This window comes from Eubalaena glacialis, chromosome 9, assembly GCF_028564815.1.
Source record: "Eubalaena glacialis isolate mEubGla1 chromosome 9, mEubGla1.1.hap2.+ XY, whole genome shotgun sequence".
NCBI lineage: Eukaryota > Metazoa > Chordata > Mammalia > Artiodactyla > Balaenidae > Eubalaena > Eubalaena glacialis.
Window position 1 is genome coordinate 8,363,743 of NC_083724.1, and position 67,992 is coordinate 8,431,734.

Below are 67,992 nucleotides of genomic sequence, written 5' to 3' on the forward strand. Positions count from 1 at the left end.
GGTCCCTCCACCAGCTCTCACCTGCAAACCAGCAGTAGCCTAACTGGTCTCCGTTGTTGACCAGCTTGCCCCTATCCCGCCCCCCTGCCTCCCATTTGCTACACTCCAGTGCCAGCACATCTTTAAACATGTAAATCTGAACTTGTCAGACCTTTCAGGATCCCCACTGCGTTTAGGGTAAAATCACAAATCCTCCCAGCGTCCTACAGGGCCCGGTGGGGTCAACCCCAGCTCCAACTCCACTTCCCCTTCGTGCTCCAGCCACGCCAAATCTCCTTCCTTCCCAAAACTCACCAAGTTGTTTTTTGCGTGTTAGCTTTGGAGGTGCCCTTCCCTCCTCCTGGAACAGTGCCCGCCTCGGTGCTCCGCCCGCCTTCACCTTGCTGGCAGCTCCTCGGGGCGGCTCTCCTTCCCTGGTGCTCTGTTGTGTATCTCCTTTGGGGACATCTGCCCATGCCGAGTCCCCGACTAGCACACAGTAGGCATGCTATAAATATCTGTTCAATGACTAGCAGGAGGACCCTTCTAGGCTCCTCAGTTTCCCTGAGGATGAGGGTGAGGGGAACTGACCCTTTTCTGCCCGGGGCTGATGGCTTTAAGTAGCTCTCACATACACGGAAAAGCCTTCCTCCCGACCCACTCGTACAGAGACCACCCTCGTCCTCTCTGTCAAGGTTGTGTTTCTGCCAGGCTGGGGTGGGGCTGGAACTGGATTATAATTTATAAACAGACACGGGGTGCCTCCTGGGTTTCACCGTTTGGGGTGCACATTTACACCAGTCCCCTCCGTATCTGCTACATAAAGGCTAGGAATCTGTAGTGTGCGGCGGGTTCCAACTCTGGCTCCATCACCTTCTAGCTGGGGACTAGGGACTTAACTGCCACCAATCTCGGTTTCTTCATCTGTAAAATGGGGCTGATAACAGTGCCTACTTCCCAGGGTTGTTGTGAGGAGTCAAAAGGCTCCTACCTTTAGGGCGCTTAGTGCTTGGTACTTACGGTACTTGTCACAGTTATTGTTGTTATTATTTTTATCAGATGGAGCATTCACAGGAGTTAGGACCTGGTTAGCCGGGGTTCCCTCTCTATAAAACCTTGACTTCAAGTATTACTCCCCAGAAGCCTTATTTCTTCAACTTCCGTAAGAAACTCCAAGAAGTTCACGGGGCTCATTTTTAAGTCAGCAATGGCTTTTCAACAATTGGTTGGGGGAAGGGCACTGTACTAGGCTCTGGACGCACAAAGATCATCAGTAAGACCCACTTCCCGTCCCAGGGAGGAAAATAGACCAAGCAATAATCACAATTCAGTGGGGCACATGGCGGTGGCCCACAGACTGTGAGGAGAGGAGAGGATTTCAGGGCATGGGCAGGGACGCTTGGGGTGCCTGGGGAACCCTGGGGTAAATGGAGAGCAGAATGCATGGGAAGAAGGGCCACAAAGTCCCCTCCAGGGTGTGAGATTCATTGGGAAAGATAGGCTGAGTGAGCTCTGCAGGTGAGGAATTGGGTCTGTATCTCCCAGTAGACTGAGAACCTTCTTTGTGCCAGACCTGGCTGGGGTGGGCTGGGGTGGGGTGGGGGCATACCAGACCTAGACAGAGCCCCTGCCCTCCTGGACCAGTGTGGCTGACCAGTGGAAGAGACAATGACAAGAATTAACAGATTTCATGCCCCTCTCACACCCTCCTGCTCCCCCACCCCCATCCCCACAACCCTGCTAGAGCTGAGATATCCAGGAGCCTGCAGGAGGTATCCTGGGAATAAGCCCTTGTCCTTGGCCGCAGAGAGGGCAGTCTCCAGATCCCTAGTGGGAGTGTGGTCTCCCGAGATGGCATCTTCAGCCTGGGGGTTGGGACTGCATCCCCTCCTCCCTTATCCTGCAGCACAGCCTTTTAAGGGGGTGACCCTCTGACCTCTAGACCGTTCCCCCTCACCCTCCAGCTAGAAGCCCCTGGGGCAGGAGCTTAAGGCAGGAGGGCTCCAGAGGCCTCAGGTTTAGATGCAGATGGAAGGCCAGAGTTGAGCCTTAAAAGATTCTGGAGTCCCCTGGGCTCTCCTGGGGAGCTCAACCAAGGCCAGGGGCCTAAGTTGGGTCCATGGGAGTGCAGGGCCGAGATGCGGGTGCCTGGCCCAAGAGGAGGGAGGGGGCGATGTGCAAAGGGTTCAGGCGAAGGAGCTGGCGGGGCACTGGGAGTCTAGGATGCTGGGTGGGGGTGGGAGGGCGAGGGGTCCGGCCGATGCAGGGGGGGTTGGCCCCCGGGGAGGGGCACGCTATGTCTTTAAGAGCTGCCTGAGCGCAGGTTGCAGCTGCCTGGCCAGCCCGAGAGACAGCGGAGATTCATTACCCGCCGACACAATGACCATTGATGGCCCCGTGGCGTTATTCAAATCCAGTACCAATTGCAGCCGAGCCCCTTTCTCCGCGCCAGGCCCGTATTGTTGGAGCGGCCCACTAAAAGCCCGCCCCGGCCCCGAGCCGCCAGAGGCGCCCGCTCGGGCTCAGCCCTGCGCCTCGCCAGCTCGCCGGCTCCCAGCCCGGCTCCCCGGGCGCTGCAGGTGACCCGGCGGCGCATTCCAGCGCTCCCCGCCGTCCCGGCCACTGCCGCCACTGCTACCGCCGGCGCCCCGGCCGCGACTCAGCCACAGGGAAGCGGAGAGCGCCCGAGCCGGTGCGTGCGCGGGGCTGGGCGGGGACGGGAGACCCACGAGTCCAGCAGCCCGGACCCCGGGTTCGGAAACGCGACCCAGCCTCGGGTCCCTGTTTTCCGGATTCCCGGCGAAACCGGGGAGCCCAGGCTGGGGGCGGGGAGAGGGGAGTCGGGGGTTCCCCGGGACTGACAGAGGAGAGTCCCTCGACCTGGGGCGGCGTAGAGATCCAACGCGGGCTACTCTAGGGACCCCGGGCCGCGATCGAAGGAGACACGCGCCAGGGGCGACCGGGATCCCCACGCAGGGTAGGGATCCGCGTGCTTGCTCGTCCACCTTACCGCGGGATGGGCCGCGACTGCCGAGCATCTGCGAGGTCCGCGAATCTCCGGAGATCTGGTCCGGCGCTTTTAAGGAGAGAGGCGGAACCCCGCAGGAGACCGGGGCCCTGAACTCAGGGGCTTCGCCACTGATTGTCCAAACGCAATTCTTGTACGAGTCTGCGGCCAACCGAGAATTGTGGCTGGACATCTGTGGCTGAGCTCCGGGCACGACAGGGGCGGGAGCCGCAGGGACCGAGCTCAACGCGGGCGAGACTCCTCAGGGTGGCGGCTGGCTGGCCCCAGCGCGAGGATCGCGGCCCTAGCCAGGCGCGCGAAGGAGGGACACCGGTCCCTGTCACCAGCGCCGCCATCCTCCTCCCCTCGTCGTCGTCCTCGTTCTCCTCCTCCTCTGCGGGTGACCAGTCCTGGCTGGCGGGGTCCTCCAGTCGATAGCGTCGTTTTTCCCTTTTTCAAATTTCGGCCGGGAACGAAGCTGGCACGCCGCGGCGGGGCCCAAATGTGGTCCGGGCAGCTCGCCCTCGGCCCGAGCCGCAGAAAGTCCGGGACGAAAGAAGATGCCGGCGGACTGCTCTTGCTAACTCGTTTTGAATTGATTCTAACCCATCCTCCCCCACCAATATCCCCTAAGCAAGCCTAAACCGACCCCTAAATCCCAAATAAACCGACCCCTCCCGCCAGCCACTCCAGACAGACCCATGGGCTGAGCCTCCTCCAGTCGCTGCTGCTGGAGTGGGAGAAGTGCCGGGAATGATGCGCTCATTGCCCCACCGGGGCAATCGCCTCGGCTTTGGAAATAGAACTTGGACAAACGAATTCTTTTCATTAAAGACAAATTTTTGGAGATAGTGGGGTTTATTTATTTCCTCAAAAGTGGGTTCAGGAGCTGCGGGGTGGGGGGGCCATTGGGTGTCGTCGGGTCTGAGCCCAGGTCATCTATCCCTGACCCCTTTCGCGCTCAAGCTGAAAATGACCCAAAATGCTTGGAGTGTGGCCCCGGCCAATTTCAGGCGTGATGCTGGCATCCCTCGTTGCGGTGGAGAACCTGGCTTCCCCAGCACATCCTCCTGCCCTACTCCTCGGCATTGACTGCATGCTGTGGAGGAAGGGATATCCCGTTTTTACCCCTCCTCTCCCCAGTGCAGGCAGGAAAGGATTCCTCTCGCCCAGTTCCCAGGACTTGGAATCCTGTGGGGGTGGATACAGGGGCACTCCGAAGCTCAGCGGGGCTGGAGGCAGGAAGGCACTTCCAGGTTACAAGAATCGGGACAGGTGGATCCTTCAAGTGAGGCTGTCCCTTACCTTGTTCCCTAACATGCAGACCCTGACCTCAGCACCTAGTGCGGGCTGGTCATACAGCCTCTCCCTAGACAGCACCTGCACCCGTAACCTCAACATGGCCACTCCCACACACACACATACCCAGGGGGCCTCCACCTGCAGCAGTGCTGGAGAGAAGCTCACCAGCCCGGGGATCGTCTGCCCACAAAGCCTTGAGAATGAAGTGCACACACCACCGCCAACACTGTTAGGACAACCATTTGGCACTTTCATCTCCAGAGTGAGAGAAATTCCACCTTAAATTATTAACATTTAATGGAAAGCAAAGTTTGGGGGCGGGATGATGTTAATGCCCTAATTTTTTTTTTTTTTTTTTTGAGGTCTCCCTCCAGCAAACAAAGCTTTTCCTCCAGGTCATGGGAAGTGGGGCTCTGCAGTCTTATCTATGCCTCCTCCGTCCTGAGGCCGCTGGCTGCAGCTGGTGGGACAAAGCCTGGCCTCGGACAGACGGGTAGGGAAGTATCTTGGGACCCAGACTGGTCAGCATAGACTGGCTCTGCCACCCCTTCTCCAGATGGCCCTATCACATCACCCTTTCTCGGAGAGTCTGGATAGTCTGACTTTCAACCCCTGCTCTCTTTTTGGGTGAAGGGCAGTTCTGAAAGCCCTAGGCTAAGGACAGAGAGGTTGGTCCAGAGACCACGGCTGGGGGAAATGTGGGGTGCCACCGGTTTCTAAGGATGAAGTTCCAGGCAAGGCCAGTAAACAACCTAGTCTTTTATTTGCCCAAGGCCAGCTGTTGCAGGCACTGAGGCCCCAAGACTTCCAGAAGGGATGGAGGGAGGAGGGGTGAACCATCCTGCCTACCAGGTGCTGCCTGCCCCCATCCTGCTTCCTGCAGAAGGTGAGAGAGGAGATCAAGTGTACATTTGTGCCATCAAGTATCTCCCCAGTTTTCAGATACTATAAAAATTCAGTTGTTGTTGAGGAGGAAACTGAGGCACATTGACCCCCCAAACCTCTATATGCCAGTCCAAGGTTTAGCCCACACCCTCCTTCTCTCCCCCCTCAGCGGCATGAGCTGCATGCTGGCAGCCTTTTGCCGGGAGGAGGGTCTCAGGAGCCCATCTGGTGGCCTGTGTTGGGGGAGGCCAGCCAGGGTCAAGGGCTGTGGATGGGGGAGCAGGAGGAGGGGTGTGGCTGGAAGAGCAGCTGCTGTGTGTGTGGGGGCAGCACTGAATAGGGGACCCCAGCTGGGGTTCCACAATGATATCAGTGGGGGACAGGCAGAGCCCTCTGCTGTCCAGATGGGGAAACTGAGGCGGAGACCCCTCCAATCTTTGAGATTGGACCCCTCCAACCTCGTCAGCGGTCACTCAGTGTTTAGACTGAGACACAGGAGTAGACAGCTGCAGGGTCACCTGGCCGCACAGACCCCTCCACTCCTGACAAACTGAGGGGCACCCTCCCCCACCTCAGCTGCTGGGAGAGGCAGTGCCGGGCTCGGGCGCCTGCCCGCCTGCCTGCCTTCCCCTGCTCACGTGCCTGAGAAAGGCTCATTTTTAGCACCTGGCCTCTTTTCCCTGCCTGGAGGGACCTCAGGGGACAGAGGAGGGAAGAAAGCAGCCAAGGGAGACAGGGAGATCTGGAAGCAGGGCCCAAGGGGATGTCTGATTGTTCTGTTCTCCCCACCCCAAGGGGGCCCAGGCACAGAGAAGGGCCCTCAGCCGCCGTGCAGCGTGGATATGAAGAGGATGCTGTCCTGGTCCTGAAGCTGGTAGTCCAGCTCACCCTGGTCCAGAAGAGAAATAAGGAGACCGTCAAGGGCACTTTTCCAGTTTCTCCCCAGGTGTTGAGAGGGAAAGAGGGGGAGCCTGGCTGCTCTGGGAGAGAAAGATAGAATCTACCAGAAAATAACGGGTACCCTATACATTAACTAGCAAATCTCCAGGGTGGAGGAGAGCTCATCACTTCCCCCAGCTACCCATTCCTTCCTCACTTGGGGTGGGAGACTCAAGTAGCCTCAGTCTGGAGGCCAGATTGGGACAGAGGATTACGCAGCCACCCTATCTGCGTCTTATGAGAGGCCCAAGGCTTTCCTACCAAAGCAGTGAGGGGAGCAGTTGAGGGAGGGCTGTCCCCCGAGGTACTGACCAGCAGTTCCCAGTCGGCATCGTTAATCAGCACCAGAATCCCTGGCCGCCTGTGGGAAAGATGGTGGTGAGTAGCAGGGTGTGAAGGGCGGGAGCTGGCAGGGGCAGGGGCAGAGGCTTAGACATTTGGGCTGCAGGAGTGTGGTGGGAGCCTTTTCTCTCGAGGGTCCCCATTAAAGATCTCCCAGGGAGTGGAGGCGACAGGAAAGTCTGAGGGCCAGATGGAACACAGGTGCAAATTCCACTGCCACCTCCCAGACCTCGGGCAGGTCATTTTGTTGCCCTGAGCATCAGTTTCTTCATCTGAAAACAGGGTAAATCACAGTGCCTTCCTCACAAGCTCTGCGGGAGGATGAAGTGGGATGATGCGTGTGAGGTGCTTGCTTGCCAGGGTCTACCATGGGAACCACTGGTAGCAGCCTATCTTTCCAGGGGTCTAACCTCACTGTCCCAGGCCTCCCGCATGCGTGTCCTGGAGAGGAGGCTACCTTGGCTTTTCTGAATCAGGGAAACCTGCCAGTGGCCCCGAGCCCCTGAAGGCCTGAGAGCAGCCCTGCCTGGAGTAAGGCAGGGTAGGCCGACATTTGGACAGGTACCTTAGCCTGGTTCCTGCTGGCAATGACCCAAAGAGCATTGCTGCCCTTGGGGGTGACCTCCACGACTGTTGGACCATGACCTGAGCCACAGGTTGGATGGCAGCCCTAGCCCCCAGGGCCTGCTGGTGAACCTCTGCTTCGAGGCAGATGAACAAGTCCCACAAGTGCCCTGGCCACTTCTGTGACATATCAGGCTGGCCTTGTTGTAGGAGTATAGTGACTTCATGGCACATGGAATCTGGATCCTTTCCTAGGAGGCTAAGCTGGGTCTGGGACAGATACAGAAGCTTTGGGCTGGGCTAGGGGTGTCCCCAGTGAGCATGAATGTGCATGTGTGTGCACACGCGTGCAGTGACTCCCTGTAATCCTAGACCTGCGCTGTCCAGCCCGGTATCTACGAGCTACATTTAAATTTAAATTCCATTTAAGTAACACTGAACACTTAGTTCCTCAGTCACACTAGCCACATTTCAAGGGTTCAATATCCTCATGTGCTTAGCAGCTACTGTATTGGACAGCACAGACAGAGAACATTTCTATCATCACAGAAAGTTCCATGGGAGAACACTGTCCTAGGTTGTCAAGAGATGAGAGAGACCTTGGGTAGCATCTTTTCCTCAGTAATGTCTGTATGGAGAAACTAGCTGAGGCCCAGAGAAGTGAAGTAACTTGCCCAAGGTTCCACAGCAAGTTTGTGGCAAGCAGAAGGCGGAATCTAAGTTTTTTGATAAATTTACCAGTCTCCTGACCCAGGTGTTGAAAAAAATCCCCAACAGTCCAATGTGGTAGCAAGAAAACTGAAAATAAACTTCAACAGAGCTGGACAGAGGCAGCCTTTTCCTTGGAGGGCTAAGAGGAGGATAAAGGGAGAACAGGACCCAGAGAAGGCTGTGTTTGAACCAAGGACAGGGGCTCAAACCTCCTTCCCTTCACCTGCCCTCCTCAGGGAAGGGAGAAAGGGACTCACACGCTGTCTCCCTGGATGAACAACTCTGGCCGCTCTTTTAGCAAGTTCTTCTTGATCCAGACAAGGAGGTTCCGGATGTCCCCTGGAGAAGAAGGCACAAAACAAACTAATGTCAAATCCAAATGATTCTTGGCCCTCAGGGCCTTGCCTGGACCAGGAGGAAGTGAATATGGGGCTGAGAGGGCCTCTTTTAGACCAGGCTGTCATGGCCCCTGAACTAGTGGATTCCCAAGGTGAGGAAATGGACCTGGAGAGGCCAGTGACCTGCCGAGAGGTCTTCAGAGAAAAGTGGCATCTGGCACTGCTGAAAGCTTGAAGAAGAGGCAATGGGGATGCAAGGCAGACAGCAAGAGGAATGGTCACGTCCGAAAGGGTTGAGAGACCTCCACCCACTAGCCCTTGAAGATGGTCTGAAACCGCCATGGGTAGGCTTCTGGGAGAGCCCCTCCACCTTTATCTCCCCAGCCAGTCCCAGATGGGGAGCATTTGGCTTTGCTCTTGGAAGGTCTGCATATATTTCCCTTTGTGAGGGAAGAAAAACAATTGCTGAGCCGATAACATCATTTAATTTCCTCTGACAGAAGGAGAGAAGGATCCTTCACCAGCCTGAGACGCTGACAAATCACTGCCCCTCTACTCCCCCTTCGCAGAGCCCTCCAGGCCAGGGGCGGCCACCCTGAAGAGGAAAGAGGTTCAGGGTTGAAAGGGCCTCTCCTGCTCAGCTGGACACTGCGATCTGCCTCTGTGATTCTGGAACAGCCACCAAGCTCTGTACATCATCTGGAGGCTCAGAGCCACCTGTCTCCCAGGCCTTCTCTCCTTTTCTGGGAGCCAGGTCCCAGGCCACAGCACACTGAAACCTGGCTCTACCATCTCCTCGAAGGCTATGGCTCTCAATGATCCACGGCTCAAACAGAGCATCCCTGAGGCTGCAGGAGTAGCCTTCTCAGAGACTAGCTGAGATGACAGCTCGTCTCTGAGAAGCCAGCAGGGGGCTGGAGGTTAGCCATCCCCATCCTGAGTCAACATCTCAGAGGGGCCTCTGTCCTGGGTCTGTGCCTGAGACAAAGCTCAGGGACTAAGCTGGAGAAGGGCCCAAGCAATGCCTTGGTTTCCCTGACTGGAGGTGAACTCCAGGCGCGCAGGCGAGGGAAAGGCTGCCAATTAAGGAGAGGCCCAGCGCGTGTCACACACAGCACCAGCCTTGGGCAAGGTTTTAAGGCACTCAGGCAGGCTGCACCCTGGATGGACTGGTTCACTCTGCTCTGTGCCAGCTTCCCTGGATTGTACGCCAGCAGAGCACAGGGCCATGGGCAAAGTGTCCACGGACTGAGACTGCGCCTTTCAATTTTAATTCCTATTTTTAAACAAAGCAGATGGGAGTCTTCACGGTCCCTGGAGCGGGCAGGGGACGGCGAGTGTTGCCTCCAACTAGCTGCAGTCCATTTAGACTCCTGGCTGGGTTCCTCCCAGAGGCCTGGGTTTCAGAGGTTTCCCCTTGGCCTCCATCTTGGCACTGTCTGGTGGGCCGCCAGCCCATACATCTTGTGGCCGCTCGATAGAGCCGCCGGGGTCTGACACATCCATCAACCAGCCCCGGCAGGCGGGGTTGTGCCTGTGTGCGCAGAGGCACTGAGGGACTGGGCAGTGCCTGGCCTGAGGGCCACCAGCTGCACCTCCACAGCCCCCGCTGGCCTGTTCAGAACCAGGACCCAGTTGGGTGACAGCCCTGGCTCCCTCCAAGAGGGGACTTCTGCTCCACTCTCGTAGGCTGGGGGTGGTGGGGAGGACTAATGGTCATGTCGGGGTCATCCAAGTGATGGCACCATCGTGGAGTCCCCAAGGGGTGGGCTGGGGGGGAGTCTGCTGTGGGTGCTGGCTCATTTATCATGATGCTTCTCTTTACTGAGGTCATTCCCTCCCTCCTCTGCGCCCCCCAGGCCTGCCCACATTCTTGATAGCCTGTTACCATGGTGAGGCCACCGCATCACCACCCGTATTGTTCCCCCATGCCTGGATTTGGGGGTGGGGAGAGGTGGAACTCCTGGCTCCCTTCGCAGGCTGCAAGGGCCACTCCGCCTAGCCTGAAACACACCCCCAGAGACATCGTGCTAGGCTTGCCGAGGCCCAGACAATATGCAAATAGCCTCCAAGCCAGATGGTCGGCTTCCAAAGGCGCCCAGGGGAGGAGGAAGGGTTAAGCAGAGTCAGGGGCTGGTGGCTCGGGGATGGCTCTAGGGAATCTCACTTGCACCTTCCCCCTCTGTGTCCTCCTGCCTTCCCATTGCTACCGATGGCGGCTTCCCTCATGGGATCCCATGCAATCACTCACAAGACAAATATTTACTGAGCAGCTACTACGTGCCAGGTGCCAGGGAGATGGCGGGGAGCAAGGCGGACACAGAGCCTACCCTCATGGAGCTAAGAGGCCAGCAGGGGAGACAGACATTACTTAATTAGTCGTGACAAATGCTCTCTCCTTTGTGTGGGATCAGAAAGAGCTCTCCTGAGGATATTAACATTGAAGCTGAGGCCTGAAGGATGAGAAGGGTGGGATGGGGGAGTGTGCCAGACAGAAGGAAGAACATATGGGAAGACCTGAGGCAGGTTGGAGTTGGCAGCTTCAAGGTAACAGAACAGAGAAGGCCAGAAGATCAGCCTGAGACAAGGCCAGAGATGTAGCCAGGGCTGGACTATGCGGGGCATGTGTGGGCCTTGAGAAGGGGCTGCTTGGGAAGAGGCCTCTCCCTCCTCGGGAGCCCCAGGGGTATTTCCTGAGTGGGAGCCCCAGCATGCAGCAGGGAATCTCTCACACAAAACGCCCCTGAGACGTTTACTGAGCACCCGGACAACTGTGGACGGAGCGGGGGAGGAGGACTGGTTAAGAACGGGACTCAGCCCTGGGTCTGAGTTCGACTCCATCACTTCCTAGTTATATGACCTTGGGTAAGGAATTCTCTTGAGCTTCCTTCTTTGTCAAATGGGAACTGTAAGAATGCCTCATAGTGTTGTTGTGAGGCTCAAATAAGATGGTCCACATAAAGCTCTTGGCACTGTGCCTGGCACAGCGATGCTGTAATTCTTCTATGAGCCAGAGGAAGAACCTGTACCCTTTAATCTCTCTTGCTGCCCTGAGCTTCCACGTGCTCTGCCCAGGGGCCTGGCACCTCGAGGACATGCTTAGGAAGCTCTGGAGGGTGCGGTACAGTGAACTATTGAACAGACACTGCTGGGACTGGCTGGGGTTTTCTGTGGGATCCACTACCTTTCTATCAGACCTGGAGAGGGAATGAGAGAATGGGGGCATTGGGAGAGTGGCGAGGGGGCCCCAAACACCAGCCTTCCCTTCACTTTAGATTTTCAAACTCCTAAGATGCTCCCTGGACAACCCAGGTGGAAGGAATCACACTCTGAGGGCAGGCAGCCCAGGGCAGGGAGATGAGCACCCCAGTGTAAGGTTTCCAGTGCAGGAAGCCTTGGGACCTGGCCTGCCTACTGGGGGAAGAGCAAGTGATGGCAGCTACTGCTCCCACGGCAGAGGGGTGAAGAGTTCGGGTTCTGGAGCCGAAGGGCCCTGGGCCGTGCACTAGATGGCCCTGGGTAGGACGTCACTTGACCTAGGCCTCAGGGTTATCCTCTAACAAATGGGGATAATCATCCAAACTCCTAATGCCAGCAGCAGGCCCAGCAGTGTCAAACAGACCAGACAAATGCACATTTGCCCACAGTGACTCAGGATTGCTTATCCTGTGGGCTGCCAGAACCTTCTCCTAAAGGCTGCTGGGAAAGGGGCACCACACATGCTCCTCTTAGCACCTACAAAGGCTCCCACCAGAATCCCGTGCCCCGGTGGATCTGTCCTTGTCTGGGAACAATCACCACCCACTGTGGCAGGGCCCTCATGGTGTCCTAGCTCTCTGGTCTCATCTGATATTGCATCCCGGCTGCGGTGGACCCTCATCCAGCCTCTTCTTGAAGGCCTCCGGGGAGAGCTTTTCTCCCAACCAGAAATCTGGCTTCCTCTCCCTCCCACCCACCGAGCCTGGCTAGTCCCGGGGACCACGCCAACAAATGTGGCCCCGCTTCCCCACACCATGCAGACTTGGGAGAGACGGATCCCCTACGTCTTCTCTTCCACAGGTTAAGCCGCTCCTGTCCCCACCAAGTCCCCCAGGCTCCAGGACAGGGCTCTTCTGGGAGCCCACCCCAGGCCTTAGTTGAAAGGGGAGAAGAAAGAGCTGGGATGGGGGGAGTAAAAGACAAGAGAGGGTAGAGGGAACATCAGAGAGTCCATTTACAAGTGAATGGGGGTAAGAATGGAGCAGTTTGTGGGCTAAACTGGCCTCAGAAGGAGGTTTACAGATGTGCGTGGGGACGCTCCTCATTGTTTAATTAAGCAGAAAGTGGATCTTTTCAAAAGCAATTTTGCACAGGGACTGAGAGTGGTTGGGGGGAGAGGAGGGTGGTGGGGAGGGGATCAGCAAACAGGCCCCAGAGCAGAGAAAGGAACAGCTGGCCCCAGAGAGGCTGTGAAATGCATGCTAAGCAGTTTAAAGCGCCTGGGAGCTCCCTAGCCGCCCCTGCCTCCCGCGCCAGCCCCCCTTTAATACAATGGCAGCACAGAGGGGCAGGGAAAGGTGAGGCAGACGAGTCTCTTCCTGGGGCCAAGGCAGGTAATGCCCACACTGGGACGGCCGAGGTTTTGGGTTTGCTCCAGGCCACTGACCAACCATGGGCTGCGAGCCTTGTGTTGAAGGGATCCTTGAGGCAAAAAAGCCAGCTCTCGGTGGCCAGTGCCCAAAGCTGGTGGGTGCCTCCCAACCCTGGCCACTCAAGGCCTATTCCATGGAGGTAGCGGTTAAGACCCACCTCCCTTTCCCTTGCACACACAACTGCTCACTGGATCAGTGCACCCTGTTTCCCAGAACCATACACTTAGATCTGGAAGCAACTTTTCCAAACTGCAGATGTCAAACAGATAACCAGCTTACTCCAGACTAAATCTAGCCCAACCTCCCGTTTTACAGGTGGAAAAAAAGAGGCCTGCAGAAATAACTAATTTGCCATCGCGCGCTGCCAGGGCTCCTCTCTTGCGATCTCACCCACTTTGGCCTTGCCCAGCCTCTTCTCCCAAGTTGGCTGGGTTGGAAGCTCTCCCCTGGCCCAGGACCCAGGGCCCTGTTTAGTCCCCTTGTTTGTGAGCCTTGTCACAATCCATGATCTTATGGCTGCTATTTTCTCTGCTGGAGTCTCCAAGACCTGCTTGGCCAAGTGGCAGCCCCTGGGCTGGGAACGCTGCCAGACGGCAGATCTGGGCACGGGCTTGGGGGAAGAGTGTTACTTTCCCAGTGGCACCAGGCCCCTGCCCTCCTGTTGGGCTCCGTGTGCCAGGGTGAGGCCTGGTAGCTGCCAACCAGCTCTGCAGCCGTGATGTGACTTACACCTCTGGGCACAGAAGGGCAAAAATGGAAGCCAGAGGTAGAGATCCACAGCCAAGGGCCCAAAACTGAGCACATGGGCCATTTCCGCTTGCCTCTCCTGCCTCCTTTTCTTTATTCCAGAGCGGGGAGGATAGGCCCCCACCTGCTCCCTAAGCAGTAGATGGGGCATCCAAAACCTGGGTCTCAGCCCAGCCTCCCTACTTGAGGAACTCTGGACAGGTCACTCTCTTTCTCTCTCTCTGTGAGGTTTGGTTTCCTTGTCGATAGATAATATATACTGGGCTCATTATGAAAACTTAAATAAGTAGCTGTTGGAGGCATGAAAGAAAGTGTAAAAACTGGAAAATACACTGCACGTTTGAGATGTTATGTGATTCAGGGAACCTCTTGGGATAAATGGTAATGGGTTAGTGGTACCATGCAAGGACGGCAGCGACCCTGACATCTGCTTCTGAACCCCAGCTCTGCCATTTATATAACTGTATGACCTGGGGTAAGACTTTTGACATCTCTGGGTTTGGGTTTCCACTTTTTAAAATGGGAATAATAATGATAGCTACCACCTAAGAACTTGTGACAATTATTGGTACAACCAGCTGGGGCTTTGCCTACCATGCCACACTCAGCCTGTGCCCCTTATGACACTGGCCTTCCTTCAGGTCCTTGACCACCCCAAGGCCTTCTGCCCAGGGGCTTCACAAGTGCCGTCCTCTGTACTTGGAGTGGGCCCCCTGCATCTCTACTCTCCCTCCAATTTATTAGGGTGGCTTCTTTTCGTTCTTCAGGCTGTAGCCTCAAGGTCACCTCTGTAAAGAGGCCTTCCCTTACCACCTGTTGTCTCATTCAAAGCACCTTTTTGTTCTCCTCATGCCAGTGATGACCACTTGTTCAGTTACGCATTTGCGTGTTTACTTTTTCACTGCCTGGCTCCATTTCCATTACTCTGTAAGCTCCATTAGGGCAAGAACCATATCTGTTTTGCTTACGACTAAATACCCAGCAACTAGTACAGTGCCTGCACAAAGGAGACATTCAAAAACACGTGTGCCAACTACAGGAAAGAATAAAGTACTTACTTCCATGCCTGGCACTTGGTGCCAATGAATGAATGAATGAAAAGGGGCTGGAATGATTAAACTCGGGGACTTGCATGCCAAGCAAAAGCAGGGGGAAATAAATCATAACTTGTGATATTTTAATACCTTCCCAGATAAGTCTTTATGGCTGAATCTTTGAGAGGCTTCTGAGAGCCCCTTGTTCTCTACCAAGGCTGCATAGCCATCTGTCAAACTAAGAAACCATCGCCTTTATCATCTTGGGTCTTCCCCACCAGGGACACAATCCCACAGTCCTGACATTTAACCCCAGCCTAATGCCCACACCCAGCTCCAGGGGGCAGTGCCCTGTCCCTTAGTGAGTGTCCCCCGGCCTCTGAATGTGGCACACAGACCTGCCCTATGCCATTGCTCTCCAACCCAAGGGAGGGTCAGAAACAGCCTTGGTAGCCAGTGAATCTGGGCAGTAATTGTCTGACTCTTGGCAGATGCATGTCCAGCCCCAGTAGACTCCTGTCGAACCTCACTTGACCATTTTCTACTGCTCACCTCCAGGAACCTCATTCCCCTGCCTCCTCATAGAACTGATTTCCTCTTCTTCCCAGAAGTATCTCAGCCCTAGGCGAGACGGGCGCCCGTCCCTGAACATTCTGCTTTTGCTAGGATCCACTGCTAGGGCTGCAAAGCACCTCCCCAGTTGCAATGTCCAGTCCCTGCCTCTAGGTTACACTGCTATTTACCCAGCTGGACCTCTGGAAATCAACTACTCACTCCCTCCCCCCGTCTGAAGGCAGGGTCTGTCTCCCCAGTGCCTGGTACATGGTCTGCAGCATGGGAGGTGCTCAGCGCACATTCGTTAAAGAAAGGTGAGCAGGTATTTGAATGAACACATGGAAAAACCCCCGTCTCCCTTAGTCAACCTCCCTCCTCCAACCTCCTTTCTGGCTGGATGCTTTTCTTCTCATCCAAATCCTGTTCCCACCATGTAAGCCCGTGTGCATTGTTCCATTCTTGACGAAGGTTACCTCCTTCATGAGGACATCTCTCTGCTGCCATCCAGTGCATGGTACAGCTGGCTGACCCCTTCTAGCAACCCTGAGAGATAGGGATTACCATCCCCACTTCACAGATAAGAACACTAAAGCTCAGAAAAGTGAGGTGACTGGCCTAAGGGGCTAAGGGGATTCAAACTCAAGTCTGTCCAGGGAGTTCCCTGATGGCCTAGTGGTTAGGATTCCGGGCTTTCACTGCCAGGGCCTGCGTTCAATCGCTGGTTGGGGAACTGAGATCCCACAAGCTGCGTGGCGCGGCCAAAAAAACCCAAACCAAAACAAACTCACGTCTCTCTGAATACAGAACCCGCACTCGTAAGGACTAAGCTAGGCCATCTCCTCCCTACAAAGCTGGCTGATTGCGGAGAGGATGCGGGGACAATGTGGTGATCTCTCTTCCTTCCTCCCCACTGGCCAGGGAAATTCCACCCATTCTCACTTGAACGGGGCCGAGTGATCCTGTGGAGCAGCTCCTGCCCAGTGGCCCCCAGGGAGGGGCTCAGAAGCCCATACTCACAGGGTTCCTCCTGTCCAGGCAAGGTGACCTGATGTTTCTTCACACCGTCAAACAGGAGCTCCGCACCGCCTCTGCAAAGGAGGGCCAGAGAAAGAGCTGGGTGAGCTCCTGCAAACGCCTCAGAGACTGAAAACTGAGGAGGAGGTTGGCTCCAGAGGCCCAAGAGATGCAGAGACCAAGGTTCAGGAACACCCTGGGTACCAGCGATCAAGCCTCAAATGTGGCTTCCTGATGTGGTAAAGCCGGAGAGAAACAATTTTTATTAATATTTAAGTATCCAAATTTGCAGATTCTTGTTTTTATTCCTCTGCCTTAGCGCACAGGGGCAGAGCACAGGCTTTGGAGTTGTGGGCCTTGAGATGGAGACCAGGCTCTACCTGCGCCTGATGGCGAGACCTTGGGCACGTGACTTCATCTTCTGAAGCCTTAGTCTTTCCATCTGCAAAAATGTTGAGAAGCTACCATGTGGCACACTAGAGACCCTGTGTATCTAGAGGTTTCCTCTGGCTTGGCGATGCTTTGAAATTTCCCGGCCTGTGCCCCACGCCCACCCCCGCTGCTGGCCTGGTGGGCGCACCACAGTGTTGGAGGGTAAGAGACCCCACTGGGCTTAGCAATAACCCTGCCATTTGCTACAACATTCTTCCTCTCATTTCATCTTCAGGGACTCCCAGGGAAGGCAGGAGGGAGGCGGATATTATTAACTCCAACCAGTGGAGAAGCAGACTGGGGCCAGGAGAAGTTAAGTGACGTGCCCAAGGCCAGACAGGCAGTGGCTGAACTAGGATTTGAATTCTAACTGGTTTCTGGCAGAAACAACCAAGACTCCCCCAAAGGTCAGGAAGCCCCTTGAGGGCAGAGTCTGGTTCACTTCTGTGTGCCAACACCTGGCCAAGGGAAGACTGGGAGAGCAGAGATGCTCAAAGCCAAGTGCAGAAGCCAGGGCTCAGGATGCAGACACTTGGGCTCTTTCAGTGCCCCACACTGCTCCTCCCCCTGGGTCTCTCCATTCCCGTCTCAGACTTCACATGGATCTTAACTGAGAAGGCCTTAACAGACTTTTGACGGATGTGATGCCTCCCACCCCACCACCCTTTCCCAATTTCAGAGAACAGAGATGTCCTGAGACAGTCCACTGGGAGGCAAAGGCAAGGCAAGCATTGTCATGGGGGAAACATGGGGCGACTGTCATCCAAACAAGGTCACGCTTTGTTGATGCAGAAGTGTGGAGGGGGAGAGGAGGCCCATCTGTGGTCGTGCACAGGGCCATTTCAGCTGCAGGCCCGCACAGAGCGTCCATTTATCCCCTTCCAAGAGCCTCGTTCTCTCCTGACTGGGGGCTGGCACATGCAGCAGCTGGGGTGGGGGAGGGTGGCAGGCAAGGGGCGACAGGAGTTGGGGGTCAGAGGAGTGGAAACTGGAAGCACGGGGACCCAGGCAAACAACTCAGATCAGCCAAACCTGGTGGTGCCAGGCTCAGAGGCCAGGGCTGTTTTTCCCTTCACAAGCGGATAAAGAACCAGTCTGGCTCAGAGAGTGACCTGTCACTGCCGAGTTCACTCGCCCTCGAGGGAGGGGTTGGCATTTTTGTTGTCAGCACATCTGGAGGGGAGGAAGGTGCATGCCCAGCCTCTAGAGTGATTCAGGGAGGCAGGAGGGGCCTGTTTTGGTCCCAGAAGAGAACCAAAGCCAGCCTCTTATGTTCTACAGGATTTGCTATTCAAATGCAATTAAGGCATTACAACCTAAGATACCTGTCTTTCCTCCGCTGCCCAGTTCTCGCTGCCCAGTTCTCGGTGGGAGGTGTCTGTTGGTACCAGTGACTGGTGCAGACATTCCCAAAATGGCCTTCACTTTTTCTAGTTTACCTTCATCTTTTCACCTTATATATTTTAATTTTTATTTATTTCCCCTCTACCTGCTGGCCTGGTACACAGCAGGCACTCAAGAAATATTTGATGAATGAATGAAAATGCCCATTTCCCTCACTTCTTCTCTGACCTCAATGGCATTCCCTCCCTTTGCCAATACCTCCCAGACTAAAGGAGGAGGAAAAGGGAGAAGGAAGAGGGCATCTCACAACTGTACTACATACTCTGCATCCTCTGTGACCTGAGAAAATGCTCTGTTCAGGAGGCAAGATGAGGATGGCAGAACTGGTCAATGACAAGAGGGAGAAAGGTGGGCGAGGTCTTCTAGAGCGTCTATCAGAGCTGGTGGGGCTGAGGGGACCATATCTGCTCAGGGGAAAGAGGCAAAGGCCTAACCCAGACTCTTCAAGGATTGGGGTGGCACTCAGGGACAAAAGGGAGAGAATGATGGGCAAGGCAGCTTCTTTGCACATCTACTTAGGTTCAGAATAAAGGATGAAGGAAGTCTGCTAAGAGACGTAGGAAATGAAAGAAAGGCCGGGGCAAAAACATGCATTGAGACAGAGACAAAGAGGGAAGGAATCTGGGCTTGGCATACATATTGGGCATTCTTGCTTCCTGAGAAGCTGCAGTTCTCAGGGGACACTGGGGTGGTGGGTGAAGGGAACGCTGTCTTGCCTTGCCAGGGTTCACTACTGCTCTTGGGGGTAAGGGAGGCTGAGATGGTCAAACCAGAAAATGGGTGCTCAAGCTAGTCTGTAAGTTCTGGAGGGCAAGGACCATATCTTCCTCATATGACTTCCCCACTGCTGCCAGCACAGAACCTAGCAAACAGAAGACATTTCTGAGAAACAAATACCATGTCTGACTCAGTGAGCATGACAGGTAAGCCGGCTGTAGATAAGCCTTAACACTGGCAATCTGCAGCTTCTCCCTCTTCAGCTCTGCTGAGGCCTGTCAAAGCAGCAGGGATCCTCCTAGAACCCCCAGGCTATGGGGGGCATAGCTGGGCAAAGGGTCAGAAAAGCAATAGAGTCAGGAGGCCAGACAAACATAGTTCTAATTGGACCCATGGGGCCAGACAATATCATCAATTAAAATGCAGTTAACATTCATGAGACTACCCCCTTGTAAGGGCCAGAAACGCTGAACGCTGGAGGGCATGGACAAAGTTCTATTTATCTTTGTATCCTCTGTGCCTGGCTCACCGCCTGGCACATGGTAGGCACTCAATAAATGACTGGTGAATGGACTATGCAATGAAGGAAAAACATGAAAGAAACTGGGGGCATCCAATGGAAGGAAAGGCATTTATGGGCAGAGGTTTTAGATTCCCATCCCGGACTTTTCCTTTCACATAAGCCTTGTCTTGTTTATCTTCACACACAAAGACAAATCTAGTCCCAGCTTTTCCACGGGACTCTGGAAATTATATCACCCATCTCCTAGGGTCTCAGCTTCTTTGCCTTCTCTCTAACCTCTGCAGTTTCTCTCAGCTCTGAAATCAGATGAAAAACCTTCTGTTTGTAGGAGGCAGAAGACAGTGGCTTGAGGAGACTTCCTCCCTCCTCTGTGTTTCTTCAGTTATTGGTGTGTGTGCCCCAATCCTGCACTTTTCATCCTGCGCATACTGTACTGTCATCAGGTTTAGTCTCCTCCGCTGTGCTACCTTACTTAGCCCCGTACCGCCACCTGACTCAGGAGCTGCAGGAGGCACTCAGTAAGTGACTGGTGAGTAGCAAGTTTACGGAATGTACTGAAAGGGGTTCAGGTCTGTTCAACACTCCCAAATCTTGGGAAAGGGAGGAAAGGAATCTCGTCTTGGCCACACACCCCACGAGAAACAAGGCTCCAAGAACCGTGTAAACGGAAATTGCTGCCAGAAGAAACCAGGGGGTGATGGTGCTCCTTCTCGATCCGAGGAACTCAGATAGCAGACACACGGGCCTGCTCCAAAACGGGGTTGGCAAAGAAGGTAGAGAGACCGCCCGCTAACCGTCAAGCCTTTTGAGTCTGGCAGGGCTCAGGGTACGGACGAGTGCCCAGACCGCACCTCCACGCCCCGGCGTGCGCCTCTATTCCCGGACATACGGCCTCGTGGCCCAGGCGGACCGAACCTCTCAAGCTCTCCGAGGCGGGTGCCGTAGCTCAAGGAAGTCGCCGGGAGCCTCGGCGATTCGGTCGTGACAGGCCCCAAGGCAGAGGGAGGGGAGTTCCGAGCCCGACGACTTCAATCCATCCCCACGGCGCCCCAGCTCTGTGACTCACCCGAACTCCACCTCCACAGACAAGGGCGCTGCCATGTTGAGGAAGCCGAGCTCACAGGAAACTCTCTTCAACTTCCGACGCTACTGCCTCGTTTCCGGTTGCCGCGGACGGAAGAGGCGGTGCCAGGGAAACGCTCCTGCTCAGCTATTGGAGGGAGGCCTGGAGCAGGGAGCTGAGCTTGGAGGATAGTGGGCCCGGTTGAGGGCCTTTGAGTTGGTCCTTTTGTGCAGTTTAGGGTTGGGGCTCAAACAACCAGGGCGGGCAGCGACTGGCATGAGCCACAGCTAGGCGGAGGAGAGCCCTGGCATCTTGGTGCTGAGACTGTGAGCCACGTTACAGTTTATCTTGCATTAGTTACCAGTTCTCTTCAGTGCGCACACCGCTTGGACGAGCCCGTCCACTCGTCTTGAATTATAAGTGACCCCCAAATTTTATTTCCGGCCCAGAAATCTCTCTCCTGAGCCATCGACTCGCAATCCAACCGCCCTGTCGATTTGGATTGCACTCATTCAACAGATATTTATTGCACGTCCTCCGTGTGCCTGGCATTTTGGTTGGTGCTAATGGATGCGGGGGTGAACGGGATAGGCAAGGTTCCAGCCCTTAGGGCACTCACAGTCTAGTGGGGGAAACTAATCAAATAAACATACGAGTCATGCTAATAAATGTAAAATCTCAAACTGAAAAATGATCTGGAATTATAAGAACTTCAAAAAGAAAATGGACTGGACTGGACTTGGGCTGAGCGCTAAATCCTGAGTAGAGCTAACTAGGTGGATGTGAGGGGAGAAAAACCTCTGGGAGCATTCCAGCGAGAACAGACGGTGCAAAGACTCTGGGTGGGAGAACGTGCTGGAGCACCAAGAGAAGGTGGAAATTGGGGAGCAGAGGGCCTGGAAAGAGATGAGGCTAGAAAGGTGGGCAGGGGCCAAATCATGCCTTGTGAGCCAGGTAAGAATTTCAGTCTCTATTCCAAAAGCAATGGTAGACCTTGGAAGGATTTTGGGGTGTGTGTGTGTGGTGTGTGTGGTGTGTGTGTGTGTGTGTGTGTGTGTGACATTATTAGAACTGTGTTTTAAAATATCCTTCCTGGGACTTACCTGGTGGTCCAGTGGTTAAGACTCTGTGCTACCACTACAGGGGGTGAGGTTTCAATCCCTGGTCGGGGAATTAAGTTCCTGCATACTGTGAGGTGTGGCATATAAATAAATATATACATACATAAATATATTAAAAAATATCCGGGCTTCCCTGGTGGCGCAGTGGTTAAGAATCCGCCTGCCAATGCAGGGGACATGGGTTCGAGCCTTGGTCCGGGAAGATCCCACATGCCTCAGAGCAACTAAGCCCGTGCGCCACAACTACTGAGCCCACACGCCACAACTACTGAAGCCCACGCGCCTAGAGCCCGTGCTCCGCAACAAGAGAAGCCACCACAATGAGAAGCCCATGCACTGCAACGAAGAGTAGCCCCCCCCCCCGCTCACCACAACTAGAGAAAGCCTGCTCGCAGCAACGAAGACCCAACACAGCCAAAAATAAATAAATAAATAAATTTATTAAAAAAAAACAAAAAAACCTCCCTGGCTGCAGTGTGGGGAACGTTTGGGGGGAACAGGGAAGGAGATAGGGAGACCACTGCAGCCTGTTACAAAAGCCCAGGGCACAAAAGGGGTGAAGTGGATCTCCCAGGGCATCTAAACCACACTTCCAAAATCGAACCCAGCATTAGTAGAGTAGGTGGGGTAGCCTGGTGGTTAAGGGTGAATATAAGGATGCAGTCATCACTAAGAGCTGCCGGCTTTACATCCAGGTCCCACCACTTCCTACTGTGTCTTTGGTTAAGTCCCTAACGTCTTTGTGTCTGTTTCCTCATCTGTAAAATGAAGATAGTAACAGCCCCCATAGGGTTGTAGTCAGAACTAAGTGAATTCTTGGCACAGTGCCTCGCATCCTAAAACAGGCTCCCCGTATTCCCCATCTCAAGGATACCACTGCCATCCACGGAAACACCTCAGCAAGACACCTTGGACATTGTTCTTAATTCTCTTCCACACCCAGTCACCACATTTGGACTCGTCTCCTTGTTAAGCTGATTTTGCAACCCCACGTTCTTCCACCACCGCCACCCCCATCACCTCTCACCTGCACCTGCTTCTTTGGCCTGCCTGCCTCCCACTCCCTCCCTCTGGCCTTGGCTTCCTTGTACAATTCGACTCCACAGACAGCCCTGAGCGCCTTCAGTGTATCAGGCACGGTTCCAGGGCACTGGCAAAATGAGGGCAAGTGAGACACAGCCCTGGTCGTCGAAAAGCACAGAAGAATCCTGTGGTAAATGGAAAGGGCCCAGTGGAAACTGTGGAACTCAGTTTCCCCAATCCGTAAAGAAGGTTTTGGGGCCAAATGATCTCTTAAGGTCTTTTCAGCAAAAATATTCTAGGGAATTCCCTGGGGTCCAGTGGTTAGGATTCTGCACTTTCACTGCCAAAGGCCTGGGTTCGATCCCTGGTTGGGGAACTAAGATCCCACAAGTTGCACAGTGAGGCATTTAAAAAAAAAAAAAAAATATATATATATATATATATGTACGCACACATACACACATGCGCACACACACACACACACTCTCACATATTCTAAGATATTTCCACCGGCTCCTCCAAGGGCTGAGCTCTAGAAACCTTGCCTGATTCATCCTAGAGCCTTAGCTCATAATAAAGAGCTTTATACATTGTAGAGATTTGTTAAGTGCTTGCTGAATGAGTTAATGAATGAATGCATGAGTGAACACATATCAATCCCCTGCTCAAAGTCATTTAATGTCTTCTCTTTTCCAACAAGGTAAAGGCCTCTGATTTTAGCCCACCTCTATGAGTTGAATATCCTCTAACCCTATGAACCGCTGCCTCCTGAGGCTGGAATGGGAAAGCTAAGGAGCTTTTGAAAAGCTTCATCCATTTGACAAACATTCATTGAGCACCTATTAAGTGCCAGGTCCAGTGCTGGTGCTGGGAACACAATGGTGAACAAAACCAAGGGGTCCCTGCCTTCCTAGGGCTGATGTTTTGGAAAAGACACAGATGTGAAAATAGACCACACAGTGCAATCAGTAGCATGAAGGGGGAACACGGGGGCCTGTGGGAGCTGGAGGAGGACCCTGTCCAGCCCTGGGGTTAGGCAAGCCTTCCCAGAGGAAGTCACATCGAAGCCCAAGTCCCAAGGAATTGTGGGAGGTGGAGGTGGGCAGTAGAGGGCATGTAGGGAGGCCAGAGGAGTGGGAACCCTTCCCACATTTCAGCAGGCAGGGGGGCCTCCAGTTTCTCCTGGCAAAGCCCCAGAGACTGGGAGCTCACTTCTCGGTAAGTCAGCCCACTCTGAATGCCTGGCTCTCATTCTTAGAAAGTCCTTTCTCCTGACCCCAAGCCTACCCTACTCAACCTCCTAATTAGTAACAATAACAGTTTAACATATTATACTCTTTCAGCAAGTACTGACCCCCACTCTGCCTCTGCCAGGAGCTTCACATGCATGACCTGATTGATGCCTCACAGGGGCTACTATTAGCGCCATTTTTCAAATGTGAAAACTGAGGCTGAGAACCAGTGACTTGTTCATGGACCCCTACGTGTCAGGCCTCGACCCCAGGTTGTTGTGCCTTCAGGATCCCTGACCCTCACTGCGTCCTGTTGGGCTTGGCTCACCCAAATGCCTTCCCCTGGGATCCACGCAGAAGAGGGGCTTGGGCCCCAACCCTGTCCCTCCAGCAGGCTGGCTAGCCCGGCATTGGCCTCCATCCCCTCTGAAGCTCCTAGGGAGACAATGGCGGGGTCTGCAGGGGAGACGAGGGCGCGGGGGCCCCCCTGCCCGCTGCCCTTTGTCTCCCCGCCTGCTCCCCTCGTGCGCCCCGGGAGGCTGGGAGGCGCCTCTTGCAGGCTTCCACCTCCCATTCTTGTGCTAATTGGGTGTCAAGCTGAGATCAGTGAGAAAGAAATCCGCCCCGGCTCGGGTTAAACTGCTGCCAAAGATGAGGGCTGAGCCCAGAATATCATTAGGCCGGGAGGAAGCAGGGCCCCCTCCTCCAGGGGAGGGGCTGGCCACGCATTCAGGCCCCTTTGAAAGTCACTCGGTCGCCCCTTCCCTTGCCGCCAGCGCCTCAATAGGCCCCTCAGAGATATTTAACCTTCTTCCCAGGGATTGAAAGTGATACACCAAGCACTGGCCTGGGCAGCCACTCGCCTGTCTAAGGGTGGTAGGACCTCTGGGAAGCTCAAGGCAGGCCCCTTCCAGCCTCCCCGGCCCAGCCTGCAGATGGGAACACTGAGGCTCTGGGAAGGGGGCTTGCATCCCAGCACTGCTATTCACAGGCCCTGTGGTCTGTGGAGAGACTTAGCTTCTCTGAGCCTCAGATTCCTCATCTGTGGAGTGGGGATAAAAATTGTAGCTGCTCTGTGTTACAGATTTAATGAAATAACACACATAAAGTGCTTGGTCTCACGTCCTGCACATAGGAAGTGCTCCACACGTGGTGGCTGTCAGCAAGTCGAAGGAAATGGGTTTGGCCTGATACAAGGATTACCTAGCTGAGCTCCCAGTCCTCAAGTGTGCAAGAAATGCCCACAAAGGATTCACTCTGCATACCTTGCCTCAACTCTCCCCCAAGCCCCACCGCTGCAGCCTCACTGCCCTTCTTTCATCTGCCCTGCTTGCCCTTCACTGCCCTTCACCTCCAGGCCTTTATGTTTTGTGACTCCTTCTGTCTGGGCCATTCTTCCCTCTCCTATTCTTGGATGACTCTTCCGTGAAAAGCCTCTGTTACCATGAAACACGACTTCCTCACCTCCCCCACACGCCGACCAGGGCTCTGGGTTAGGGTGCAGCTAAGCACACACCCTTTGCTTCTTGACTGGCTAGGCCCCTCTCCTCTGCCCCCAGATAGTGGGCTCCCTGAGGGCAGATCTGACCATGCCCCGCCCCCCTGCACAGAGTAGGGCTTTAGCATCTGCTCCATTGATGTACTTACACAGTGCTTTGTAAACTGTGAAGCACTATGTAGATGTCAGGAAATGCCCAGTAAACAGTAGCTATCTTTAACTTCACAAGCATGTATTGAGCACTGACTGCAGGCCTGGGGGATGACTCACACAGCCGTGGTTTGGGATGACCAAAGGCAGACAGGAGAGCTGCAAGGCCCAGGGGCCCACCAGCCCCGTCCCTTCATGGAGGGGCTGGGGGTGGGTGCTGGTGCAGAAGTGGGAAACAGGCCTAGTCTGGGGTCTTAACACCTCAACACTGCTCCTTTTTTCTTTTAACTACCATGTACTGCGCAACTATTAGCACCAGGCCCCGTGCTAAGAGATTTCCAAGCACGATCTCATTACACGTTCACAATTGTCCCGAGGTAGGGATTCCTAGACCACCATTTATGGGAGAGGAAACTGAGGCCTAGCCTGGCAAATGAACTTGAACTCAGGCCTGATTGACTCCTGAGCAGGAGCTTTTAACCACCACTCCATACTGCCTCTGGGTGACTGTGTTCAACCAGGGGAAAGGAACAGGGACCACTGGGGGGCTCCTTCCCGTCGGAGAGCAGTCATTGCTGAGGGTTAAAGACACGAAGCTTCACTGTCAGCCAAGTCCAGCCCCTTGGGAGCCTGATCAAAGGCCCACCACAGAGTCCTCTGGGATGAGTACCGCTGGGGGTGAAGTGGGGACTTGCACTCCCTCCTTCCAGCTTCCCTTGGCTGAACTCCAAAGGCTGGACTGGATTCTGCAGGGCCCGTGCGCCCTCTGCTGGTCACACTAGGGCACTGCAGCCATGCCTGCCACTCCCAAACCCCATCCGCATCAGCCTCGCTCTCCAGGGGCCAACCCCAGCGCTGCCTCCCTCTTCTCCCAAGAGTGGCACCAGACTCCACTATCTTTTCAAAGGTCACTCCCCCAGGAGGCACCCCAGATTTCTCACCCTGGTCACCCACCACCCAGTCAGCTGCTGGCCTGGGGTGTGGCTCACAGTTGGCTCCACAAGCATGCGTGGAATGGAAGCTCATCTGGCTTTCCTGCTGCCTTCTGCACCAAGGAGGCAGCTGAGCAGCGGGAAGGGCGAGGGGCTGGGGCTGGGGCTGGCATTCCAGTCCCCACTACTTGCTGTGTGACCTCAGTCAAGTGACAGACGGTGCTGAGGGTTAAATAGTGAAGATGACGCCCTGGGGCACACACGCTGCCTGCTGCCCTGGCTTGGGGTGGACCCCCTTTCCATTGGGCTGCGCATTTCCAGCCTGCGTTCGACTCCAGGGTTGGGCCCTAGGGGACAGCTGGCCCTCCGCTGGCACTGCTGACAGCTCTGGAAAGACTGTTCCAGGAAGCTTTCCTAGACTCTACCCAGCTGGTTAGGCAGCCCTGCTCTGCCTTGCACAGCACCCCTGCCAAACCCCTGGGAAAATGCACCCCTGGCAGAAGGAACAGCGTGAGCAAGCATCTGGAGACGGAACCCTGTGCTGGGTTAGGGTTTCCTCCCTCAACAGCTCTGAACAGCCCTTTCCTCATACTGGCTCCCTTTAGCTCTCTGAATCCTAACTGATCATTCCCTTGTCACAGAGAAGACAAAGTCACTTGCCCAAGGCCACAAGCTCATAAGTGACACAGCTGGTTTACACTTACAAGATCATGCTGTTAAAATACCCTGCCAGGCTCAGGTGGGAACTGCCCCCCCATCTAAGATAACCTGCTATATCCCTCAGTCCAAATGAACGAATGAATGGAGGAGTGAGTGAATGGGGCAGAAGTTGGGGCCTGAGCAGGCTGGGGTGAGCTCAGGTGGCATGCACACAGGCAGGGGGAGGAAGGCAGTTTATTGGCCCCTGAGCGCCCCCCACCCCTTCTCCTTTCATAGCCAGGTCAGGACGGAGATGGAGGAGGTGACAAGGACAGACCCACAAAGACAGAAAGGCCCTGCCTGAGGGACAGCGAGGCAGGCACCCAGAGAGAGGAGGATGAGAGGGGTGCCCCGTCCAGGCTGCTGCTACAGCTCAGTCCCTCCTGCCCTCCTACAGGCACTGGCAGGGCTGAGGACGCTTGAGTGGCTCCAGGGCCTGGATCTTATTCGGACACCTGATCAACGGCCACCGCTGCCCCCACCCACTCTGCTGGCTTCCTGAGTCTGGGGGCTTCTGCCCTGGTCCCATTTACAAGCTGCCTGTTCTCCGGAGAGTGCTTGGTGACCCTCCACCTCCCCTGTCCTGCCCTAAGACATCATCCTGAGGGGCCCAGTCTCAGTCTCAGCCTGGGGCCCAGAGGCCCCCTGAAGACATAACATGGAGATGAGGCTTTCACAGAAAGCCTCGGGGGGAGGGGGAGGCGGCAGTGAGTCCCTTGGCAGTTTTGAGGGGTGGGGGTCGGCACCTCGGGGTTGTGAGGCCAGGCCCTTCCTGCTTTGGTCTGGCTTTTCCCAGGAACCCTCTGGGGCGGGAGCTGGTGCTCTGGGTCCAGCATCCGGTGGCCCTCAGAGGGACTCGGGGCAAATCACAGCTTCTCCTCGCCTGCCTGGATGCGAGTGTAGGCCTCTCGGTCCAGAGGGACATAGCGGCCCTTCCGGGCATCCAGGTAGAACAGTGGGTCTTTCACAACTGTTGGGTCAAAGCCCTCCTTCCGCAGGTCTGTCTTCTGTAGCTTGAAGGTCCCTGAGGGAGGGAGAAGACAAGAAGGAAGAAGGGTTAGAGGGTGCAGGGCAGGGGCCCGAGCTCTCGGAACCCGCCCTCCTGCCAGGGTTGAGGAGGGGCAGAGAAGGAGGGCTGGAGAGGACCCCGGAAAGGGGAGGCGTGGGAGGAGGGGCACCGCCCTCTACAGTTTGCAAAGGCTCCATCCATTACATTATGTATCACTCCTCAGAGCAGCCCCGGCAAAGCGGAGGGGGCCAAGTTACCCACCCCTTTTTGCAGACAGGGAAACGGAGACCTGAAGAAGATAAGCTATTCGTTCAGGGCCACATGCTGAGCGACAGCAGAGTGAAGACCAGAACGCAGGTCTTCCCTGATGGCTCCCTTTCATCTGAGCACCTCCCAGGTACAGACGTGATCTCATGCAATCTGCACATCAACCCCAGGGGCAGGTGCGCAACCATATTCTATGGATTCTAAGATGCACAAGATTTCATATTTCAACATCTCTGAAATAGCTCAATTCGTGTTTTTTCCCCTAATAGTATGTAATATAAATGATGCATCTTTCAATCAACGGTCTTAGCCCCTCTATATAGATGAGAAGACTGATGCTCAGGGGCACATCTCTGAGCCAACGTCACACAGCTCGTAGGCAGTGGAGCTGGGATTTGAACCCAAGTGTGACAGATGCCAGAAATGGCTACAGCTTCTCCCCAGGTACTCCTCTGCCGCATGGACTGGCCACTTCTCCCAGCAAGAGATGGAGTCTTTCTCAACGGCTACTTGAATCCAGACTGGCCTTACAACTGGCTCTGACTCATAGAATGTGGAAGAGGCCATGTTGTGGGTGGTCTAGGCCTCAAGAGGCCTTGCAGCTTCCATCCCCACCCTCTCGGGGGTGCCCTGAGACCAGTCTAGCCTCTGAAGGAGGAGAAACCACATGGAACAGAGCAGAACCACCCCAGGAAGGGCCGCTTAGACTGGCACTAAGTGGGTAGTCACTGGCCATATGTGGCTATGCAAATTTAATTAAAATGAAATGAAATTTAAAATTCAGTTTCTGCGTCACACTGGTCCCACTTCAAGTGCTCAACAGCTACCTGGGGCTGGTAGCTGCCGTGACGGAGAGCGCAGAGCGCGGATAGAGCACACTGCCATCACCACCGTTCTGTGGACATCACTGCAGAGCCAACCAGCCGGAAGCCCCACGTGAGGGAGGCCCTCTTACACCCGATGGCACTATTTGACCCTAGATGGGGCCAACAGAAGAACACTCAGCTGAACTTAACCCCAAACTGCTGACCCACAAACTGTGAGCAAATAAAATGGCTGTTTTGAGCCCTAAGTAAGTTTGGGGGTGTTCTGCAGCAAAGCCTGTCTGAAGCCTGAGGTCTGACAGCAACCTGTCCCTCCTGGACACAGAAGTCACAGCGGCTGCCCAGCCCTCAGGGAGCTCGCAGTCTCGGTCCTGAGCGCAGTACCAGTGTCCGCGTCCGACCCTCCCCAGAGCTTCAGGTGTGCCCAGGGGCCACGTTAGTCAGGGAAGGCCTTCCATCCAGGCAGGGCTGACATGATGACGCCCTGGGGGTGGCCGGGCAGCCGAGGCCCCGGCTGGGCGGCCAGGGAGAGGTTGAGCAGTGGGGGGAGCCAGGACAGGCAGCAAGGACTGAGGAGAGTGGAGGGGAGGTCGGGGCATGAGCCTCAGAGCTTCCTGCCCAGAGAAACTCCCGAGAGGACCGACAGACAGAAGGATGGCACCACCCCGCCGTGTGCCGGTGGACCCACCACTCGCCCCTCCCCTCTTTCATCTCCCCCTCCCCCTGGGCCACCTGCAGCCTCCCCCAGCCTCCACACAGGACACGAATCTGACCAGGTCACTACCTTGCTCAAACACTTCTGTGGCTCCCTACTGCCCCCGGTATAGTCCAAGCCCCCCTCCCCGGCCCACAAGGCCCCTGCCGCCCTCGCCATCCCACCTCACGCCGCTGCCCACCCCTCACTGCTCCAGCTTCGGGGGCCTCCTTTCATTCCTCTAGCCGCCAAGCGCCTCCCTGCCTCAGGGACTCCGCACTGGTTGTTCCCAGAGCCCGGAAGGCCTCCCACTCCCACGAAGTCCTCCCCGCCTCCCTCCTCCTCTCTCTCGGGTCTCCGCTGAGCTGAAACCGCACCTCCTCAGGGGAGCCTCCCAGTCACCCCCAACCCCCTCATTCACTTTCCTGTCAGTTTCATCTGCATTCCATTCTTTATCTTTGGAATTCCTTATCCTGTCGCTGCCTCCCCTGCTGCTCTAGAAGCTCCCAGAAGGCACAGGTATTTCGTCACCTATACCCCCAGGGCCTAGCACAGTGCCTGGAGCAGACTAGACACTCAGTCGGTATTTGTCCCACTGAGAACGGATGCACCCTCTCTCCCTGAAGGCTGGGTCTGCTCACAGGTAGGTCAGGTTACCAACCACTTGGCAAGGCTGTGGGTGAAGAGAAAACGACAGGCACCCCGGCCTCTCAGAAGGACCCAGGAAGGGGCCTTGGCCTGGCACCTGTGAGTTGGAGCTGGGGTCAGGGGGTGGGGACAGACCTGTTTTGTGCAGCTCAGGCAGGAAGCGCAGGAAGATGGGGCGGGCGTACAGGGGCAGCTCCTTCTCCAGGAGCTGGGCTAAGCGCTCCAGATCACAGCTGCCGGAGGGGCTGGCCACAGCGGCCATGCCGGCCCGGCCCTCGTTTCCTGGGGGTGGCAGAGTGGACGGTGAGCGGCTGGCGATGGCCCCTGCGGCCCCTCCGCACACACGCCCGGCACCTCCCGCCTCCCCGGGTACCTGGCACCTCGACGCCATACACGGCCACGTCGGCCATGGCCAGCAGGCGGCTGAGCGTGCCCTCCACCTCCGTGGTGGACACGTTCTCGCCTTTCCAGCGGAAGGTGTCCCCCGTGCGGTCCCGAAAGTACAGGTAGCCCAGCTCGTCCATCACCAGCACGTCGCCTAGAGAGGGGCTGGGTGAGGTGGGGCCCGGGGAGTCCCGGGGAGGTGCTCTCGGAGGGTGGCGAAAGGCCCCTTCAGTCCTCTCCTCCCTCCCCAAGGGGTGGCAAAGGCCTAGGGAGAGGTGCCCACCCACCGGTGAGGTAGGCCTGGTCCCCCTTCTTGAAGACATCCTTGGCGATCTTCTTGTTGTTGGCACCCTGGTTGAGGTAGCCGTCGAAGCGCCGCAGGGGGTCCTGCTGCATGATGGCGCCCACCAGCTGGCCCGGCTCACCTGTGGTCGGGGAGGCGGGGTCAGACCCGCCCTGGGGTCTCTTTCACACTAAGTCTGCCCTGCAGCTGTCCACAGAAACGCCCACTTCTCCCCCGCCCCACCCCGGGAGCCCTGAGGGCAGGGAGCGTCTCGGTAAAGTCTGGTCACTGAACAAATGGAAAGTCAACAAACAAATGAAAGGGTGGTGAAGCCCTACGTGGACGGCCTAACCAGAGTCAGCACTCCCCAGCCCTGGCTCTGCTTAAAGAGCTTTACATTCCGTACCACATGGACTCCTCAGGACAACCGCGTGCAGGTGAGGGACTCAGGCACAGAGCTGGGGGGCTGAGGGGGGCTGAGGCGGCCTGGGCCTGGGGTCCACAACACGAAAGTGCACGAATAGACTGGGTGGATGGGACGGTGACTGAATGGATGGACGGATGAAGAAATAAATGCCTGGTAGCCTTGAGAGAAGAGCTGACTTCTGGCTGCTGATCAGGATGCGGCTCCCCACCCAGCGGCCCCATCTCCCTCCTGAGCCAGCCCCTCCCACTCTGACCCCCAACTGCAACCCTAGGGTAGACCTGGCTGGCAGGGAAGGCAAATGCCATCAGGCCCCCGGATCAGCTCCATGGTGTCCTCGTTGACGCGAACCAGCCGGATGGGGTACACGAAGGACAGGATGCGGCTGTTGAATCCACAGGCCCCCACCTGCAAAGGCCGAGACTTGGGCCCAGGTGCTCCCACCAAGGGCCTGAAACTGGACAGTTTGGGGGCTGGGGGGGCCCTCCAGCACCCACACTCCCACACTGGAACTCTGCTCTCCCCTCTGCCACCCATGCCTTCCGTGGTCCATCCGCGTCCCCAACCTGGGCCGCACCTGGCCGTCGAAGTTGCCCAGGCTGCAGTTGCACTCAGTGGCTCCGTAAAACTCGGCCACCTGGGGAATGTGGAAGCGGCTACAAAAGTTGGTCCAGATGGACTGCCGGAGGCCGTTGCCGAGTGCCATGCGCACCCGGTGCCGGTTTTCTGCCTCCCGGGGTGGCTGGTTCAGGAGGTAGCGGCACAGTTCGCCGATGTACTGCACGATCTGGGGATGGACTTGGCGTGAGTCTGGGCCCCTGAGGCTACTCTTACTTCACTGCCCCCCAACCCCCCAAGCCCCTACCCCTACTACCCCAGGGGCCGGCTGTGCAATCCCTTCCCTCTCTGGGCCTCAGTCTCCCCATCTGAACAATGGGAGTGTTGCCCCAAATAAATGGCTGGCTGCCCTCAGCTGTAAGACAGATGTCCCTGGGTAGACCTGGTGGGAGGGTCACGATGGGACAGGGATGCTCATCCCTTTCCCCTCTCACTCACTGTGCAGTTGTATTTGATACAATCATCCCAGAAGCGGGAAGCTGAGAACTTCTTCCGGATCACCACCGTCATGCCATGGAGCAGGCACTGCCCGATTCCCACGATGTTTCCTGAAGGCAGAGGGGTGGGCCTCAGAGGTCAGGTAGACAGGAGACCCTTCCCTCTAGAGTCTCCTCTTGTACAGCCCAACCTCCTCAAAGGCTCTTTCCCTTTCTCTCTCCTGTCCTGTCCCTCCAACACTAACTGGTCATATCTCTCTCGCCAGTCAGACACCTTCCATGGCTCCCCAGTGCCTATAGGATTGAGTACACACTCCTTAGACTGTCCCCTGAGGCCTCTGGAGCTGGCCCCAAGCTCCTGCTCCCATAGCCGTAAAGCTACCATTCAGCCAGGGGGCACTGAGCTAGCCCGCCTAGCTTCTGCACCTCACATCTGCCTGCCTTGGGTGCACCTCCTCCAGGAAGCCTTCCAGGCTATCACTGGGCTCTTCCCTTGAACTGAGCTCCTGCTCCCTGCCTCTCCCCACACTCAATGCCATTTCTTGTATTAAGAGTCAGGGTAGGGTCCCATCATTCATCCTGCCCCAAACACACACACCCAAACCCTAAGCACCTTGAGGGCAGGAATTACATTTATTCCATCTCTGTCTTTCTAAAAGCTCCTAAGACCAAGCAGCTCCTAAGACTGTGCATACCTGTGGAAGTGAACTGAATGGTCAGACCAGCCCAGGTGCCCTGCGGGACACAGCCACACACACCACTTTTGCTGGTGTGGCCACTTTCATTCAGAGACCAATGCCCACGTCTGTATTTGAACCCAGATTTGACTCCAAAGCTCAAATGTTTCTACTTCAACATGCTGCCTGCCAAGAAGGGTGGGGCTTCCGAGACTCTGGGGGTGCTGGAGGCTGAGTGGACAGGCCTGGGATACCTGCAGAGTGGTAGAGGGGGAGACAGTCGTAGATGATGTCGTCGGGCCGCATGCGGAAGCCGTAGTACACCAGGGCAGCCATGCGGTAATACCTGGGAGGGCAGAGGGCCAAGGGCTCTGTGGGCTACTGGAAAGGCAGGAGGAGCGGCTCCGAGGCCCCACCATCCCCAGGCCTCCCCCCAGGGCACCTTCCCCTTACCTGCTGTGCACCACGATGGCAGCTTTGGGCAGCCCTGTGGTGCCTGACGTGTAGATGTAGAAGAGCTTATCTGAAGAAAACAGACACAGGAACGGCTGTGATAGGGGGCAGCACAGGGCTGGGCACAGAGTCAGGCAGACGGACATCTGTAGGTGTACATCACTCAACACCCACTCCCATCACACCTCCTCCAGAAAGCCTACACTGATGACCCCAGGCACCACTCTGCTCTAATGCCTGCACTGCGTACTTCAACGAACTTTTTCTGAGCCCTCGCTCTGTGCCAGGCCCGGGGAGACATCAGTGACTAAGATGAGCACAGGCCTTGCCGGGGTGGAGGTGAGAGCCAAGTGGGACAGAAAGATGAGGACACGGGTGTTTCCAATACTGAGCACAGAGTGTTGGGAAGCACAGGGCCTGCCAAAGCCCAGCAGCAGCACTTGACCCAGGCTCCAGGGAGGGGAGGTGCCAGGGAGGGCTTCTCGAAGGAGGTGATGCCTACTGCGTGGGGAGGGTTAGCTGCAGGAAGCCGGGTGCAGAGGTAGCTTTTGCACCACTGACCATTTCTGTATTCCCCCACTGCCAGGACCAGGGATTGTCACGTTACGGTTTCTGTATGAGGTCAGCCCCACCAGGCTGGAGGTTCTAGGAGGTCAGGAATGCCGCTGCACGTTATATAGTAACTATCTCACGTTCTCAGGGTGCATGCAGTATGTCAGCCCTCGGCTTGGCACCAGGCTCAACCAGCCAGAGTCCTGCCCTCAAGGAGCTTACAAAAGCACCCAGCGGACCAAATCCACACATGGCAGAGGTTAAATGATAATGACGATGACGGCCAGTTACTGAGCACTTCCGGTCATACCCTAGCTTTCCACTGGACCTTTTCCAACCCTCAAACATAGGTTCTGTTGCCATCCTCAATTTTATGGCTCTGGGAACCGAGGCTCAAAGGGCAGCTCAGGTGTTCAGGGTCATACAAGGGAAGCAGTAGAGCTGGGATATGAACTTGGCCCAGGCTCTGAACCCCCAGGCAATGCAGCAAGCCGTGGGCTCCACAAGGCAGGCTGGAGTGGACAGGAAGAGAGGTGAGAGGGTCTGAAAGGCTGCCTAGAAGTTGGGGGGAGGCAGCCCAGAGCAGGGAGGGGATCACAGACCAATAGGGGCCTGCACTGAACAGGTGGTGGGTGACTATGCAAAGTGTCTCGCCCCTGGTCCAAGCCCAGCCCAAACTCAGGCGAGGCAGGCTCCTGGGCTCCACGTGATCCTGCACATGTCAGGCATCAACAAAGGCTGTTCAAGAACTGTGCTTTGTGTGCCTGGCACTTTCACACACATCAGCTCATGCAGCCTTCGTAGTAAGCCCAGGATTACTGTCCTCATTTTCCCGGACGGAAAAGGGAGGTGACATGACTCACTCCAGGTCACACAGCAAGTTTACAGAAGAACCCAGGCCTTGAGGCCACTGCTCTGTCCCTGGCCATCTTAGAACCCCACTGTGGGGGTGAGGGGCCCACCTACGAAGCCCTTGTTGGGGCGGCTGGGCAGGTGCTTAGGGGCATCTTCTAGCAGGGGGTCCAGGTGCTCCGTGCCGGCGGGCACTGTGCTGGCCTCCCAGGGACCGGTGCAGAAGAGGCTGACGGAGGGGTCCAGGTTGGCACAGATCTCAAGGACAGCTGTGGGGGAAACAAGGCAGATCAGCAGGCAGGCCAGGACACCCCGTGTTCCCAGAACCTCTGCTTGTGCCGGGGCTGAGCATGTTGTCAGGGGAGGCTGGCTGGGTAGGGCAGAGAGATGAGTGAAGCACCTGGGACCTCATTGTAAGGAAGATGCTGAGAGGAGCAACGGCTCCCATTAGCTGCTGGCTAACTACGCTACGGGCTCTTTACATGCATGCTCCTGCTCACACACCCCAGGAAACAGGTACCAATAACAGCCCATTTTACAGATGAGAAAATTGAGGCTCTGAGAATGGGAGGGATTCACTCACAGCTAGAATGTGCTGAAGCTGGGACTCAAAGCCAGCTCTATCTCACACCAAGGCTTACTATGGCCCTACCCACTGTACTATGCTAGTCTATGGGGGACTGGTTAGGAGGGAGGAGTGGGGGTCAGAGGCCGGCAGCCCTCCAGCCTCTTCAGAGGGTGGGAACCTTCTCTCAGGCTCTCCTGTGCACTACACATGTCCAGATACTCACCCGCCCTGAGCGCAGGCCAGTCTGGCCCACTCGGCCACAACTCCTCTGGCTTCCTCTTGACTTGTCCAACCCTCTCCCCTCTCCCTGCTGCATCTTTCCTCCTCCCCTTTCAGCATCTTAAGAACCTCTCCTGCCCATTATCCCACAGTCACAGCAGCATGGGGAGAAAGAACAGGGACACTGTGGTCAAGCCCAGGATCAAATCCCGGTTCTGCACTTAACAGCTGTGTGGCTCTGGGTGAGTGCCTCACGCCACCCTCAACCTCAGTCTCCTCATCTGTAAAGCCAAGATGACAATCTCTACCTCACCAGGCTTAGTGGAGATTAGAGCTGCTTTCGTAAAGCCCCAAACTCAGCACGTGGTCAGTGCCCAACGTGGCAGCCAATAAACATAAGCTCTGCAGGAGAGCAGGGAACAGATTCTTGTTCCCATTTTATATATGAGGCCTAATTAGTCACACGAACAGTTACCATTATGCCTGAGGGGTCACCTAGCATCGGCCACTTTGTTAATGCTTCAGGTCAAGTGTCTCCCTGAAAACAGCAGGAGGCAGGTGCTATGGTGAGGAGACTGAAGCACAGGGTCTCACTCGGGTCTCCAGCCTACCAGGGGCAGAGCCCAGGCCATCTGACTCCAGGGCTCATGCCCTTAACTGGTGAGCCACACAGACTCCCCCAGGGCTGGAGGGGGGCGGGGGGGGTTGTGGCGGTCCCGTGGGACTCCCTGCCTATCCCCTGCCCCTTCGGGGCTCACCTGGGGCCATCTCGCTGCCAAAGATGAGGGCCCGGGCCTGGGAGGAGGTCAGGCAGTGGCGCAGCGCGTCCCGCCGGAGGTTGGTGTTGATGAGCGCTGCCTCCACGCCCAGCTTGGCCATGCCCAGCCACAGGCCCACAAACTCATTGCGGTTCTCCATGAAGAGGGCGACCACGTCGCCCGAGGCCAGGCCCCGCGCCTGCAGGAAGTTGGCCACGCCGCTTGAGTAGTCATCCAGCTGGCAGAAGGTCCAGTGGGTGTCCGTGCCCTCGAAGATCAGGGCCGTCTTGTTCGGGTGGCGCTGGACTGTGGAGGCGAACAAGATGGGCACCGTGCGCCGCTCCCGCAGGTACTGTCGGACCTTGGCCTTCACCTTCAGGAGCACTATGCCGCCGCTGGGTGTGGGGCGGGAGAGTGATGAGCAAGGGAGCTGTGACTGCTGGGCTTGGGAGTGGGGGTCCGGAGGCCCTGGTCTGATCACTTGTGACACCCCTTTCCCAGCACCTGTGTGCGGGGCAGTGATACATGCAGCGGCTCACTGATGCTGCACGATAACATCAGGGACCCGATAACACCAGGGACCCGGGCGGTTACTCCCTCCCCGGTACAGAGGAGGAAACCGGTGCCAGGGTTTGCCCTGGGCTTTACGGGTGGAACGTGGCAGTGCTGACATTTGAACCTCAGTCCTGTCCGGCTCCAGAGTTCAACTCCTAGTACACTCTAAGCTCTGCTCTGAGTCTGCTGCTCTGTTGGGGACTTCCACGACTACAGGGCCCCAAGTCAAAGTCCAAACTCCTCGTCCTGGACCTCCCACACCCCCGTATCGTCCCTCTCCCCATAACTGCCGCAGTGAAAAAGGACGAGTTTGCGATTTGTCCCGTCTCCCTTCCGGTGAGCCCAGCAAGGTCCGCCCTGTTCACCATCTTGCCCCTGGGCGCTGCTCAGTGCCAGGCACAGGATAGACGTTCAATAAGTGTTTGTGGAATCACTTGGCAACATCCTCCTTTCCTGCCCCACCCGGGCCACCTCTGACCCCTGAACTCTCCTGGCCCCCCAGCCTCTGTGCCTTTGCTGATGCCGTGTCCTCTGGCTGGAATCCCCTGCTCCCACTTCCTTGAGGTGACTCTCAAGTACAACTGCTTTTCCTCCAGGAGGCCTCCTCTGATTCCCCAGGGCCCGGGCCTGAAGCCATCTCCCTTTGTTGACGCTCCCACTGCTCTCTGCTACGACCACCCTTCCCGCAGTGGCCACTCGATACCTCCTTTTGCAATCAACTCAGATTGACAAATGCCGAGCCACCTGTTCTGGGTGTGGGTCGGGGTGCTGGGCACTGGGATACTACTGTGATTAAGACTGCCAGGGTCTCTGCCCGCATGGCACTGCCAGTTTAGAGCTTGACTGTGTCCCCTTCTGGTCTCCCTGACCAGTCTAAGCTTGGCCCAGGTCTGGGGCTGCCTCATTCCCCTCCCCACCCCAGGCCCCAGAGTCAGCTCAGCACTTTTCACAGAGAAGGTGGCAGCAGGTGTTTCTGGTACAGGATATCCCCATGGACCATCCCTGACTTTCTCTGGGAAGCAGGTTCTCCCTGACATGATTCAGGGCCTGCTCTAGAACTCAGTGCCCTCTCAGACTCATGCCAGCCGGAGGACAGGGCCTTCTCCACAGGGTTCTTCTTCACCCTCTCACAAGTTATAGCATGTTCTTGGGACTCCTTACAGATGTCTCCTCAACACGCCTGGTGTTCGATGTATGTCCCAGGCCCCCAAGTCTGCTCCAGGCTAAAGAGCACCAAGTTAAGGAGATTCCCTGGGAGGAGACTTTGACCTTGGCAATGGAGGTACCACATACTATTGCAAGGGGAAGGGTGTGGAACAGAGACTGCTCCTTTGGGGCCTGGGTGCCCTGTGCTGGTAGAGGCCATAGGGTCTGGCCTGGGGAGATGTGGGGGATTAGGAGCCCAGCATAGTGTAGGAGACCCAGGAAGGGTTGTACCAGGTACTCACAAGACATCACGCCTGATGGTCTTGACGAAGACTCGGACGAAGCGCCAGCCGCCAGACCCCAGGTAGAGGAACAGCAGGGAGAACCCTACTTGGGTCCAGGGCAGTTTCAGCACCAGCTTGGAGAACAGCAGCAGCCCCACCAGAGACGCCCCAAGCAGCATTGTGGCCTGTGGGCACAGGGCAGTCAGTGGACCCAAATGCCTGGATCCCCTACCTCCTGGCTCGGGCAACCAGGCCACTATCATCTCAAAGGGTTAACCTGTAGTGAGGCCATATTGAGAAGGGTAGCTGAGGACTGGGTCCCTTTCCAGGGCTGTCGGGAAGGGTCAGGCTAGAGGCATGGGACTTGAGGTGAGGAGTTCCAGGGCTGAGAGTCAGAGGCTGGGTTCTGGCCCCTAAGTCCCATCTCTGCCTATGACTCTCTGAATGACCTTGGGCAAGTCCCTTTCCCACTTCAGTCCTTAGTCTTCCCCTCTGTGCAATGGGTGTAATGAGAATTGCTCTCAGAGGCCCTTCCAACCAAAAGAATACAGTCCACTCTCCTGACATCCAGGATCCCAACCAAAATGCCTTGAAGCGGGTATTGACTTGAGTGCCTCGGGCTCGACTCCCCACCCAGAGACCTACGGAGTTTCTGTGGATGATCAGGCCAAGCCACAACACCCAAAGGGGCAGCTTCTTGAGAAGGGGCCCTGCTCAGTCCCTGCCCATAGGCCCAGGCAGTGCCATGCCTCTGTTGGCCCACAGAGGGCGATGGAGAAAACAGGTGAGAGCCTGGAGGTGCCTGAGAGGTGACCGCCCAGAGGGGAAAGGTGATTGAGGGAGAGGAAGAGGGGCTTGAAGTCACCTCCACAAACACACTCAGCAAGCCACTCAGATGAATCTTAGAGGATTGGGGCTTAAGGGGGGAGGAACAGCTGGCAGGGCTGAGATTAGGACTCTTGGACTCTATTCCTGGTGCTTTACAGACTTGCTCAAGGGGCAGCAGATGGGACTGTTTTTCTTCAAGTTCTCCTGTTCCTGCGGAGGGGCTGAAGGTCACGTCTATGAGGTAGCCTGAGATTCTCCAAGCCAGGACGAAGACATGGTCTGGACCACAGGGAACCCTTACACCATCTCCCCCTCCTCCACACGAAAAGCAAAAGCCGGGAGGGGGACCGAACCAGCGCCTCCAACTCCAACGCCAAGGGTCTCCAAGGTCCTCAGACCTCTGGACTCCCAGAGCCCGCCAGGGCAGAAGGCAAGGACCCGTCCCGGAAGGCTAGGGGATGGGACGAGGAGGGAACGGGATGCCCACATCTCCCGGACCCCGATCCCGGGTCACTGTGGACCGTCCTGACCCCCAAAAAAGCCAGGGTAGCAGAGCGTCCGGCAAGGAGACAGAGCAGCAGGGCGCGCCCCCCACCCCAGACCGGTACCGCCACCTCCCCCGGACTCGGCCGGGCACATTCTCCCGCCCGGGGACCCATTGTCCTAGCCTGTGCTCACCTGGTGTCGGCCCCGCCGCGGAGCACGCAGTCCAGATGCGGCCCGGCTGCTGTAGCAGAGTGGGGAGCGCGGGGGGCATCAGCCGCTCCTGGGCGCGCAGAGCCGAGTCTCAGCGGCGTTTCGGCGGCTCTGCGCCCTACATGGCCCAGCAGCTCGGCCGGCCCCGCCCGCCCGCGGCGCTCCTCCCCTGCCCGTCTCCCGCCCGCCCGCCTCCCGCCCGCCTCCCGCCCGCCTCCCGCAATCCAAACCCGCTGCGCCGGCCCGCAACGCAGCCTGCCGCGCCTTGCCCAGGGTGAGCACGCCGCAGAGCTGGCAACGCCGCGCAGCCACCGCGAGCCGGACGCCGCCCGACCCAGCCCGTCCTACGCGCGCGACGGCCCCTGGCGGCGCCCCGCGCGGCACGCTGGGAGTTGTAGTCCGCGCCGCGCAGCCCCGCCGGGCCACAGAGGTCCCCGGGGCCGTGAGGAGGCAGGCGGGCTCTGCCTGGACCCCGACCCCCAATCCCTGGGCGTCCGGACGTGGGGGAGAGCACCCCCATCGCACCGTTGGCGGAGAATCTGGAGTCCGCGACCGGACCCGAGCAGAGTTCAGCAAAGGCCCGGCGCCACACCTAGAAGAACGCTAAAAAGGCTGTTTCAGGCAGAGGTGGGTCGGGGGTGGGAAGAGTCCTGCAACTGGCTCTGTGGCGCAAGGGATAGTGCTTTGGACTTCTAGCCGGCCTCGTGTGGTTATTCAAAGGTTGTGGGTTCGAGTCCCATCAGAGTCAAATTTTGACAGCTCCTCCTTCACTTCCATTTGGAAATTTTACGGCCTCCAGGGCCACAAGGTTCAGAAGACCCAAAGGCTCCTGCAGACCTCAGACTGGCACCTGTGCTTCTGGGACAGCAATAAACTTGGTGTAGGGATTGCTGCGTAGGAACCCTTTCCCATCCTTGGTATCTTGAAAGCAACCTGGCACACTTGGTGGTACAAAGGGCACGGATCTGGAGACCCGTACGTATCTTTGGCCTCTGAATGGTCTGGACCCTGAAGGCTGTGACCACATTTGTCATGCCACCTGCCCAGCTCTGGGCCATCTGCCAGCTTCCCACCCCCTGTGTCACTCTGGGCCTCTGAAAACTGGGTTCCTTGATAATCAAACATGTTGGGCATCCACAGTTGCCACTTGTCCTTAAATAGATTCCTTAATCCCTTAGTCCAGTCAAAGTCCTTAAAAGTGAGGAAGGACAGTTTTCAGGGTATGTTTATAGGAATTAAAAATGAAATTTTGGGGCTTCCCTGGTGGCGCAGTGGTTGAGAATCCGCCTGCCAATGCAGGGGACATGGGTTCGAGCCCTGGTCCGGGAAGATCCCACATGCCGCGGAGCAACTAAGCCCGTGCACCACAACTGCTGAGCCTGCGCTCTAGAGCCCACAAGCCACAACTACTGAGCCCTCATGCTGCAACTACTGAAGCCCACGCGCCTAGAGTCCATGCTGTGCGACAAGGGAAGTCACCTCAGTGAGAAGCCCGCGCACCGCAGCGAAGAGTAGCCCCTGCTCGCCGCAACTAGAGAAAGCCCGCGCGCAGCAACGAAGACCCAACGCAGCCAAAAATAAATAATAAATAAAATAAATAAATTTATTTAAAAAAAAAAAGAAATTTTGGTCTGATAAGTACTTGGACCTATTTCTTTCAGAGCACAGGGTGCGTCCTTTTGGGGGACCAAGGTAAATTAAAGCGCCACCTCCCCCATGGGTATTACATTCGGGAGGCAATGTGGTGCAGTGGTAACGGGCATGGGCATTGGCATCCAACAGACCTGGGTCAACTTCTCAGTTGAAATTTCAAAGTCTCCATTTCTTATATATAAAAATGAGGACATACTAATGGTGTCTACCTCACAGGGTTGGTATGGAGAGTCACAGGGAGCATTTGAATTAGCGCTTGACATTTTTATTATTGAACCTTACAGGCCCATTGACCACAAGCACATACAACAGCTAGACATGAAGATTATCTCTGATTGTATCCACAGGCTTAGCAAATAACTGAAGCTCGATAAATACTTGTTGAATGAATGACAGGGAGAATGAAGAGGAGGCTTGACCTTGTTCACACATGGATCCATGGGTATAAGCACGATCATTGCCACATCAACTGCTGAGGTGCTGTGCAAGTGGGCAAGTGAGAATTTGGAGAAAGAGGCAGTGGTGAGCAGCCCCCCCTGTTCTCCTCCACCTGGGACACACTGGAGAAGCCAAAGTGGTACCCCACCAGATGCTAGGCCCAGCCTGAGGGGGAGACGCAAGGGGATCTAGAGGGAACAAGACAGTCTGCCTTCCAGTTGCTTACAGCCTAGCTGGACACACCGAGAGGGTGGGTGGAGATTAGGTCACTGGAATAGGTTGTCACCAAGCGCTCACTGTACTTCTGTTAACACCTACCACACGTTATTGTGGTTTGTCTGCTTTGCTTTCCAGTCGGACATATCTGGTTTGCCCTCCCAGCCCCAGCTGTGAGACGTTGGGTAAATCCCTTCTCCCCCTGAAGCCTCAGTGTCCTCATCAGTAGAATGGGACTGGAGTCATCACAGTCTCTGCCTCCCTCCTACCTTGGGCTGAGTATGGATTCAGTGAGATGATGCATATCAGGCTCTCAGCACAGGGCTGGCACGTCCAAGGCCCTCAGCTGCCATGACTGCTCAACTCCAAGAGGCCGGGGCTGCAGCCATCTCAATCACTGCAAAACCCCGGCATTCAGCAAACGCTTAGAAGATCTTGATGACACGATTGAAGACTAGTGGGCTTGCGCACCAGGCTGCGTGGGGAGGGGAGGGCCATGTGGTGGGAAAAGTGACTGGAAAAGGCTTGGTGTGATAGACTGAGGAGTTTATGCTGGGGCAGTGAAGTACCACTGAGGGTTCTTAAGAAGGGCAAGCTGGGTGCTGTCATTTGTGGGACTGTGGGACTGGCTGAACTGCGGCTGACCTCACAGTGGGCTCCTTTCCACTGACTCGACCCCCACCTGCTCTGCATTAGGGAACTAACATCAGCACTTAAATCTCCAGACTTAACAGAGACTGACATTTTGGAACTCACTTGAAGGAAATAAACCTCCTCAGGGGACTGAAGTGATTTGGCCCTGGCACAGAGTAGGTGCTTACCCCGTAGATATTCAGTTGTATTTGGCATCAGGACCTCTGAGCTGTATAAGTCCTCCCACTCTGGGTGTGTGCAAAATAAATACCTCTGGCTGGATTGTGTACATGGTGACTTCAGAGGCCTCAAAGGGCCTTCATGGTAAATGACAGCTTCCATTTCCTAAGTTCTTACTAAGTGCTAAAGCACTATACTTGCACAATGGCTTTGTTGTGAGATAGGTATATACTCTCCCCATTTTACAGATGAGAAAACAGAGGCTCAAAGGGGTGATGTGATTACTGCAAGGGTGCAGGGCTGGTCAGTGGCAAGGCCAGGTCTGTCTGCCTTAAGAGTCTATGCCCCCAGAACGCAGGCATAGGGAAAGGGAGCCTCCCCTTGGCCACTGGGAGAGGACTTGGGGCCTGCACGTCCCAGGACAGGCTCCACCACACCCCAGCTGTGTGACTCTAGGGCACTCCCCAAACCTGAGCCCCTCACTGTGAAATGAGGTTGTGGGGACCGAATGAGATCTTGCAGGCAGGGTGCTCAGCACGGAGCTTGGCACCCATTCCTTCAACCACGAAGCAGGAAGCCCCTACTGTGCGCCAGGCACGATTCCCAGCAGTGAAGGGAAAGAACAAGGTCCCTGCCCTCTGGGAGCACATGGAACTCATAAATAAACAAACAAGTAAGATAATTTCAGGGAGTGGTAAGCACTGGAAAGAAAATCGGGTGATGCCATGGCATGAGGGCGAGGGGGCTGCTTTAGACAGGTGGTCTGGGAAGGCCTCTCTGAGGTGATGTTTGAGCACAGGTGTGAATGACAAGGAGCTGACCATGTAACGACCTAGGACATGGTGTTCCCAAAGGTGGGCAGAACACCAACACGGTTTATTCAGATGAAGAATGGAAGTTTCTGGGCAGAATTTGGCAGGCCTCACGGGCTGTGGTAAGAACTCAGTAAGTGGTAGCTATCGCCACTGTACTTTTTCTCCTGTCGTGAGCTGGAGACCAGGCTCCCTCCCCAGCTAGTCCTGAGGCCCAGGGCCCATCTCTTGAGGGCTGTAAAGGCCCAGGGTCATCAGGGCACCAAGTAGCTGGAGCAGGTGAGCTTACCAGCTGGGCAGAGAAGACCATCTGAAGGTCTGACCTTCCCCCACGACCTTGGCACTGTCGACTTTTACTGACCTCACAGTAGAGGTGCCTAGAACCCTGGGAAGCTGTGGAAACAGCTGGCAGTTCTGGAAAGGTGGCCTATACTGCAAAGATGGATGAGGTACAGGGAGCTCACCTCAACCCTCTCCTCTTTCTGCATAAATTCAAAGAACTCAGGACGATGCTTCCCTCTTGAAAAGACCATGGTTCCAACGTAGGCCTCCAGCCTCCCACACCCTCCCTCTGCCGCTGGGAGCCCTGGACTGGGATGTGGTGGGCACAAGGAAGGCTGAGGCACTGGTGTGGCAGTGCTGGACAGGTCTTCCCTGACTCCAGCCCCAGCTCTGCGCCTACTGCCTCAGTAAAATACAAGTAATAGTACCACCTCCCTCCTTGGGTTGTTGGAAGTGTCCATGTGATAACGCATCTCAGTTGCCTAGGCACACGGTACAGCTATAAACTGAAGCCCTTATTATCCACAGGGAAACTGAGGCATAGGAAAACCAACGAGGCCGTGTGGCTTGTGTTCTAGTTATTCCAGACAACTCCTTGCCTATCTCTGGGCCTTAGCTGCTCTACCCACACAATGAGGAGCTGGCCTCCAAAACTTCTAAAGGCTCTGCCACCTTGGGAGTCTTTCTGGCTCTAAATCCCAAGACAGGGCAGCCTACTCTTCCAACGATACTCTTCACCCTGCCCGTCCCCACTTCTTGGCTGTGACTCAAGGAAAATGCCTGGTTGCCAGTCCAAAGTGAACCTACAGCCTCACAGCTGCCTCCTCCCCCTGCAAACATGGCAAGAATAAAACTGCTCCCGGGGCTTCCCTGGTGGCGCAGTGGTTAAGAATCCACCTGCCAATGCAGGAGACACGGGTTCGAGCTCTGGCCCGGGAAGATCCCACATGCCGCGGAGTAACTAAGCCCGTGCGCCACAACTACTGAGCCTGCGCTCTAGAGCCCTCAAGCCACAACTACTGAGCCCAAGTGCCACAACTACTGAAGCCTGCGCACCTAGAGCCCGTGCTGCGCAACAAGAGAAGCCACGACAATAAGAAGCCCGTGCACCGCAACAAAGAGTATCCCCTGCTCACCGCAACTAGAGAAAGCCCGCGCACAGCAACGAAGACCCAACACAGCCAAAAAAAAAAAAAACAGCTCCTGCTTGGGCCCTTTCTTTGGGCATCACCTCACGCCCCCACACAGCAACCCTAGGAGGTGGATGCTGTTTCATCCCCCTTTTACTTATGATTAAACAGGTCCAGAGAGGTGAAGGGACTTGCCCTAAGTCCCTCTACTAGAAAGCGGAGGAGGAGTGGGGAATTTGAATCCCAGTCTGCCCAACCTCAGACCAGACAAGGGACAAGCAGCGGCAGCTCAGGCTGGAGGGGACGTCTGCCCTCAGTGCTCGAAGGCCCAAGGCTGCCAGAGTCATGGGCAGCACAGGGCAAAGGCAGGGGAAGCAGACTCTTGACCTGATGGGAGCCTTTATTCAGACGGCAGAGACTCGCCTCCCCCCCGCCTCCCTCTTCTCAGGCCTTGGGAATTGGGTACAGCCCTCCCTCCTGCGAAGACCCCCAGCCTGGCACCCAGAGAACCCTGGCTGGCAGGGGGAGGGGTCGGGAACAGGGGTTGTGGACCTGAGCCATCCCGGCACGAGCCTAGACAACTGATTCCTACGCACACATGGTTCTGAAACCGTGCACCTCAGATTGGAACTTGAACCCACATGCCAGGACTCGAACCCGGCCAAAACCCAGATTGGGACTTGAACCCACGTGGCCGGGGCTCGAACCCGGACAAAACCCAGATTGGGACTTGAACCCACGTGGCCGGGGCTCGAACCCGGACAAAACCCAGATTGGGACTTGAACCCACGTGGCCGGGGCTCGAACCCGGACAAAACCCAGGTTGGGACTTGAACCCATGTGGCCGGGGCGCGAACCCGGACAAAACCCAGGTTGGGACTTGAATCCACGTGGCCGGGGCTCGAACCCGGACAAAACCCAGGTTGGGACTTGAATCCCCGCGGCTGGGACTCGAACCCGGACAAAACCCAGATTGGGACTTGAACCCACGCGGCTGGGACTCGAATCTGGCCAAAACCCCCAGTCTTCCAACTGAGATCACACACCTGGTTTCAGGACTTAATGAAGCTCAGGTTCTTGATGTTTCATTGCAGAAAGTATTCAGTGAGACAAAGTGATAGGTAAGAAGTGGATTTATTTAGAGAGAAACACTCTCCACAGACAGAGTGTGGGCATCTCAGAAGGTGAGAGAGGCACCAGGGTATGGGGGTTGTCAGTTTTTACAGGGGTGGGTAATTTCATAGGTAATGAGTGGGAGGAGTGTTCCAGCTATTTTTTGGGGGGGAAAGGGGCGGGGATTTCTAGGAATTGGGCCACAGCCCACTTTTTGATCTTTATGGATCCTTGGAACTGTCATGGCGCCTGTGGGTGTGTCATTTAGCTTGCTGACGTGTTGCAGTGAGCATACGTATACTGAGGCTCAAGGACTAGTGGAAGTTGATGTTTCCGCCACCTTGGACCCATTTGGTTTTAATCAGTTTATGTCATGTCCTCGGGCTTTGTTGTTCTTTCAAAGGTTGTGCCCTGCCCCCTTCCCTCCTGTTTCAGTTCTCTCTGGGCAGCTCCTGGCTCCCTTAGGAGCTCCACCGCTGCCTGCTCTCTCCCGAGTTGGCCCTCAAAGCCACTGAGCAGTGGTTATGATAAATTATGATTAGTGATGTCCAAGGGTCAGTGTTCAAAGAAAAGGAACAAAGGTGATGGCAAAGGAGCGCTTCACCCCCAAGGGAAGCAGGGGTGGGGGGTGGGGAGCCAGGCCAGGCCCTCCGGCTCAGGGGCGCAGGGCCTAGGCTGGGCCCTGGACGTGCATGGGGGGCTCTGTGATGCTCAGCTCCTGCCGCAGAGCCTTCAGGGGCTGCTCCCAGCGCCGCTCATAGTACAGGTTGAGGACACACGGGGCTCTGCGCGCATTCTGAACTGCCCACGGGATCAGCTTCGAGACCAGCGCTTGCAGGCTCCTGTGGGGCAGCAGAGGAAAAAGAAGACAAAAGACATAAGGTCCTGAGTGCTGGGCACACCACGTTCCCTGCAGTGGGTGTGCATTTTCTCAGTTAATCCTCACACAGACCCAGGAAGGAGGTAGTTACTATCCCCACTTTTCAGATGAGGAAACAGAAGCTCAGTGAGGTAAAGCCCTGTGCCCAAAGCCACACATTTTGAACATGCCAAAGCCCAGCTGTAAATCGAGGGCTACCTCACTCCAGAAACTAATGCCAGATTGCATCCCCCTGGCCCCACCCAGTTCCCTGACTCTACTGTTCTCACCCGATACTGAGGCCTGGCCCAAAAGACCCTAGAGTCCTATGAAACGTCCAGGCTTCATTCATCGTCCTGGAGCTCCTGTGCCAGGCCAGTCTCACCTCTCTGCCCCATTCTTCCCGTCCTGGATTCCTGAGAACCACTGGGGCTGCTCAGAAAGGCTGTAGGCTCTTCCTATTTCCTGGAGCCCTGAGCCTTCCCCTGACCCCTCACCACTTGAGAACTTACTGGGCACTGAGTTGGATCGGTCCGAAGAGTGCACTCAGGATGCACATGGGCAGGCCGGTCTGGACAGCCTCAAACCACTTCACCACGATCTCCCCTGGCAGGCAGGGTGGGGAATGGGGTGGGAGGTGAGCAGGGGCCAGGAGGAGAGGCCAGTGATGATCAGGGCAGGACACAGTGAGGCGTCTGCTCTGCTCCGAATCTCTACTAGGGGTCAGCAGCGCCCAGTCCCAGCCTGTGCTGGGCCCTGGGGCACTTGGCTTGGGGTTGGGGAGAAGGTCCAAGAAAGAACAGAAGGAAATAAGGGCTGGAAAGGAAGCTTGGGGTCAGAATGCAGAGGACTCCAAAAGCCAGGCTGCGGACTCCAAGCCTTAGGGAATTGCTGAGGGTTTCAGAGCGCAGGGAGCTAGCAACCGGAACAGGGCAGGGAGCCCTGGTGTTTGGATGCTGCTACAGCAGTGTAGGAGCTGTAAGAGGGAGTGGGGATGGAGGATAGGGGATGCACGGCACAGGTGCACCAAGATGTTCTGGTAAAGCAAAAAATGAGGCACTGGGCCAGCTGATTGGTGGGTGGCTGAGACAGGTGTGCCCTGCCCTGGCCCTGTAGACAGACTTGGGAGACAGGCTGGCCAGAGTGCCCTGCCCCACCCATGCCCCACTCCCACTCTGGATGCACTCAGCAGCCGGCTGGCTGGCACTCACCCAGGATGTTGGTGGGCATCCCCAGCAGGGTATGGAGCATGTCGTGCACCTCCCGGTACCGCTGGATCACGTATGCTAGCTCCTCATCGTCCACGAATCGGGTGGGCGCTCTGGTGTCTGGGGAGACCCTCTGACAACCATGAACCTCCCCTAGACCCCTTCCTGATGGCTCCCAGGGTCCAATTTGCCAGCCTCTCCTTGACTCTCAACCACGCCCACCAAATTCAAACCCCACCAAAAATCTCTGGGGACTTTGTTTCTGTGCATACCTGCTGACAGGGGAGTCCTCAGGCAGGGAATATGGTGGATTGGTGCCCCCTTTGCCTACCCCAACTCACACATAATGTACACACCCTGTTGGAATCTATGGCAAAGAAACCCCTGGGGGTGGGGGGAAGCAGGAGTTGTTTGTTTAATGAAATAGAGTTTCAGTTTTACAAGATGAAAAAGCTCTGGAGATTGGTTTCACAACAATGTGACTATACTTAACACTGTTGAACTGCCCATTTAGAGATGGTTAACACAGTAAATCTTATGTTATTATTTTTTTTAAAAACCACAATTAGAAATAAAATGGGGGGAAAAAAACAAGAAGCACCCAAGGCCCCGAACTCGTCAGATGAACTGCTCCCAGCCTAGGGTGCTCTTTCCCTCCACCCTCATCTTCACCTTGACAATTCCTACCTATCTTATGGTCTCTTGTAGCAACCCGTACCTTTTTGTGGCATTCGACATGATTGTATCGTGATGTTTAGTGCATGTGATTGTTAATGTCTCTTGTCTAGACCCGCACTGTCCAGTACAGCAGCCAATCATGGCAGCCACTGAGCCTTGAAATGTGACAAGTTCCAATTGAGATGTGCTGTACATGTAAAACGCACACTGGATTTCGAAGACGGTATGAAGAGAATAATGTGAAATCTCAATAATTTAAAAATATTGATTACATGTTGAAATGACATTTTAGTATACTGGATTAAACAAAATATCTTATTGAAATTAATTCTACCTGTTTCTATTTGCTTTTATTTATCTGCTAGCAGCAGATTCTAAATTACCTCTGGGGCTTACACACTATTGCTATGAAGAGTGTTGCAGCAGGCCGTCAGCAGCACAGGACTGGGGCTCACTGTCCTATCTCCAGGGCCTGGATGAATAAACATCCCTTAAATGCAGGAGTAAAAGGCCAGCCCCAGGCACTTTTCTGACCTCAGGTAGGGATGGCAACTGTCCTCCTTTACCCACCCTCTCTGAGTCCTCGGCAGCACCCATGCACAGTAGGGACACCCTGGTCTTCCTAGTGCCAAAGCATGGCCTCAGCCTGTCCAGAGGCCAAGGGATTTGATGCCTTTATTGCTTGGGGCTGCTGGCCCTGTGCCATGGTCTGTGTCTGTGGCTTCATTGGGTCCCGGGTCCTAATTTCTTCTACAGAATTCTACCTGCTGTGTGAAGCTGAAGGTGGTCAGTGACGGCCTACATTTATTGAGTACCTACTATGTGCCGGCACTGTATGAAGTCCTTTACACATATTGTCATTCTGCATCCTCGAGACCACCTGGGCGTAGATACTGTTATGAGCCTCAGATACAGATAAGAAAAATGAGGCTCAGCGATATAAAGTAGCTTGCCCAAGATCACACAGCTGACTAATCAAGTGGCTGAGTCAGGATTCGAAACAAAGCCTGCTGGATTCCAAAGCCAGTCGCCTTAACATCCATTATTAATCAGCCATATAAGTGGCTTGGAAGATAAACATAAGGTTTCCTTACCTCAGATAAGGAGTCTGAGGCTCAGAGGTCAAATGATTTGCCCAGGGCTTTAAAGCTGGGAAGAAAGGCAGACTTCTACCTCAGGCTACTCCAGAGCCCATGCCCAGAATCTTGATGCCACAAGGACAACCACCCACGCCCCAACCCCCCCCTCCAGAGTCAGCCTCAGGGAGGGCGGCCTCACCTTGAACTTTGATCTAAACCTCTGCTGGGACAAAGGTGTTCTTTTACGGTGTGTGGGCTGCTGGTTTCCAGGTTCCAGAAGTGTCACAGTCTCTAGGGCTGTTACTACAACTAAGGCTGTGGCTGAGCAAGGCGCCCAGGGAGGCCTTGGCAGTCCCATCCCCTCCACAATAGGACAAAAGGCTCTAGGGGAACTTCAGAAGATTCTCCATTCCTGGGTGGCACCTGGAGCAGGTCACCCTGGTGGGTTTCCCACTGATGAAATAAACTTGCATCTCGGTGAAATCTCCGGGTGATGGTATAAAATGGGGCAGAGGCAAGTGTTATGAGAGTATGGGAAACAGATTATTTTCTCAGGGACAATAATCTCCTAAAGCAGGGGTTCTCAACTGTCCACCAGGGGACATCTGCAATGTCTGAAGACATTTATGGTTGTCACAACTTAGTAGGGCGAATGCTACCGGCACCTAGTGTGTAGAGGCCAGGGATGCTGCTAAACATCCTACAATGCACAGGGCAGCCCTACAACAAAGAATTATCCAGCCCCCAAAGTCAACAGTGCCAAGGCTGAGAAACCCAGTTCTAGAGCAACCTTTGCTCACTCCTTCACCTCCTCCAGCCTGGCTGGCTCCTGCAGCTGGACTGGATAGCCACTTGACAGAGGTGCTTTGACGGGAAGTATATGTTTTGGGGCAGGGAGGGGAAGGGACAGGGAAGGTGCCCTGCTGTATCCTTGGGTCCTTCTATAAATCAGATCATGTTACTACCCTGCTCGAAACCTCGATGGCTTCCTATTGCGTCTATTACAAAATACAGACTCTGTCTCTAAGCAGATAGGGTAGGGGATCCCTGGAGAAAAAGAACCAGGCATGGCATTCTTGACATTAGAGAAGCCATTTTGACCTAAGCCATTTTGTGACCTAAGCCTAGACACAATGCTTGCCCTTCAACAGGTCTCAGTAATTAATGATCTTCAAGGAATAAAGGAATGCAGGAACAGAGGAAAAGCAGTCAAGAAACAATAGCACAGGGACTTCCTTGGTGGTACAGTGGTTAAGAATCCACCTGCCAATGGAGGGGACACGGGTTCGAGCCCTGGTCCGGGAAGATCCCACATGCTGTGGAGCAACTAAGCCTGTGCCTCACAACTACTGAGCCTGTGCTCTAGAGCCCGTGAGCCACAACTACTGAAGCCCGTGCGCCTAGAGGCCGTGCTCCACAACAAGAGAAGCCACCGCGATGAGAAGCCCGTGCACTGCAATGAAGAGTAGCCCTCGCTCGCCCGCCGCAACTAGAGGAAGCCCGTGTGCAGCAAGGAAGACCCAATGCAGCCAAAAATAAATAAATAAATAATAAAATAAAAATAAAAGTGAAAAAAAAAAAAACCCAATAGTCCTCCTCAAAGAATATACATAACAATCTGAGGTGTATCTTTAAGCTTTTCTATAGGAACTAAGGCCCACACCCAGGTGGAGGATGGTAGCTACATGCTAAGATCCCAGACTAGTCAGTACCTAAGAAATGATGATGTTGACCTTTTCTGACCCTCCTGACTTCAATCAACTAAGACTTGGACTCCGTTGACCTCTGCCCCAATTCTATGCTGAATTCTCCTCTGCTCAAGCCCCTTTATGAATACGCATATACCCTTAGCTTAAAACTTCCCCAATTTTGCTGTTAACAGACACTGCTTTGGGAAAGATCCCTGGTGTTCGCCTTACTTGCTGCAAGGAATAAATTCTTCCTTCTCCCCATCTTTGGCTTGATTGTTTCTTTTGGTTCAACACCCACCAAGAGGCGAACGCAGTTTTCGGGTAACACTTCCCGTGGCAGGCAGGGTCTGGCTGGGCCAGGCTGACCTCCCAGCCCATTGCATGCCTCCCCCCAGCTCACTCCTCTAAGGCCATACTGGCCACATTGGTCAGTTTTCCTTTTCCTAACCACACAGAGCCTTGCACTTGCCAGTTCCTCTGCTCGGAATGTGCTTCCGCATCTCTCTCAGAACTGGCTCCTCCCCATCTTCCACGTCTCCCCAGCAGGGCCTCCCATGACCACCCTGTTAGAAGTGGCCACCTGCCACCCCCACTCCGCCCCGCCCTCTATCATGTTGACTGCTGTCCTCACAGCACCACCTGCTAGAGCAGAAGCCCCGCAAGGGCAGGCTCTTTGCTGGTTTAATTCATTGTATCCCAATTGCTGAGGACAGTGTCTGGTATGTTCTAAATACTAAATATTTTGCCTGAATTTTTATATGAAAATTTTCTTCTTTTACTGCTTTATAGTCTACCTCCCCAACTAGAATATTAGCTCCATGAGGGCAGGACCTTGTCTGTCTAGTTTGCCACTGTATCCCCAGCACCTGGAACAATGGATGACACATGACCGATTCTGAACAAATGAATGAGTCCCTTGGTAGATGGGACTCTGCCCCCCAGTCCCTGTCCTCTCTGCCTGGGGTTGGAGAGTGCCACACTTGTCACACCCAGGGAAGACACTGTCTCTAGAACAGGGGGACACAATGCGACAGTTAAGAACATAATCTGGGTTTGAATACTGCCTCCATTAATACTGGCTTCTGAAATCAGCAAGTTGCTTAAGTGCTCTGGGCCTCAGTTTCCTCATCTATGAAAAGGAGATAGGGACTTCCCTGGTGGCGCAGTGGTTAAGAATCCGCCTGCCAATGCAGGGGACATGGGTTCGAGCCCTGGTCCGGGAACATCCCACATGCTGCGGAGCAACTAAGCCCATGTGCCACAACTACTTAAGCCCGCGCGCCACAACTACTGAAGCCCGTACGCCTGGAGCCCATGCTCCGCAACAAGAGAAGCCACCGCAATGAGAAGCCCATGCACCTCAATGGAGAGCAGTCCCCACTCGCAGCGACTAGAGAAAGCCTGTGCACAGCAACGAAGACCCAATGCAGCCAAAAAATATATATAAATAAGTAAATGTATTAAAAAAAAAATAAATAAATAAAAGGAGATAATAACAGAACATACTTGGCAGGGTTGTTGGGAGGATTCAGTGAGATCATGTATGAGCCTGGCACCTGGCATGCAGTAAGAGGTTAATAATTGCTGGCCAGTGTAATTGCTCGCAGCGACGTTCCCGGCCCATTTGCCTGCCCCATAGAGAATGACAAAGCCTTGGCGCAAGAGACTGCAAGGCAGTCCTGCCCATGCTGGCAGCTCAGGCTTCTCCTTCCTCAGGACGTTACTCCTGTGCCATTCCTCTGCCCTTCCTGGTGACTACCAAATGCACAGAAGCTGGAAACTCACATTCACATCCAGGAAACGGAGATACTCGCGGCCAAGAGAGCCCTCAGGCAGACTCCGGAGCTTGCCCAGGTCAATGGTGGACAGCGAGATCCGGGGACGCTCCCTGTGAGGCAGAAGGCAGGACTCAGATATTGGGAGGGCACCAGCAAAGGCAGGTGAAAGGTCCAACTAGATCAAGGGTGTGACAGGTGAAGGGGAAGAGAGCAGCAATGGGGCCACAAGTCCTAATGGAGCACTTACGACTGTCCAGGCCAGTGGCAGGGACTGAAGAGACTACCACAAGCTAAGGCTATGGTTCCTGCCTTAGGTAAACGGGCCTCAGATGTGATCAGGGTATTCACAAAGGGCACTGAAGGGGTGGGGGTTATAGGCAGCATATGTTATGGGACCTTAGTGAAGGCACAAGAGCCCTGTTGCTGGAACTGGGCTGAGGCCACCATGTTGCACTACCCAGGGGTCATCATAGTGTCTATGTGAATGGCACCCACGGAGTTGGGCAGTGCCCAGCCTGTGCAACCATCCATGGCCAAGGTATCAAGAAGAGCGCTCTAGAGGAACACAACGTGATTCCAGAGAGATCAGAATCCCCAAAGAATGCCCTCAATCCCCCAGGCAAAGCTGGGACCTACTGCAGGATCTGGGCACCCTCTGGATCCCTCCTCATCTGGTCCCTGAGGACCTTCAGGGTATGGCATCCTGTGGTCTCCCCCAGAACTGCAACCATGTCTGAAAGGAAAGAAATGGGGACAAATGGAGAATATGATCTTAGGTAAGTTACCTGACCTGATCTGAGCCTTAATTTCCTACATGATAAAACAGAATATCTACCTCTTAGTTATGAAGATTCAAGTTAAACACTTAGTGAATCACCTGGCACACAGTAAAAGCTCAATATATCTATAGTTACTACTATGGTTGTTAGTTTAATGGGGTGAGATGGCTCTGGTTAGCACAGTGCTCTAAAGAGTTCATAAATCACTTCCACATCCATCATCAGGACAGAATACCATGTCTCCATGGATGGGTATAGGCTTTGGTATCAGAGAGTGCTGGGTTTGAGGGCTGGTGTGATCACTATCTAGGTGACCGTGTGCAAACTGCTTCACATTTCCAACCCTCAATGTCCTAATTTGTGAAGCGCAGGTAATACCTTTCATATAGGGTTAATGCAAAAAATCAATAACAACACTCATATAAAACAGCACAGTGAGTAAGCAAAACAAGGGCTCAGTGAGCAGTTAGCATTATCGTTTTTACTAGAAGGAGTAACAGTACTTTCCAGACTTAAGAATCCTGGAGGAGATGAGAAAAACACTGTAGGATCCCAGAACGTTCTATTAAAACATCCAGCAAACATTTATTGAGCATTTATTATGTGCCATGCACTATCCAAAATGCTAATGGGATGTTATAATTTGACGGGCCCTCATAAATCATCTAATCCAGAGGTTGTCAGTGTGGCTGGATGACAGAATCTCCCGGGAAGCCGTTTAAAAAGGCAGAAGCTCAGATTCCACGCCCCTTCCTCCCTCCCCTCCCCTCCCCTCCCCACTCCCGGCAGATTCGAATTGAGTAAGTTTAGGGTGGGACCCAGGCATCTGCATTTTTATGAATGTTGCGGGTGATTATGAGGTGCAGCCAGCGGTGGGTACCCTGGCCCAGTCTAGTCTCCAGTTACCCAGAGCAAACGGAGGCTTTGATAGTGTCCGGGACCTCCCCGGGCTTTCAAGGCAAGGCAAGGCAAGGGCGCGCCCAGACCCCAAGCCGCCCCAAGGAAGCGCCGGCGCGGGCTGCCTTACCGTGGCGATACGGGTCATAGAGCGCCATTCCAGCAGAGCCCGCGGCCAGCAGCGCCTTCTGCAGCAGGGAGGTGGGGATGTGTTCGGGGTAGAGCAGGCCGGCGCCATGGCTCGTGGCTCGAAGGGGCACATCTGCGGGGAAAGAAAACAGCCGCGGTGAAAGGAGCGGGGGTGGGGTGGGGGGGACGGCGGCGTGGCGGGTCCCCAGCACTCCTTCCCGGCCCCGCCACTTGCCTGCAGCGGGCCTGGGACGGCTTCGGAACGCGCGGAGTGGGCGCAGGACCCCGCGCAGCAGCGTCGCCATGGCAGCGGGCACTGGAGGACTTCCCAGGGAGGATGGGCGGGGCAAGGCCGACTCCTCAAGCTTCTCTGGCGACGACGAGCAGGAGAAGTCACAAGGACTCGATCCCTACTGCGCTGAGTAGGACCTTTTATGGGGGAAAGATAGCACGGACAGGGAAGGTCTCTAAGTATGAGGAAACCCAGACAACCTGTTTACCACCTACTTTCACAGATATAAAATTCTCCCCGTTTCACCTAACCCCAAAAAGGGTCTCCAAGTAAGCTCCGCTAGCTTTGGGGGTTCAGCCCCGGACCCTACTCCCTTCTCCGCAGCACGTTTTCCCCGAGGACAATAAGACAAGAACCTCTTCCGGCTGTGAAACATGGCGGCGGCCCATTGGAAGGACCACATTTGGGAGCGGGACCGTAATGCACTTCCGTCCGGGTTCAGCTCTTCCGCGAGCCCGGGACGCGGGCTTAGGCATGGGGTTAGCCGGCCTGGCGCGGCTGCATGGGCTCTTCGCCGCCTACAAGCCCCCGGGGCTAAAGTGGAAGCATCTGCGCGATACCGTGGAGCTGCAGCTTTTGAAAGGTGAGTGCCTCGAGCGAGACCCACGATCCCGCTCCCATTTTCCCGGGAGGCCATCTCCGCTTCTGATCCTTGCTGCAAAATAAAGTCACGTGACCTAGTCGTCTGGGCAGAGCGGTTTCCTAATCGACTGCTCTATACACTCCTCGCCTTCCCCTGTGTTCAAATGGGTAAACAGACTCAGTATTGTCCGTTGTCATAAATAGTTAATAAGTAGTAAAGTCAGGATTTGAACCCAAGTCTGTTTCTTAATTTCTGCTTTCAGAAGTAGAGTACTCTAAAATCTCTAAAACCCCTTGGACAGAAGTAGTCAGTGAGTTTACAGTATAACAACAGTAACAAGTATGATGTGTTGAGGACCTACTCTGTACTAGGCGCTGTGTGGGCTTTCATCTGTCTTCTGCATTTCCATACTTACCTGTCCCTCCACCCCCAACCCTCGGTGTTCAGACAGAATCGACAAGATGTTCTTTACTTGTGTGTGCTCAGGTCTCAATGCTGGGAAGCGTCCTGCCTCTGAACATCGTGTTCGCTTCCTGCTGGGCCCCGTGGAAGGCAGTGAAGAGAAGGAGCTGACCCTCACAGCCACCAGTGTGCCCACCCTCATCGACCATCCGCTGGGTAAAGCACATTCAGGACATTCAGGAAGGGGCCTGGGTGTCGCTTCCCAGGAAATCCCTGCCCAGAGTCAGTGTCCTAGCCAGAGCTCAGACTCCTTCTGTCCCAAACCAGTGTAGGGCCACAGTGGGGATGAAGTATTTGACCAGGGATTGGCAAAATTTCCTGGAAAGGGCCAGATAGTCAATATTTTAGGCTTTGCAGGCTCACCTCTGCCATTGTAGTGTGAAAGCAGCAGCTATAGACAGTATGTAGAGCAATGAGCCTGGCTGTGTTCCAATAAAACTTTACTGGTGGATGCTGATATTTGAATGTCATATAATTTCATATGTCATGAAAATTATCCTCTTGATTTTTTTGAACCATTGAAAAATGTAAAAACCATTTTAATTTGTGGGCCATAAAAAAAACAGGCTTGAGGATTTGACTTGTGGACTATAGTTTGTTGACCTCTTTATTATTCTGGGACTCCAGGTAGGAATTGAGACCCTCAGGTAGAAGTCATAAGGAGGGAGTTTTGGGCTCCTGTGAAAGAGTGATCTTTTTTTTTTTAATTTATTTTATTGAAGTACAGTTGATTTACAGTGTTGTGTTAATTTTTGCTGTACAGCAAAGTGATTCAGTTATACATATATGTATGTTCTTTTTCATATTCTTTTGCATTATGGTTTATCACAGGATATTGAATATAGTTCCCTGTGCTATACGGTAGAACCTTGTTGTTTACCCATTCTGTATATAATAGCTTGCATCTGCTAACCGCGAACTCCCAATCCATCCCTCCCCCACTCCCCCTCCCCCTTGGCAACCACAAGTCTGTTCTCTATGTCTGTGAAGACTGACTTTCTATAGTCAACAAAGCTGCCCAACAGTGAAACTAGTTCTCACAATGAGCCCCTGTCATTAGACATGATTAAAGCATGTGTTGGGGAGGCTCTATAGGAGGGCTAAGGAGCTTGACCAGGAACCTCTAAAACCCCTTGGAGAGAAGTAATCAGTGAGTTTACTGTATAACAACAATAACACGTCTGATGTGTTGAGGACCTACTCTGTATGGGGTACTGTGTTAAGCTTTTCCCAAATACTACCCCACTGAATCCTGTGAGGTGGGTCCTAGTCCCATTTCACAAATGAGGAAACTGATGCTCAGTGTTGACTAATGTTAAGTCCTGTAGCCTGGATTCAGTAGGCTCTTAACCACCCCATACTGGTCTCCGAGGTTCCTCTTGATCTACAGAAGTGTAAAAGCATCTAACTCATTGCTGCATTCATTCTTTTTTTCTTTTTTTCCAGCTTTCTTGAGGTATAGCTGATATACAAAAAAACTGTACTTACTTAATGTATACTAATTTGATGGGTCATTCATTCTTTTGGGAAATGGGTTATTTCCCGAGCAGTCAGTGAGTTTTGGGCTCTGGGGGCAGAACTGTGAACACACAGACCCAGGCCCTGCCTTAAGGAGCTCACAGCCTCCATTTTCTCCCTGGGAGAGTGGCCAGGACTCTCCTTCTACAGGAGCTGGATAGGGAACCCCCCAGTCTTGATTCCAGTGTTCTGCCCAGTCCACTCAAAGCGTCTCACGGGGGGAATGGTGATGGATGGACTTAACAGGCCTCCTGGGTTGCCCTTTCTCTGGGCCCAGGAAACTGAAGAAGTGGTTTTGGGCCCCAAATTCCATGGTGAGGAAGCCTGAAAGTCCAGCCTGATGCTGGTTTGGGCTCTATGAGGCTACATTCTAGGAATGAGGTCACCATGCAGCCCAAAGCCATCCTGGAGGCTGGATTCTTTGAGGAAAAGGACCTCGTTTGTTTCTTTCCAGTACGTGGACCAGCATTCACCAGGCTGAAGATTGGCATGGGCCACCGACTGGATGCCCAGGCGTCTGGGGTGCTTGGTAGGTGGTGTGGTGAGCCTGGGGTGCTTGGGAGAGGATCGGGGAGCTACCAGGAGCCCAGCCCATTTCTAACCTGACAGCCATTTCCTACTACTGCCTTGCTCCCCTGATTCCTGTCAAGTCTGATCCTCTGGAGAGGTGACTGGTGGGAAGGGGGAAGTTGTGATCGCCCACGTTTATCAAGTGATTCCTGCCTGTGACGTGTGGTTTGAAACTCTTTGTGCACATGCATTCACCATAATAACCTTATTTGGTAGATACCGTATGATTTTAGGAAGAAAGTAAGGCTCCAGGAGCATAGGTAACTCACGCTGGGTCATGTGGCTAATGAATGTCCCTGGACCAGAGAGGGAAAACCGTCATCGCTTGCATGGGGTAGCCAAGTGTGTGACCCTGGCCCCACTGGCTGGGCTCTGGATGTCGCTGGAGCTGGACACACAAAGCCCTGAGTCATGAGCCATCTGTGTCCCCAGGGTCAGGCGGTGGCCACGTCCTCCATACACAACAGTCACAGCAACTTGTCTTGCTTCCTGGGACACAGGCAGGCGGATGTGATCTCATGCCCCACTCCCTCCAGGAGTGAATGGATGGTCATTCTTTCCTTCAGCTAGAGGGAGACACAGACCGGGGAAAAGGCAGGAAGTGGCCACAATGCCCCCATTTATTTGCCGGCTTCTTCCTTCGTGTGCATTGCCTCGATCATCACAACACCCACAGGGATCAGACAGTATTTTTATCCCCATTTTACGGATGGGGAGCCTGAGACCCAAGGAGGTTAAAGGACACGCTTAGAGCCACCCCAGATGTGAATGTAGGTCTGTGTGACTGGGCCAGTGGTCTCTTACTTCTGAGTGCATCAGGACCCCAGGGAGCTTGCTAAGGATCCCTAGGCCCCCTCCCCAACACAAGTCAGAGTCAGTATATATGGGTGGATCCTGGAAATCTGCATTTTCATATATGCACAGAGGAGCTCACTTGTTCCCTGTAGAAGAAGCTCTTCTTGCCCCCTTGCTGGCTTCCACAGCCTTGGAAGTGGGAGTATTCTGCTGGAGGGGGTGAGGGTTGGAGGACCCAGGGGAATAGGAAGGGGGAGCCAGGTGTGAGATCAGGCTGGGTGCCTTTCAGTGCTCGGCGTGGGACGTGGACGAAGTCTCCTCACCGACATGTACAACGCTCACCTCACCAAGGTACAGGGGCTGGGGACGGCCTGCTTATCCCTTGGCCCTTTCCCTGGGGGTCACTGGTACGATTCTGAAGCAGAGATGATTCCATGGGGAATACCCAGGCCATCAGCAAGCAATTTTTTTCGGGTCATGTACCAAGGGAGACTGTAACATCATAATGACAGCTGGCATTATCACATGCTGGCTACTCTGTGCTGAGCACTGTATGCGGACTCCCTTGTGGATGCCTTACAGCGTCCCCGTAAAATGGGATCTATTGTTAACCCATTTTACAGATGAGAGAATGAGGCTCAGGAGATGACGCTTGCTCGGGGTCACACCGACTTTAAGGGGCAGAGCTGGGATTTGAACCTGGTTTTGTCTGACACCGTCTTGGTGTCAGGAAGCTTGCATCCACGCTGGGCTGCGGGATCTGGCATCACGATCACGTGCAGAGACACCACATTAGAAGGCCCGTGTTTTTAGTGGTTAAGAGCACAGATTCTGCAGCCAAGTTTTCGCTTCAAAACTCAGATTGTACCACTCTGCCAGTTCTGTCTCCTTGGGTGGATTACTTAACATCTGTGTGCCTCCGTTTCCTCATCTTTGAAATGGGAGTGGTCGTAGTACCTCCTCTGTATGGTTGCTTTGAATGTTTAATCAGTGACCATATGTAATGTGCTCAGCACAGCCACTGGCACGTGGTGGATGCTCAGTCGATGTCACTGTTGTCGTCCTCTATCATCGTCATTGCTGTTATTTGACACAGAGGCAGGTAGCTGCACAGATCGTATTTGGAGGGGAGAGAGAAGCTGAGAGAGCATCCTGGGAGGGGCCTGGCATTCTGAGTTGTCAGGTTGGGCAGAAGTAGAGAGGTGTGGAGGCCCGGGGTGGTTGCAGGGTGGCTCGGGGCACCCCTTGCAGGCTGCTGATGCTTGCTGTCATAGGAGAGGAAGTCGGGTGTCCTTCCCCAGAGGCAGCTGAGCAGGGGCTGAGCACCTGACCTCCCTGAGGGGAGACCTGAGGGCCCCCCAGCCTGAGTCTAGCACCTCGGGGGCCTGAGCTGCTGGGCCACACCTCCCTCCTTGGCATGGCGGCTTAGAGCCGAGAGGCTGATCATACCTCCCCCTCCCTGTCCTCGCAGGACTACACAGTACACGGCCTCCTGGGCAAAGCCACAGACGACTTCTGTGAGGACGGGCGGCTGGTGGAGAAGACGACGTATGGTGAGAGCCCATGGGAGCCCAGGGCGGGCGGGAGGGGCGGTCGCGGCTGCCTCTTCATTTGCTTCCTTTGATTCCTCACCCTGACGTGGGCCGTGAGGGCCCCCGCTCAGTTATTCTCAGACACACCAAGCCGGGGCTGGCTGTTGACATGCACGTGTGATTCTGACTTCCAGGAATGCCCTGTGCTCCCCTGTGCTCTGCTTAAATGTTACCTCCTTAAATGGTTTCAATGTACTGTCAGAAAAGTAATCAACTAATGATTAGTGATTATTTAGTATCTGTCTCCCCACCAGAATGTCAACCATGAGAGCAGGAACTATGTAGTTCCACTCCTGTGGTCACACACAACACAGCGCCTGGGACATGGGAGGTGCTGTATTGATGGATGGATGGATGGATGGATGGATGGGTAGATGGGTGGGTGAATGGATGGATGGGTGGGTGGGTGGATGCATGGGTGAGTGGATGGATGGCTTATTCTTCATTTCTCACTCTCCCCATGTTCTTAGACGTCCTATATGATCTGTTGCATTTGCTTATTTGACGTTTTTTGAGCACCAACCACGTGCCAGGCACTGGGGGCGGGGGCTGGGGGCATATGATGAATCAGATGGGGTCCCCAATCTTAGGCCTCACAGTCTAGCAGGGAGAGCAGACACACACCTCTGCATCTCCTGGAGAAGATTAAAAACATGTGGCGAAGCAGTGCTGTCTATATATTTGTACTTGTATGTGTGTGTCAACATCCAAAAAATGTCTAAAGACAACTACCAAGTTGACACTTCTGAGAGGGAGGAAGCCAGAATTTGGAGGAGGGAAGATGTTTGTTGGTGTTGATCTAAATTTTTTGAAGAAGAGTCTTGTATCAATTATATAATTAAAAACAGGACTTCCCTGGTTGTGCAGTGGTTAAGAATCCGCCTGTCAATGCAGGGGACACGGGTTCAAGCCCTGGTCTGGGAAGATCCCACATGCCGCGGAGCAACTAAGCCCGTGTGCCACAACTACTGAGCCTGTGCTCTAGAGCCCGCGAACCACAACTACTGAGCCCACATGCCACAACTACTGAAGCCCGCATGCCTAGAGCCCGTGCTCCGCAACGGGAGAAGCCACAGCAATGACAAGCCCGCGCACCACAACGAAGAGTAGCCCCTGCTTGCCGCACCTAGAGGAAGCCCGCGCACAGCAACGAAGACCCAACGCAGCCAAAAATAAATAAATAAATTTAAATAAATAAATAAATAATGTAGGGACTTCCCTGGCAGTCCAGTGGTTAGGACTGTGCACTTTCACTGACGGGGCCCGGGTTCAGTCCCTGGTTGGCGGGGCCTGGGTCCCCCCGACAAAAAAAAAAAAAAAAATAATGTAAACACTAAAGAAAACTAAGTGCTGGGAAAGAGACCCAGGTGCAGAGTGGCAGGAGCCTGAAGGAAGAAGCCACGTGCTCTAAGAGGGGCTTCCTGGAGCAGGCGGCATTTGAGCTGGGCTATAAATGAGTGGGGAGGAGGCTGCAGCAGGCGCCTCCAGATAAGACAACAGCATGAATGAGACCAGACAGAAGGGGTGAGAGGCCCAGGCCCTTCCCAGCTGGCCAGGCCTTAGTCACCACACCTGCTCCCAGAGCTCTGGCCTGTGGAGTCAGAAGTTGGTGGCTGCCCCAGCTGGCCTGCAGGCTCGGCCTCCCTGCAGTCTGTGGGCATCCCCAGGCTTTGCTGCTGCCTGCTCCACAGTCACTTTGTTGGACCAGCAGGCAGAGCCACTCCCACTTCTTGCCACCCATTTCTGCATTTGGACAGATGGCACCCTCCCTCCTGGTGTCCCTGGCCTGAAAAACCCCAGACTGGGGCTCAGGGGACCTGGCTTACAGTGTGGGGCAAGGGGCTTCCCTGGTGGTGCAGTGGTTGAGAATCCTCCTGCCAATGCAGGAGACACGGGTTCGATCCTTGGTCCGGGAAGATCCCACATGCCGCAGAGCAACTAAGCCCGTGCACCACAACTACTGAGCCTGTGCTCTAGAGCCCGTGAGCCACAACTACTGAAGCCCGCGCACCTAGAGCCTGTGCTCTGCAGCAAGAGAAGCCACCGCAATGAGAAGCCTGCACACTGCAACAAAGAGTAGCCCCCACTCACCGCAACTAGAGAAAGCCTGCATGCAGCAATGAAGACCCAACACAGCCAAAAATAAATAAAATAAATAAATTTATATATAAAAAAAAAAGAATATGGGGCAAATCACATTACCTCTTTGGAGCCTCGTTTCCAGAAGAAAGTGTTCTTAACTTGGGGTGTGTGAGCCCCTTGAAAATGTCCTCAAAATGTTGAGTTCATGTGTATCTTTCTGAGAAGCAGGTCCAGAGCTTTCATAAGATTCTCAAAGGACTCTCAACCCCCTAAATGGGAACCCTGGGACCAGAGGATGCTCTGGGACCCCATCTAGGTTCCAAGGACAGGGCTGGTTTATGGGACGGAATTTGCCAGTTTGCCTCCCCAGTGGGCACCTGTGTGCTGACCATCCCCTGGCTTTTCCAGACCACGTGACCAGAGAGAAGCTGGAGAGAATCCTGGCCCTGATCCAAGGTTCCCATCAGAAGGCTCTGGTGATGTAAGTGAGGCCCGACCCACACCTCCCTGAAAGGGGACCCTCAAGGAAGTGCTGGAAGGGCAAGAAGTTGCCCACAGGGCTCCCTGTAGGCTCCGCCCACTCTGGGGCAAATTCCAAAACCAGACACAAGCACCCATTCCTTTCACAACCTGCAGAAGTGTTTCTTTGTGCTGGTCTTGGGCCAGCCCCTGGGGAGACCAAGGGGAACAAGAGATCCCAGCTGGCCTCCTAGGGAGTATATGAGCTAAGGGAGAGGAGAGCTAGGGGTCCACACCATCACGGCACAGAACCAGGGGACGGAAGTGGTCAACACAGGTATGACCGTTGAAGCCAGGGAGCGTGTGAGAGGGGGTCAGAGCCTGCAGTTAGGGATTGGAGGGGACAGAAGAAGGCTGCTGCAAAGGTGGCTAGAGGGACAGGGAAGATGGAAAGCGAATGAAGAGCTTCAGGAAAGGCATGAATAGGGCAGGGCCAGGGGTAGGCAGTCAGCTGCCCACTCTGGCCCCTCCTGATCCCCAGGTACTCCAACGTTGACCTACAGACCCAGGAGGCCTATGAGATGGCCGTGAGCGGCGTGATGCGGCCCATGAACAAGTCCCCGATGCTGATAACTGGCATCCGATGCCTCCAGTTTGCGCCTCCAGAGTTCCTCTTAGGTAAGTTGCTCCAGGAAGTTGGGAGCAGTGCCACGGGGTTCCTGGGTTTGGGGAGTCACTGTGGAAGGCCCTTGCAGAGGCCAGCACGTGTGAGCCCTAAGCTCTGCTGGCCAAGGCACCTGGGGCCGACTTCCTTCCTAGCCTAAGGCTGGACTTAGCTGATCACACAGCACACAAAACAAATGCTGTCCTATCTCCTGCCAAGTCCCCCTTTGAAGCCAGACCTTAACAAGCAGATTATATTTAGTGGCTCGTTTCCAGAGCCGGCCAGTGTTTCAAGTCATCGTGCGGCATCAGACACCACTCTCCCCTCCCAGATCCCACCCAACTCAGCAACCCCACCACCACTTCTTTCTTTGTTTATCGTATTAACGAGGGCTCCTCGCTCCTTTTCTTTTTTTTTTAACAGCTTTATTGCAGTATAATTGCTTTACAATGGTGTGTTAGTTTCTGCTTTATAACAAAGTGAATCAGCTGTACATATACATATATCCCCGTATCTCCTCCCTCTTGTGTCTCCCTCCCACCCTCCCTATCCCACCCCTCTAGGTGGTCACAAAGCACTGAGCTGATCTCCCTGTGCTATCTTGCTCCCTTTCTTGAGTGCTGACCAAGACTCTCCCGATGCTAAGTGCCTTAGAGAAATTATCTCTTAGATTCCTCACAACCACTCATTTTACAGATGAGCAAACCAACCCTTAGAGCAGCACTTTGCGAACTTTAACTCGCCCACAGTCACCTGGGTGGGGTTCTTCTTCTTCTTTTTATTTCGCCCGGCCATGCCACATGGCTTGCGGGACCTTAGTTCCCTTACCAGGGATTGACCCCAGGCCCCGGCAGTAAAAGCGCTGAGTCCTAACCGGTGGACCGCCAGAGAATTCCCAACCTGGGATTCTTCTTAAAAGGCAAATTCTAGGAATTCCCTGGTGGTCCAGTGGTTAGGACTCGGTGCTTTCACTGCAGGGGGCCACGGGTTCAATCCCTGGTTGGGGAATTAAGATCCCACAAGCTGCGAGACCAAAAAAAGGCAAATTATGACTCAGCAGGTCTGGGTGGGGCCTGAGATTCTGCATGTCTAACAAACTTTCAGGACCAACCCTGGGCTACACTTTGAAGAACAAAGCCCTAGAGAAGTCAGGTGTCTTGCTAAGGTTATTACACAGCCAGGAGGTCTCAAGGGGTGTGGCTCTAGATCAGCGGACACCAGAGGCCGTGCTTCTGACCACCGCCTCTGTGTGTGTCCCTGGCAGAGGTGCGGTGCATGCATGAGACGCAGAAGCAGCTGCGAAGGCTGGTGCACGAAATTGGCCTGGAACTGAAGAGCACCGCTGTCTGCACCCAGGTGCGGCGTACACGCGATGGTTTCTTCACCCTGGACGATGCCCTCCTAAGGACCCAGTGGGACCTGCCGAGCATCCAGGATGCCATCCAGTGCGCAGCACCCCGAGTGGCAGCAGAGCTGGAGAAGAACTTGGGGCCGGGGCTGGGCACCCAGCAGCCCTCCAGTCCAGGCTGGCCCTGGGACTCCGAGGGGCCAAGCTCTGCCTTGGGGCTGGAGAGCCATGCAGGGCATTGAAAGGCCAGGCAGTTGGTGGAGCAGTGGGTGTATAAAGATAAGAATTGTTCATGAGCCAGAACTGATGACTGTGCAGAACGTGGGGGGGCGGGGGGCGGGAGCTTTTTAACACGTGACAGAAAACCCTGAAGCTGTAAGAGAAAAGATCAACAGGGACTTCCCTGGTGGTCCAGTGGTTAGGACTTGGTGCTTTCGCTGCCGGGGCCCCGGGTTCAATCCCTGGTCAGGGAACTAAGATCCTGCAAGCTGCATGGCACAGCCAAAAAAAAAAAAAAGATCAACAGACTTGGCCTAGTTAAAAAGAAAAAACTGTACGGAGGAAAAGATGCTAAACGAATGACAGACTGATAAAAATATTTGTTATATATTTAAGAACTAATATCTATAATATATAAAGAGCTCTTATAAAACAATAAGAAAAAGATGACAAGAAAATGGGTCAAATGACATGAATTGTGTGTTTATACAGCAGAAGAAATCCAAATGGCCAGTAAACCTGAAATGATGCTCAACCTCTCTAATAATGAAAGACATTCAGATGAAAATGAGATGACTTTTCCTTGCCTTTCAAATAAATTAAGAAAAGATAACACCCAGTATTGGGGAGGATGTGAGAAGATGGGCAATCTGTACTGTTGGTAGGAATATACAACTGTGTAACCTTTTAGGAGTAATTTGGTAGTACGTATCAACATTTAAAATATTCCTGCCCTGGGGAATTCCCTGGTGGTCCAGTGGTTAGAATTCAGCACTTTCACTGCCGTGGCCCGGGTTTAATCCCTGGTCAGGGAACTAAGATCCCGCAAGCCTCACAGCGTGGCCAAAATAGAATAGAGTAAAATAAAATAAAATACTTCTGCCCTAACCAGCAAGGACCTACTGTATAGCACAGGGAACTATACTCAATATTTTTAATAACCTATAAGGGAAAAGAATCCAAAAAAGAATATATATAACTGAATCACCTTGCTGTACACCTGAAACTAACACCACATTGTAAATCAACTATAATAAACCAACAAACAAATACTCCTGCCCTATGACTTAGCAGGTACAGTTTCAGGAATCTGTCTTCTGGAGTAGGTTGCAGAATGTTTTAGGTACATAGGTGTTCATGACTGCACTGTAATAGTAGCCAACAGGAAATGTAGGGACTTCCCTGGTGGTCCAGTGGCTAAGACTCCATGCTCCCAGTGCACGGGGCCCAGATTTGATCCCTGGTCAGGGAACTAGTTACCACATGCCACAACTAAGAGTTTGCGTGCCGCAGCTAAAAAGATCTGGCACGTGGCAATGAAGAGCCCGAGTGCTGCAACTAAGATCTGGCGCAGCCAAATAAATAAATATTTTTTAAAAAAACCAGGAAATGTGATTACCATCCATCAGTAAGGGACTAGTTAAATAAATATGGCATGTGCAGGGTCAAAAGTCTCTATTCTTGGGACTTCCCTGGTGGTCCAGTGGTAAAGAATCCACCTTCCAACGCAGGGGATGTGGTTCGATCCCTGGTCGGGGAACTAAGATTCCCACATGCTGTGGGGCAGCTAAGCCAGTGCGCCACAGCTAGAGAGCCTGCGTGCCACAAACTACAGGGCCCACACGCTCTGGAGCCCGTACACCACAACTAGAGAGAAACCCGAGAAGACCGTGCACTGTAATGAAAAGATCTCTCATCCCTCAACAAAGATCCCGTGTGCCACAACTAAGACCCGATGCAGCCAAAAAAAAAAAAAAAAAAGGGAAAATAAATAAATAAATATTTTTAAAAAAGTCTCATTCTCTTGGTTTTGGACACCTTGGCCTCATGTGTCT

At 54.5% G+C, this 67,992-nt stretch overlaps 4 protein-coding genes and 1 non-coding gene across 8 annotated transcripts; 2 read left to right on the top strand and 3 right to left on the bottom strand.

Moving 5' to 3' along the window:
- Positions 1 to 3,825: 3,825 nt before the first annotated feature.
- URM1 (ubiquitin related modifier 1) lies at positions 3,826 to 20,259 on the bottom strand. 3 transcript variants are annotated; one of them, XM_061199836.1, is made up of 5 exons: positions 20,191 to 20,259; positions 16,052 to 16,122; positions 7,987 to 8,068; positions 6,425 to 6,473; positions 3,826 to 4,085 (listed from the first exon to the last, which is right to left on the bottom strand). In XM_061199836.1, exons 1-5 carry the CDS (start codon positions 20,223 to 20,225, stop codon positions 4,062 to 4,064), a joined length of 261 nt encoding a protein of 86 aa, XP_061055819.1. In that variant the 5' UTR covers positions 20,226 to 20,259; the 3' UTR covers positions 3,826 to 4,061. The 3 variants fall into 3 exon arrangements, with proteins under 3 accessions (XP_061055819.1, XP_061055817.1, XP_061055818.1); XM_061199835.1 differs by lacking the exon at positions 3,826 to 4,085 and adding an exon at positions 5,033 to 6,062; XM_061199834.1 differs by lacking the exon at positions 6,425 to 6,473.
- A 6,760-nt stretch (positions 20,260 to 27,019) lies between these two features.
- On the bottom strand, positions 27,020 to 40,188 carry SLC27A4 (solute carrier family 27 member 4). Its single transcript, XM_061199837.1, has 13 exons — positions 40,001 to 40,188; positions 38,513 to 38,679; positions 36,510 to 36,904; positions 35,075 to 35,233; positions 33,561 to 33,630; positions 33,362 to 33,453; positions 32,432 to 32,541; positions 31,953 to 32,162; positions 31,657 to 31,783; positions 30,956 to 31,093; positions 30,658 to 30,822; positions 30,420 to 30,566; positions 27,020 to 27,866 (listed from the first exon to the last, which is right to left on the bottom strand). The coding sequence occupies exons 2-13, from the start codon at positions 38,671 to 38,673 to the stop codon at positions 27,709 to 27,711; spliced, it is 1,932 nt and encodes a 643-aa protein (XP_061055820.1). The 5' UTR covers positions 38,674 to 38,679; positions 40,001 to 40,188; the 3' UTR covers positions 27,020 to 27,708.
- Positions 40,189 to 40,676: 488 nt separating this feature from the next.
- TRNAR-UCU (transfer RNA arginine (anticodon UCU)) lies at positions 40,677 to 40,766 on the top strand. Its single transcript is given in 2 exon segments — positions 40,677 to 40,713; positions 40,731 to 40,766. It is a non-coding gene; the product is annotated as a tRNA-Arg (tRNA).
- A 5,711-nt stretch (positions 40,767 to 46,477) lies between these two features.
- On the bottom strand, positions 46,478 to 56,196 carry COQ4 (coenzyme Q4). Its single transcript, XM_061199840.1, has 7 exons — positions 55,809 to 56,196; positions 55,575 to 55,706; positions 54,405 to 54,501; positions 53,776 to 53,878; positions 48,546 to 48,675; positions 47,847 to 47,940; positions 46,478 to 47,317 (listed from the first exon to the last, which is right to left on the bottom strand). The coding sequence occupies exons 1-7, from the start codon at positions 55,876 to 55,878 to the stop codon at positions 47,146 to 47,148; spliced, it is 798 nt and encodes a 265-aa protein (XP_061055823.1). The 5' UTR covers positions 55,879 to 56,196; the 3' UTR covers positions 46,478 to 47,145.
- Positions 56,197 to 56,280: 84 nt separating this feature from the next.
- On the top strand, positions 56,281 to 66,259 carry TRUB2 (TruB pseudouridine synthase family member 2). 2 transcript variants are annotated; one of them, XM_061199838.1, is made up of 8 exons: positions 56,281 to 56,448; positions 56,935 to 57,066; positions 58,883 to 58,957; positions 60,083 to 60,144; positions 61,265 to 61,346; positions 63,876 to 63,948; positions 64,468 to 64,604; positions 65,855 to 66,259. In XM_061199838.1, exons 1-8 carry the CDS (start codon positions 56,286 to 56,288, stop codon positions 66,178 to 66,180), a joined length of 1,050 nt encoding a protein of 349 aa, XP_061055821.1. In that variant the 5' UTR covers positions 56,281 to 56,285; the 3' UTR covers positions 66,181 to 66,259. The 2 variants fall into 2 exon arrangements, with proteins under 2 accessions (XP_061055821.1, XP_061055822.1); XM_061199839.1 differs by having other exon boundaries at positions 65,947 to 66,259.
- The last annotated feature ends 1,733 nt before the right edge of the window (positions 66,260 to 67,992 follow it).

Coding starts and splice junctions, on each gene's coding strand:
- COQ4 (XM_061199840.1), bottom strand. CDS start 55,878: ATGGCGACGCTGCTGCGCGGGGTCCTGCGCCCACTCCGCGCGTTCCGA. Junction 54,502..55,574: donor CTATGACCCGTATCGCCACG/GTAAGGCAGCCC, acceptor CTTTCCTTTCAG/ACATGGTTGCAGTTCTGGGG. Junction 53,879..54,404: donor GAGGGTGCCCAGATCCTGCA/GTAGGTCCCAGC, acceptor TCTGCCTCACAG/GGAGCGTCCCCGGATCTCGC.
- SLC27A4 (XM_061199837.1), bottom strand. CDS start 38,673: ATGCTGCTTGGGGCGTCTCTGGTGGGGCTGCTGCTGTTCTCCAAGCTG. Junction 31,784..31,952: donor TGGGCAACTTCGACGGCCAG/GTGCGGCCCAGG, acceptor CGGCCTTTGCAG/GTGGGGGCCTGTGGATTCAA. Junction 30,567..30,657: donor GTATGGCGTCGAGGTGCCAG/GTACCCGGGGAG, acceptor TGCCACCCCCAG/GAAACGAGGGCCGGGCCGGC.
- URM1 (XM_061199834.1), bottom strand. CDS start 20,225: ATGGCAGCGCCCTTGTCTGTGGAGGTGGAGTTCGG. Junction 16,123..20,190: donor TCTGTGGAGGTGGAGTTCGG/GTGAGTCACAGA, acceptor CCTCCTTTGCAG/AGGCGGTGCGGAGCTCCTGT. Junction 4,086..7,986: donor TTCATCCAGGGAGACAGCGT/GTGAGTCCCTTT, acceptor CTTCCTCCACAG/CATGCAGTCAATGCCGAGGA.
- TRUB2 (XM_061199838.1), top strand. CDS start 56,286: ATGCACTTCCGTCCGGGTTCAGCTCTTCCGCGAGCCCGGGACGCGGGC. Junction 60,145..61,264: donor ACAACGCTCACCTCACCAAG/GTACAGGGGCTG, acceptor CTGTCCTCGCAG/GACTACACAGTACACGGCCT. Junction 61,347..63,875: donor GGTGGAGAAGACGACGTATG/GTGAGAGCCCAT, acceptor TGGCTTTTCCAG/ACCACGTGACCAGAGAGAAG.